Genomic DNA, 71,212 nt, shown 5'->3' on the forward strand with positions numbered 1-71,212 from the left:
GTGGTTGCTGGTTGAGAGTTAAGGCTGCATCAAGGTGTGGCCCACAGCAGGCTTAAACTAGATTCCAGGTGAATCACATGAAAACTATTCATATTTACCTTGAGCCATCCATGAAAACAACAGGGCGTTTACCCATTTCTGCTTCGCTTGTCATCATACCTCAAAAAGGAACAGCTGAAAAGTCACTGGCATAATTGGTTTAGAGTCAGTGCAAGCACTGAGCTCATAAGTCAGTCAGTTGATCGTCTTGGACTGGTTCCATAACAGCTGAGATTATTTTAGAAAATGCCTGCAGGGTGGTTGCCTCCGTCACCACACAGAAACTTTCGGTGGTTTGAGTGCCTTCCGTGTGAAGTCTGCAAGACCCGTGTGTCAGTGGGTTTTCTCCAGGAACTCTTGGTATCCTCCAGTCCAAAGACAAACACATTGGTCCAGCTGGTGTCTTCATATTGACTATAGGTGAATGCGTTTTCCAAGTGCTAGACTGGTGTATCCATTTGCCCAACGCAAATCAAAAAGATTTCATTCATCCATCCATCTTAATCTTTATTTTTTTACCCAAATTTAAATTGACTTGCACTGTCATTTCAAGCAGAGCCACGCTTCCTTACCCCCCCCCCCAGTAGTCACCCTAATGAGTGTCTACTGTTGGGAGTATACAAACTTCAAAGACACGCAAACACCACACAGAATGATTCCCAACAGGACCTGAAGGAACATGCTTGCTGTGAGGTGAGAACATGACTCTTGACACAACCATGACACATTCAGATGAGACAACCAAGTCTTCTCATTTATCCAGAAAATGCACGGATGGTTAAAAAAAAAAAAGAAGATTTTTCAAATTGAAATTTGGTATAAAAAAAAAAATAGAAGTCTCCTAAACAAAAGGCGTTTGAGACATCCAACAATAGTCTTTTTCATGCACTGGGATTGAAACATCCTCTCTGTACATCGTGTACTCTGCTACAAACAGCCAATGAAATTCCACAAACGCTCTCCTCCATCCCCAAGTCCCGCCTCTTTGTGTCACTGCTGCCGGAGCCACATGCTGTACACTCTGCAGCTTGGCATGCACTCTGTGTGTACATCAGCAATTGAAGCCGAACTATTGACCAAATCCTCCAGCAGCAGAATTACATAACCATTAATCTGAATGTCTGGTCTCACATCCACACCAGTCTGAGCATCCTCCACATTCATGGCCATCGCGTGTCGTCAACATGGTTTCTCTGGAATATGTGGACTGAAAGGGGTTTCACGATGTTTTTGGTGTGATCCTGCAATGTGCATCTACAAAGATATACAATGCAAAATCAAGCATTCAGTCATCAGTGCTGTAAAAAACTGCTGCAAACAGTCGAGGGGCGCATGAGCATCGCGCAACCAACCCCGTTCACAAACCACACCTTGAATAATATTCAATAAAAGAAGGTGATTAAACACCGTCAGTGTAGTTTAAAAAAGCGATCTGCAAGGTATACTCTGAAGGTCACACTAATTTTATGATATGTATCGGCAGATATGTTCAAGATAAATACATTTAATTGCAAAAATGTATGGATTAAAAAATGCTTAAAGTGAAATCTTCACACACACAAAAAAATACACTTGAAGTTCGCTCTTTTAATAACTTAAAAATCAAGGTATGATTAAGTATGTGCACGGTTAGAATGACCGATAACCAAGTAAAACGAAACCTCTAAATAAGGTGCGGACGCTTTAAATCAAACCTGGTGTGACAACAGCTGACCAAACAGGAGTCAAAGCAGCCCACCCTCCGATATACAGGAATTAAAAAAAACCTTTTTATACCTTATACCATTTCAACCTCACATTCAACTCAAATTGCAAGAAAACACGCCAAAAGAACAAAGACGCTTCAGTTTTAGTGTCATAGAACAAAATGTTCAGATCACCTGCCAACCACACAGACTCTCCAAGAGAAGATCACATCGGCAACAACAGGTAATACAGCCAAGTAAGTCACAATATTAAACATAATTAAGATTATTAAAGTGATTATACTACTTTTTAACCACCTTTTAAGGCGTAGATGGCAATGAAAAACGTGTTTTCTTGTTTTGATTTGAGCGTGTGACCTCGTCACTCCTGGCACAAGTGATGCATGTTTTACTGAAACACATCACTTAATTGTTGGAATTTTACTTATTACTTTAATTAAATTAGCTGCTTTAAACATGTCTATGAGAGAGACAAAAGCTGATCAGCCACCAGAGAAATTAACTTTCAACTTTGGCCATGCAGGTCTGCTTTTAAATCAACTTCAGTTCCAAGTAAAACACCTCAAATTAAACCGATTCATTACTCATTAGCGAATACGTCAATTAATCAATTTCAGTAGTGATTGACGCGTTTTAAAGGGGACACGCAGCTATTCCTTTAGGAAAACCTCTCAGTTTCCAAATTACATTTAAAAGGTGTATTGTTTTTTTTTTTTTTTTTTTATTTCAAACTTCAGCAGGAAACTTTTTTTTAAAAGAAAGCTAGGAAGCAGATAAATGCAACAGTTAAAAACAAAAAATACCCACAGCAAGTATAACGGGCCATCCTAATCAGCTGATCAGACAATTTTAAAGGGGGGGGGGGGGGCCGTTTGATTGAGCAGAAAAAAAGTAAATACTGACAAGTTAAGTTAAAGTTTAGGGCTTTTTTTTTAAATTATTATTTCTAATAATATGAATAAAATACGTTGACGTAACAAACAAAGTGGGACAACTTCAAAGCACAGCCCATGCAACGCTTCCTATATGAACAGCAGCCCAGCTGTAACCGCTTCATAATCAGCTCTCAATACATTTATTTTTAACCCACTAAAAGTACCTGAAGTGTAAAACGTGAGCGTTACCTGCAGCAGCAGCGGGTCTGGGGTCAGTTGCGGGGGGGCGCTGAGCCTGCGCTGGGTGAGTAGTACACTGTGTTCAGTGAGTACTGAGTAGAGTCTTTATAAGAGGCCGACCCGTACATGTTCTATATGGAGAAAAGGGGGTGGGGCACTACTGCCACAGCACGAGACTGGAGGCATGCTCGAGAGCGTGTAAAACGCCACGGATCTCCGTCTCCCCCCTACGGTCTTCACAAATGGACTCGTCCGCTTTTTACGGTTTCACGTGTGGGAACATTTTGTCTTCGTCCACTGTATGTTGTCATGTAAAAATGTTCACACGTGTCATGTGCAGGTAGGTATGGGTTTAATAGCCAACATGGATCTGGAGAATTGATAGAAGAAGGTTGAAGAAAAAGGGCAAAGCATCCATGAGGACTGGTTGGTCGACCAGGCTTGGCAAGCCTTCATGACTGCTGCTTATAGAAGGTATTTTTTTTTCTATTGTTATCTTTTTTTTGTAAAGTGTTGCATATATAGAAAATATTTGATGATGGAAACAAAATAAGTTAGTTTGATCTTTCTCAGTTCATGGTCTTGTTGAGAAATCTTTGTCATATTGGCTTAAGACAGACAATGTTATATAACAGTTCAAAGCCCTTCTGGCACATTTTGTTTTCATTCTTGACGTTTTAAGGTGTCTACCGTGAAGCTTTTGTTCTTCCCCCACCAGAGGAATCCCCACTGTTCTGAGGAAAGCAGTGGTAAGAACTGAACACTCATGGTCCTAGAAACCAATCATTTATTCATCTCCTTTGGGAAATTCCTTTTTCTCCTGCATTGACCCAACCTACTTCTAGGATGCTGGGGTGGTGGTGGGGGTCAAGGGTCAGGGAACTACAATGATCAAACTTATGAATTCCCAATTCCAAATTCCAATCCATCCAGTTGTGGATGGGGAATTGAGGGTACTTCTCAGTCCTGCTCCTGCCTGCGTGTCAGATGTTCCACAGCTCAGAGTAATGAGTTGTTGTCAAGGTGGGCAGAGGTTGGATACAGAAGTTGTTGCATTGTGTTATCTTTGTTACAGAGGCGTTCTATGATCTATAAACGTGTTTCATTCAGATTGAAAGTTTGGAAACCGCAAGTGAGCTTGTTCCGTTCTCAGGATGCATCATGCTGCTTCATCCAAGTCAGGATACAAGTCTTAGATTGTTTTCTGCGATCTAATGGACTTCTTTTTAGTCAGGTTGGCTTTAAAGCAGATGATATTAGTGACATTTTAAAATCTTTCTCAACAGATTTATTATGAAGAGATCAGTGAGTTTTTTTTGTTGAGCTTGATTCGTTACACTTTGGCTGCCAGGTGACCTTCATGAGGATTCTTTTAGCGGCTCCTGGTATTTTGATTGTGTTCTTTAACCAATGTGGCCAATGTCTTTCATTCATGCTTCCAACAACTTCTACAATTTGCTGTCTGTCTGCTGCCTGGGTCAGACGCTCAGTGTTATTCTCTTCCCCCTGTCAAGGGTTCAAACATTCATGCGTTTCCTCGACAGCAGCATTTTCTGACTGAACTCTCAGGAATTTACTGCCCTGCATAACCCCAGCTCAAACATACCCTTTCAAATGGGAGAGTCCTTTCTCACGCTTCTGAAGGGATCACCAACAACCCATTCATTTTAATCAGGTGTGTTCCAGATGGGAGACGTCTGGTGCTTTATCATCTATAGTGCTTCCACATAGCTTTCTCTGATTGTATTAAATAATCTCTTTTTTTTAAGTCATTGATTATGTTTTTGAGTTCATATGTCATAGAGTAAAAATATCTGAAACAGGTATTTTTAAACAGGTGATGTGCAGCAACAGTCTAAGTATAAATCACATCAGATTAAAAAGAAAAAAAACCATTAAAAAAAAACCTAAAACTAATTTTATACAGATGTGAATCTGAAATTGACATTTCTTGTCTGTATATAACAAAAATAAATGAGTTATGAATATGTGTTTTTACATGACCATGTGTTTGTTTATAATTGTTAGTTTCCACTTGAACAGTTTAAGTAACATTTGACCCCCATATATTGTGTTTATTGTCCGACTTGAATCTTCGCAGAGGCTCATAAAAAGGCTAAATACACCCAGAAAGTGCGCTCCGTGTTTGCACTGAGCGTCATATTTGACCCACTTTCTCGGATTGTAGAAGTTGAGAGGGAAACCTCAGCTGAAAGCCCAACCTCGTCCCTCTGTTGTAATGACACACTGCCACCTACTGGTGGCGTCAAGCAAATGCAGAACACGGAATATCCCGAGGAAGGAGCCAAGGCTTCAATTTAAATGTGTGCAAACAACACCAAGCTCCTAATAGCCATATTTATTTGACTATAAATTCCATATTCAATCCAGAGAAACCTGAAAATGCTCGCATACATATTTGATACAGCACAGTATTTATTTATTTATTATCATAACGTTTTTTCTTTGTTGCTGCAGAGTATACATGAAGAAAATGTCTAAAAATTCATATTACTCCAGAAAATGACTACAATCTCGATATAAAACAGATTTTAATGATACTTTCTGGTGGAATATCCCCAGAAACTTCCTCCTGAAGTCCAAATCAAGTACATGTAGAAGTATCCACATTTTATTTCTAATAGAGCACAAAATATACAGATATTGAAACTGAGGGATTTCACCAATTATTGGGAAACAATAGCTTCAATTGAATGTGTGAGGAGTGACATCAGTCAAAAATGTTGGGACAGAGATGCGTTCACAGTCTGGGAAGCGATGGGGGGGGGGGGGTCTTATCCAATTCTGAGAGATATTTCTTTCCATGAAGCAACAAATGTTTTCTGAAAACACCCTTGATGTGTATGCTGCTCTGACATAAACCTGTCCTGTCATAATCCATAATCCTGTGCTTCAGGAATTCAAGCTTCTGATCTGGTTTCCAAATCAAGGTGACGGTTTGATTGATCTGACTGGTCTGGGTAGTTCAGAGAACATCCTTGTCCTGAGTCTGGTTTTGGTTTCCTCACAGCCTTAAAACTTTCATTTGAGGTCAATTGCTCATTAGAGAGTTGGATTTAAATGACACTTTAAAATGGGTTTTGCTGCAGAGAAGGGAACAGCAGATCTGGATTTCCATCTTTTGGATCGCGTAAATGTCTTCAGTTTTACACCCAGAAACTTTTTGGTCATTTTTCCATTTTCCAAAACACTGCTTTCATAGTCATGTTATTAACTTTTTACAAAGTTATCAATTATTGCTCCACATCGTTTTTTTAAGTCTGTGCCAGTCACTTTTTCAAACTTTAGTCTCTCCTATTCAAACTTCTTTAAGATGAGTTCATGCCATCTAAATGAACAAATCCATGAACACTTTAATTCTGCACCCCAAATAATGCAAGTGAGGCCTATTTTCAGTCAACTTTGACTTTTCTTTTTAAGCATTTCCAAATATTATAGATGAACTTAATCAGAACTCCTTGAGGGCAGAAATATTGCAATATAACACTTCAAAGCACATTTTCTTAATGGTGGCTGTCATTTTAGGATTTCTAAATTCCTTATTCCTTAATTGTGATGCTCTGCAGAAAGTCGGAACAGTCCACTCAGTGCCTTCACGTGATGGAGCCGTGTCGGCCTGCAGCGCCGACAACACGAGCACCCACCTTTTTTTTTCTACCACCTAAAATGGATCTCCAGACAAAATGGAGGAACTCAGTTTCGTTCTGTGACGACACCATTCAAGATCACCGTGTCACAACGTTTTGACATTTTTATTCAACACTTAGATCAACCATCAAATTCAGAAAAGCTTTCAGAAACATAACTTAACAGAAGCTTCCTTCAGAGGACCGGGTTTACAGATTACATGATTTTGGGATGCAAACTTTTGACCTAATAACAGCTTGTTGTGGCATTTTTTTAAACAACTTTTTTTTTTTTTACTCACTAAATCTCATATCGACATACAGTGTTTCAAAACATTTGGTAAGCAACTCTTTTATTAGTTCAACATCAAAATACAAGAAGATACAAAGCCAAAATTTCTCTTCTCCTGCAAAGTTTTATTTGCTTTAGCTGCCTTATGTTTAAAATTAGACTCAAAATACAACTTGTTGGAATATAACTATTAATCAGCAGTTCAAAAAAAAGAAGAAAAACTGGATTAGACAATCTATAAATGCCACGTCTACAAGATATGGACGGAACTCGTTTTTAAAATGGATATAAAATGAGATATGAACGTGAAAACAAACTTGTTACATCAAGTGCAAGCCAAAAACAAACCTATAAATGACATTTGTAATATAAAACTTGGTAAAAAATACTTATTTAAAACTGTACAATCACCAAGTACACAGAGTGAGCATGTGAGCTGTTATTCATTTGGCTTCAGTGGCTTCGGCCTTGGGCTCCTGGAGGCAGAAAGCAAGACACAAGTAATGTTAGATGAATAGAACTCGCTATGCCAACATGATCACAACTTTTGAGTAGCTGTAATCTTATGAGGTATGAAAAAGTAAACGTGATCTATGCATATTTACTTTATTTATAGTTGAGGATCTTCTTCAGTTTTGTTGAGTTGAATAAAATTATGGCATTTATCTAAACATGTTTTTACATTTACAACAGAAGGTCATTCTCTTTAAAAGTACAAACCTCAGCCTTGGCGTTTCCATTCTCAGCTGACTTGGCCTTCTTAGCTTTGGCTGCCTTCTGCTGAAAACCACAACACAAAGTTCAGATCAAGAGATCACAGCCCCATCTAGTGTTCAGTTGTTGCATATTCAATGAGCCACACTGAATCGTTGGGACATCAACTGGGACGTTTTTAATTCTGGCTTTATATCGTGGTTCAAGGTGTTTTTGTTTGCTTAAAGGACCATCGGGTTTTTGTTAGTTTTTTTCTTACCTTCGGAGCGGCTCTCTTCTTGGTCTCCACAACAGCTTTAGGTTTTAGCTAAAGGGGGAAAAAAACGCAAATGGACATTCAGTTGAAAACAAGTCGTTGGAGAGTATTTTAAGTATTTTCGCTGTTAAGGCAATGAACTGACTCGTAAAATGAATAAACCACTGAGGACGAGTTATGTATTAAAGAGAATCCTTGAAATATAGGCTATAGATAGTAGTTGTAAAGGACTATTAAACTAGATAACAGGCTAAACATCAGGACAATGTTTACATTGTATGTAAACATGAATGACAATCAATCAACAAATTATGAAAAGACAGCAGCTGGTTGATGAAAGAAACCTGGACGCTCACTGAGACTTGCATTTTACAGGTAAGACATTTTTTGTTTTAATGTCTAATTATTGACAAAATACAAATATGTAATTGAATCACTACTTTTGGATACATTTTTTAATGATTTAAATAACTTTACATATTTATAAGTAACTTACCGCTGCCACTCGGAGGGAGCGTCTTTGGTTCTATGGGGACAAGAGAAAACAGATTTTGCTTTATTATGCATGACACCCGACACAGCATCAGTTTACATAAACAAGACTGATTAATACCAAACATCACAACTATATCGATATATTTTTGTGTCTTTTTTTGTTATTTTCACAATAAATACATTTGAAAGTCAAATGATATCTAACAAACCTCAGGGGCCACAGGTGCCTGAAAGAGAAAGAAAAGGAAAACAAAGATTACATTGTGAAAAAGTTTATAAATAGCATAAATAACAACCTAATCGTGTTTTAATTACATAAGCGAAAATGATCTGAAAACTGATCTGCGTGTAAACAAAAAAAAAACTAAAAAATTGTGGAGGCGACAAAGAACTTCCCGCGCGTTTTTGAATTCGAATTCAGGCAGAGCCGTCACCATGACAACGCCTTGGCGCCCTGACAGCTTCCTTTGTTTTGTATCAGTGCGCGCCGACAGACAGCTGTGGGCCAACTGATAAGATTAGGACGTTACTAATCTGTGGCTGCACAATAAATGCAGCGATACGTGAGCCTGCCCAGATTGAGAGACGACCCCGGTCGCATTTTACATCAAAATAAATATATAGTTCATTTAGTATGATGACGCAACATAAAACGTCGAATATGTATTTGAAACCCATCGAGCTAATATGCATCATTTAAAAGCTAATTATGCAAACCGACACCAGTCTATTACGTCGCTGCATTTGCACACGTTAAATGCTCTGAAATTTGGCATTTTTTAAAAATATAATTAACTGGTAAATAGAATGGAATTGTCGTTGAATAACACATCTTTTGATTCCTTTTGAAGTGTGTCGCATCAACTCGAGATTAAAAGAAAAATATCTGGGTCGAAAAACCTGTTTTGAAGCAACATGCGGATACAAGCCGACTTTTCCGATTCAAAAGATTACAAAAAAAAAAAAAAAATCCCCTCCCCCAACTCCTTCCTCTATTTCGCAGGTTGTCCGCTCAGATCTATTTTAATACGTTGATAAGTGTTCGCCGACGAGGTACAGCGCATTTTAGACGGAAGGTCGCGCAATTCTGTCGAGGCAAAGACTTAAAAATAAAACCACAAACGGCGGCGTGCCTGGAAGCGTCGCTGGCTGCTGTGTCTTAAAGCTGTCAATATTTTTCGCCCAGCCTCCCGCCATGGAGGGAAAACACTGTGACAGAAACGCTGCACGGCACAGCGCAATGTCAGCGGCTGCGCAACACTTAACGTGACCTGACAGTCAACTTCAACGCGATCAAATGTACGATTTCAACCTGCTAATAAACTTCTCCGGTTTTTCTTTTTAATACATATTTTTTTAGTTTTTCTCCCCCACCTCCCCCCCCTGCCCGCCCTCCCTCCCTCCAACAAGGTCTCATAGAGCTCCGTTATCAGGCGCCATTGCTCCAACGTTTATTAGGGATGATGACGTTCCTCTGATGCAGAAAAAAAACCCAGCGTAGAAAAGCATTAATCCCAGTCCAGTTCTCCACAAAACTAAGACCCCGAGCATGAAATAAATTCAATAAAAAAATCTTACCTTTGTTTTTCCCATGTTGCTGCTGCAAAAGGAACAAAAAGCTCACAAAAATATAACCGTGAGACGGGCTTTTTTTCGGAGGGAAAACCGACGACAGGCGACAGGTCTGAACGTAAAATGGCGAATGTGTAATGCAAACGAATGTTTTTGTAGTTTATACAGTGAAATATAAGAACGAAACCGGTCTGAACCAGTTCTGCACTCGCCCGCCGCTCATTGGAGGGGGTGGAGTCACGTGACTTGAGGCGCCACCCACTTGTTAAAGAGGCAGAGAGCCGGGCGGAGCAGTACCGAGTGGCACCGCAGGGGGCGCGCTGTGTTTAACAGCTTCTATTGATTAGGCTCGTCACTGAAAAATCTTGTACAGAAAGAAGCAGGTCCAGTTCAAGTTACTGTTGTATCAAGTATAGGAATGATTTGAAGCTAAGTACATCTACTCAAATACTTTTCAGTTCTCTTGTAAAACCCGATTCTATTCACTGATTCTATTTATCTAATGGTAAGCTGCATAATTAATGGATATGTTTAAAACTATCAAACTGCACATACAATTATGTGTGTAATGAGTAATCAGAGCTGATCTGTTGTCAGTGTTTGGAAGTTTTAAATTCAAGTTACTCACATTATAATCGTGAGGTACTATTTACATATTTGAGAATGTTTTTCAAGTTTCAGCATTTAACTTTTTTTTTTATTTTTTAAACCACCTAATTAAAGTCAAATGCCTTCTATCGACAATGGACTGCAGAAATGAAACAGTTTTTGAGAACTTTACCCTGAGTATTGTTTGTCAGTCATTTTAGTTGAGTACAATTTAAGAATCATAACTGTAGCGAGATGAGAGTAGACACAATACTGCTTCCATCTCTGAATACAATAAGCAAGGTGAGCACTGCAGTGTCGCAGCGAGAACATCTGGACTATTGCAGAGTTTACACATTCTCCATGTGTGTGTTCTAGTCTGCACGTGTGTTGCCCTGCGATGGCCTGCTGAACTGTCCATTGGATAAAGCAGGGTTGATGTTTTGGTTGGTATCAAAGACAGGTGGGATTACATTTGGGATTTATTTTTTATCTTATGTCTAATCTCTCAGGTAACACTTGCATTCCCATCCTTTCACTTTTCTCCCTTTATTGCAGGACGTGACGAAAGTTGACACACGCCTCTGTGTGTATTGTCTATGCGTGTCTGCATTTCAATAACTGGCTAAATAAAAAATTCAGTGAGAATTGCACACACACTAAGCACTGCTCACAGCTCTGGTTCTTTCAGTTTGGTATTTGCATGTTCCCTTAGCACAGGTCTGGATTTTATTTGGATACCCTTTCTTTCCCCTTTGCAAAGACTGAGTGAGTGGCGTCTGTCTCCAAAGGCTTTTCGAAGGACGATACTGGGCATGACCTGCCAACGCGCCCAGTCTTTACTGGTGTGGACTCCAGACCCTCGCGACCTTAATCTGGTTAAAGCGGGTCTAGACGATGAATGGGTGGCTGAAGAGTCCCAGGTCATAATGGGATGAAAGAGGATTTTGATCCTGCAAGTGTTGCTATTTTCACGAGTGCATCTCAGAGCTTCCTCAAGCAGATAGCGGATAAAGTGATGTAAAAATCACTGTTTTCCCATGAAATTGTATTCAAGGACAAAATATATATATATATATATATATATATTTTTTTTTTTTTTTTACAACATCCCTGCCAAAACGATGAGAATGAATTTAACTTCCAACAGTCCAAGGTTGTCCAACACTCTCTTCTCATTCGCTGCTTGAACAGCATCATGTTAGTGATCATTTTCTTTGCTCATCTATATTTGGTCGTAATTAAGGCTAATGCAGCATGTCTTCTTTGTATCAGAGGCAATAGACACATATGATAAATATCCAGACAAAACCTGTTCACTTTTTCTATTTCCTGAAGAAAATATCATCATTGCCGTCATCTCTGGCCAGAAGCGAGTAGCAATTTCATTGTTTCTCAATTCAAAGGCGTCAATTAGACACTTACAAGAGCAACACTAACCGTTTCGTATCGTTCTACAATACTTGAAATAGAATAAGACCTATTTAGAAATGTGCATTCTTTTTTTCCTACTGAAACAATGGAATTACCTTCAGTTAGATGAGTGTTCCAGCTCACTTGCTTTAATATACATTATATATGCTTTATATGTACAATAGCACCTGAACTATCTCCCCAGCAGCTACTCATATCTCATGGCAAGCAGGTCTGCCTCTACATAATCTTATTTTTGTACTTTTTTTTTTTTTTTTTTTAAAGTGTTGCTCTTGCCCACCTAATTCATTTTTTTTCATATTCTGTTGTGCTCGACATCAGCAGTGTGGGCTCCACTAAGATACTGGGAAATGTATTGAGGTTTTTCAGTCCATCTGCTGCCCTCTTGAAGATCTTACATGTTTTTGTCAAGGGAAGGCTGGTCGACATATTGCACGGCGCCACAGAAAACAACAAGTCTGGGAACAAACAGAAATGACCAGGTAGCTGCAGTCCAGATGGCTGAACTAAGAATTTTGATGTGTAAAATGACAAAGGAATAACGCACACATCCTTTAATTATAGCTGACATATAGTTATCATTTTATTCTGCTTATGAAAGCTGGTCAAAATATAGTTATTTCACCAATATCACACTCAACACCAGCACGCACCTCATTCAACAAAAACCGAGCACGCGTCTGTTGATGTGTGTTTGTAAAAGTTCCACAAAAAAAACACACACTCAAAAGCTTTCACTCTCATAAGCTGACCTTCCAAATCTAAAGCATGCATTTGACTCACAAGTTAGTTGTTTGTTTGTTTGTTTTTTTAACTACATCTTGACCAGACATCTCCACGTATTAGACTTTCTTTTTTTTTTTCTTCTTTTTTTAACCTACAATCATAAATATCACGATTACTCTACAGCCCCATAGGGGTAAAATCTCCCTCTGGTCTTATGCGAAGATGAAACTGCTCCTGATGTGCTCTTCCCGTCTTCTCCGCACGGAAGAGGACAGGAGAGGTTTCATCCCCACTTCAAACGGAGGATCTGTTCTTCCTTGGCCTCCCTAGGCCGAGACGGTTTCGCTGCACAAGTCGTTAAAGAAAGAGTCTCTCTTGTGCTTCAGTGCTTGTAGGAAGTCTTGGACTCGTTCTTCCCGGCAGGCGGTGTAGCGCTGCAGCGCCTCTTGTCTCCTCTGGGCGTCGGCGGGCTTTCCGTTCCCGTGTTGCTGCAAGTGCTCGGCTACGCAGGCTCTGTCTGCCTCCAGCTGTTGGAGGGCCTGATGCTCTCGATGGAGATCTCTGGCTTTCTGAAACACGCACACAAGAACACACTCCAACACTCATTCGCCGGTTTCGAACGTCACCTCGTCACAAATCAGCCGCTAACGTTGCGTAGCTTCCCCGTTTGCAGCCTCGTGAGCAACTGAAGCCGACATACTCGGAATTCCCACAACCTTGTACCAGAACCAGCACTGCTGCGTCGGTCTGAGCTACAGTTGGACCAAACAGGCCGTAATTTCTCACCGTGAGAAAGTAACTGGATGAATAAGCCTCACCTGGATTGATTTGTGATTTAACTGATATTGGAGGATCGCTTCACACAGGTTCCAGAAAGAGTACTCGGGCCAGAGAACGGACTGAAACACTAGACAGGAGTGAGAAGTCTGCAGATGGAGGAGAGAAAATCAATATGAAGCGTCAAAGTGTTTCGCTGAAAGGTGCTTTTCACAGCTCAGAATATCATTAAATAGGTTAATGCACTTTGTCATAAGTTTCACCCTCAAACTGCAGGTAACACTTTATTGTTATAAGCTATGAAGAAAACTGTGAAATCCTGTATTAGTATCAGTAAAGACAGACCAATCTGTTAAAGCTGAACATCAGTTGAACACATATTGGTTTTTTTGAGATACTTTCTCATCTTCGATGGCTGCTTTAAATAAAAGAAATGGCCGAATAAGTCCTTTCACCTGAGCACTAAACTACATAGATCACAGCCGTTTTCAAAAAATGTGTGGAGAACAAACAATAGAAAAATACAAAAACTGAGGACATTTATGTTCAATAGGAAACTAAAATTTCATGGCTTTTGAGAATAAAATTACTTTTTTTTTTAATCGAGGTGAAACAAACATTTCTGCTGCTCATCCTACAAATGCAGGTTGTTTGCGAATGTGTCTTAATTTAAAAGGGAAACGTTCAGATTTTTCCAATAAAAATGGTAAAGATAGATTCAAATCCTCATGAAATTATTCAATACATTCTCAGAGATGCTTAAGGTTTATTGACAGTTTGTATTATTGTTGGTCATTTACTTCTTGATCCATGTAAGAAAGGAGTTCTATTCAATATTTTCCACCAATTCACAAAAAGATGGAAAAAATAAAAGCAATTTCAGCTTCAATTCATTTTAAGTGATGCCCACTGGTGCAAACGACAGTAAAATGCAGTGGGGGGAAATGTTCTCTATATGTAGCTTATTTGTTTTTTGTTTCCAAACTTCAACATTTCTCCAATAAATCTACAAAAACATCTGAAATCCTGTCGACTGCACTGGGTCTTCTTTTGCTGTTATTGCAGCTGTCCTTGAGTAAAACCTGAGTAGATTAATTAGATATAGCATTTATTCAAGATTTTCTTTCTTTGCAAGCTCATCTCTCGGGCTCAAAAGGAACCTCCAGCAAGGCAGATGTTGCCGACGGGTGAAGGCTGCTGAAAATGTGAATCGAATCTGGAATAATCCCATCTTCCTTTGAAGAATCTGACAAAATGGAACGAGGCCCTGAGCTTTTTTAAAAAAAAAAATGTTTATTCTTATTATTTATTATGCTTTCAATGTTTAAGTGGAAAGGCGCAAAGTGAAGACCACGTCTCCATAAAATGTCTTTCTTTCTGTCCTCAGTCCTCACCTGCCAGAGAAGGAAGTCGCTGAGACGCACCTCCCCAGAGGTGCGGATGAGCAGGTCAGGATTGGGGGAGTTATTGCTGTACAGACACTCTCCGAGCAACGCCTCCGAGACGTCGCTGAGCGCCAGGGAAACACAAACGGCTTCGTCATCGGTTGGTTTTTCTACGCGCGATTGGGACGCGGCCCGCTTTCTCCGGGTCTTACCTGGACTTGATCAAGCTCTGCTCCACTCCCCAGGCCATTTCTCTGACGGCGTTGGTGATTTCGTATCTCGACGTGTAGGCAAAGCACACGTTGAGGAAACATCTGGAAATCAAGAAAATTGCATCGTTGTGGTTCACTGCGGTCATAAATCAAGATAAAAAAAAAAAGAATAAGTGTGTCAATTGTAAGAGAGCATTGAACATATTCATCCTTGTATTCCAATGACTGATCAAAATAAATGTATTGAGACTTATATCACAGCGTGTCAGTTGCCTTATTGTTTGTGCAATAACAGAGGCACGCAGTAATGAACGTACTTGTCGTGATCTCTGGTTGTGATCACAGCTTTGGCAATCAGCTGCTGGAGGTCAAGTGGCAACATGTTTAAGTCGCCCAACACCCGGACACAAACACCGTGTTTCTCCAAATTGTCCCTGCAAGACAAACGGAACATTCAAAAACAAGAAAAACAAGAACAGGCGACTGAAAACATGTGCGACTGGATTTGCACTGATGGACACGAAGGGATTTCCACTGACTAATCAGTGAGTTCCATCTCTTCAAGCGGCTCGTGGTCCACTGCTGCCATCTATCACATTGACGGTTAAGCCGTCACATTTGTTTGTGGAAGCTCATCTCAACAAAGACGAAGAAGACAGAAACCCAGTGTTGAACTGCTCCCTCATTAAACACATTAAGTGATGTACAGAACATTGGCTATTTTAATGAAGAGAAGGTCTAAAAGCCTTAAGAAAAGCTTTTCAGGTACTTGAAGATCTACGATCTAACAACACCGGTGAGGTGGATAGTTTCAGCATATGTGTCGATCCCGGGAGTCAAAACTGTTCACCCATACCTCCATCTTCTATACCACTTCATTGCTTTTGTTTTTAAGAAAATTGGATGAAATTTTGCATTTCACTGGAATAATCTCCGAACCTCTGCTGCTTTAATACTACATCGAAGTGTGCACGTCCATATATGCTGCTATATTGGTCAGATTACTCTTGGAACAAAGCATTTCTTCTTTTCTCTTTCAAACTTAAGTGTCACGAATGAATGCCTGTCGCAGAACGCATTGTCAAATATCCTTGCTCTCAAATCGGAGTGGTGTCCCACTTTGGAAGATTGCGCAAAAAAGAATGTGCCAAATTTCTGATGAACGAGTTTCATAATCGCATACGCCGCACTGTCTGTCCCTCTTTGCTTCAGGAAAGCCTTCCCTTCCTCAAAGTAAGTGTTCCGCTGCATCTGATTGCCACATTTCCCTTGCGTTTTTACAAAATAAAAATATGTAAGTAACTCACAAACAAAAACAAAAACGTAATCAATTGACATATTTGAGCATGTTCAATTTTACTCTTTCAAACAGGTATTATTGTATATAAGTAGCATGTAAAGGTGTTTATTTACTTCATTATGTCTTCTTGAAATGAAAAAAAAAGTGAATAATAAATCAGGGATTCATAGCTGCTGGGTTGCGACACAAAATCGGGTTTGGATCCTGTTCGGCTCGACTGACGAAAATTTGGTTAAACAATAAATTTACTCCAAATGTGGTGTTTGATTTTTACTATATTTCATTTTCAAGTCAACTTACGTTGATAGGTCTGCAGCTGGCTACAAGAAAATATGTTTATTGTGCTGAAAAAGTGTCATTTTCAACAACAAGGAAAAAAAAAAGAAGAAACAATCTACTTGGTTGGAACGTCATTGAGGTTGGAAGTGATTTAAAAGTGATTTTTCACTAGTTGAGACAAGTCCTCCAAGATTTTGAAGCTGTTTTTCGTTCCTTGCCTTTTAGATTCCTGCTCGTGGTGGGGTATTAAAACCAGTAAATCTGGATACGCCACTTTTACCTTGGCTTCTCTTGTCACCTCCACCACCACTTGTCAAATCACAGACGATGGTGACCAGTTGCTGAACACACCCGGGATATAATGAATGTTGTCACGCCGTTACAGTTAAGAGAAAGCATCTCGGTGTGTTCTATAACCATTTTAACCAATTTTCACTGAGCCCCAATACATCATAAGCCACATTTTAAGATGGTAGCCATACTCTACTTATAAGGTTTGTTATACAACTTGACCTGTTTTTCCTGAAAATCTAACGCAGTATATCGAAACATGTATTCAGGGCTAATTGTGATTATGCGCAATACATGTGACGTGTTTGGTCGATAATAAAAGCTGTAGTGTAGCATCACTGAAAAATGGTTGAATCCACTTTTTTTTTTTTTTTTTTTTAAATGGCCTCTGGGGAAGACATTTAAATGGGCTATTGTTGCCTGGACCAGATCCAGGCCAGGGCCTCTCAGAATTTGCATGTTCTCTCTGTGTGAGTGTGAGCCTCTGGGCACACGGGCTTCCTCCCACATAGATAGAGGAATATTTTGTTTGAACAATTAAAAAAAAAAAACAAACAACAAATACTCTCCATTCCTATTGAGCTTTTCCTTCCAGTCACCAGTTTACGTCGTATCTGACTGAGGGTAGTGAGAAATGTTTTTGTATCTTAGTTGCTTTGTTTGGAAACACAAAGTAGAGTGGATGTTTTGAAATTCAAACATATCGAGAATAAAACACCAACAGTGAACTTAAAGGACCTTTTGGAAGAAAACAGGGAGACGTGCATCTCTGCTGGCTGCAATCTTTTCACGGGCGTTTTGCAAACTTCGAAACTAACCCTGAAAACTAAAGTGTGACTAGAAAAACTGATTTGATCATGCCGCTGTGCTGGAAAACCGCGCTTTGTTCCTCCCAGCTTTACTTTAAGGAAGCTGTGAATCATATGACCCGACAAAATGTGACCCGTCCCCACAAATACCAGCAGAGCGGAAAGTTGACACTCACCGTTCCTCCAGCAGCCGCTCGAATTTCTGCCTGGCCAGCTCCATCAAGCCATCCACCTCGTCTTTGGTGCGCTTGAAGTTCTCGATGCTGAAGGCGTACACCGTCACCTCGGGGATGTTCAGGTGCTTGCACCAGCGTAGCGTCTGAGCCGGAAAGAGAGGAGGGTGGACACGCGCGTGAGGAACCGATCCATATCGAGATGATATGTCGCTTTGAGATGTCGCCTCCATTCACCTCCGCCAGTTTGTTGAAGCCCTGCATGTGTCCTTCTTGGCGGCCCATGTTTTTCTTCCGGGCGAAGCGTCGGTTTCCATCCATGATGAAGGCCACATGTTTAGGCATAGGTCCCGCCTGAGACGAACAAGAATATAAATATAAAAAAACAACAACAAAAAAACAATTACATTTTTTTCTGATAGTACAGTGAAGAAGTGTTTTGACTACTGAATTTGAAAAAAATTGTTGACAAAACAATCCAAACTACTAATAGTAATTTTAACAATAGATAATAAAACACTTCCTATCTACTATCAAAACTTAAGAACCACTGTAGAGAAAAAAATATATATATATTTTCCATTGAAAAATGAGTCAAAGTAGATCTCAGCTTGACCCTTGGTTGATTGTAATGAACAGTTTCCATCAATTGCAAGCGTTTTCTGAATCTGAGGAGTTCTAAATTGAAAGACAAGCACAGTGGTTTAAGGAAAAGCTTTTCAAAATCTTTTTTTCTTGTGACCGAATGCCTCTCTGGCTGGTTATAGCAGCACACGTGGAAAAGGGAAAAAAGTGATAAAATGTCAAAAAACGAAAATGGGAGGGGACTGCTTAAAAACAGCCAGAATGACCAAAACAGCTAAAATGCACCCCCAAATAATGATGAAACGTATTGAAACTGCAAAAATCAGATACAACAGGTCAAACGGAATGAAATGTTCACCATCGTGAATTGTAATTGAAACTTCATGAAAGCAGTTTTTGTATCTTAACTCGACGTGAATCTTTAGAAGCGGTCGGCCTCATTTTGAAGGTTAAACATATTTTGTGGCTCCTGATGAACGTGATTTGGTGGAAAGTGACAAAAATGGCTCTTTTGGTCATAGTGGTTGCAGACCTCCGGTCTAGAAAAGTATCAGACGTGATCCGTCACAAGAATGTCCCAGCAAAGGTTGAAGGAAAGGCTCTGCAGCAGGGATGGGCAACTTGAATGATGGGCTGTAAAATATGGCCTTCTCTCTACAAAAGAACTCATTTGTAATCAATTATTTAATAATGCATGAGAATTAATGCTAGTTTAAAGGGCTGAAGGGCATGTATATTCACCTTATTAAATCTAAATATATTTGTATTATTCAATCAAATAGCAATTCAGTTCCCCAAATATTTAACAAATAATTGCAATTAATATAGCATGAAAGGTGTTTAATCGATCATCTTTTGGTGCCTCACAATTTTACGAAACTATCTTGAAGCCTGAATTTGCCTAAACTGGAGGCTGCAGAGCCGTTTTCACTGAGAGAGACCAGAATAGAAAGGATTATAAATGAGTACATTAGAGGGTCAGCTCATGCTGAAAGTTGAAGGTGTGAAAGTGAAAGCGCTTTGAGATGGTTTGGTGATGTATGTAAGTGAGATATAAAGCCAGGTGGGGAGAATTATGAGGAGAAGAGGGAGGCTCGTGAGGAGGTTCATGGACACAAAGAGGAAGGGATGATACAGGAGATAGAAGGGATAAAAACTAATCTGCTGTGGAAAACCTACGGAGCAAAATGATGCAATAAAGTGTTGCAATAATCAGATTTGTTTGTGTAGTAAATCAATAGGACTTACAATACTGCAATAAATCAAATCAGGTTCACTTCAGGCCGCAAAGATTGAAAAAAGGGGAAGCACATTTCAAGGTACTAACTTAACAAGAACTTCATTAGTTGCTCTTTAATGTGGGATGATCTTTATTTGAGCTAAAAATCAGTTTATTCGGTGAAGTGTTGACATAACCAGAGTGGCACACGTTATTTGGCAAGCATCTGAAATAGACAAATACAGGCTTACCTTTAGGACATTAGCAGAAATCCTTTCCAGGAGGTTTAATTCTCCTTCTTTTATCCACGACATATTCAGGCTTCGACTGATCTGAAAAAAGGTAATTATACGATTAAAATTTTTTAAAAAGGGGTCTCTTACTGTTCACCGAGAAACTGACGCTGTAACTCAAGGAGAGAGAAAAAAATCCAATCCAAAGTCTGCGTTAACTGCGAATTGATAAGAGTGTGTTATTAATGTGTTATTAATAGAAATATTTGATGTCCAGAGGAGGCTCTGGTCGATTTCACCGTTAACACGAGACATGCCATGAACCAAACTGCTCCGAATTGGGGGGAAATCACAAACCGAGTCACGAACCGAGCGGGAGACACTCACTCTCAAAGGAAACTGTTTCTTTCATTCAAACTATTGAAGCCAGAGCGGATCTCTGCGCATTTTGCTCCCGTTTTAACACATCTCACAGACCTTCCAACTCACAGCCTTGCGATGACGACTACTTCCGCATCAGAGTCAGGTGACGCTGTCCGGCGATGACGACATCCGGCCGGAGGAGAGACGATTTTCAAAAGAAGAGGATAGATTGTGAAGTTACGGAGCCCCTCTGGTGACATTGGTGAAAAAAATATTATTGCTTAATAACGCGTGGCCACGCGTTATTAAGGTGTGGGAACGAGATAAATAAGGCGTGGTCACGCGTTATTAAACTGCCGTCAAGTGAGCCGGCACTCAATTTTAACGGTTTACACCCAATTTAAGAGTACTTTACTCCAAATCCCTACAGTAATATTCTTCGATATTGCTTGCAGTAACAAACAAGTATGTCTAGTATTGCCTTGAAGTGGAATCAGGCATAAACCTATGAAGGATTCCATTTTATTGCAATTTGAAAATAGACGAGACCATAATTTTCAATCAACACATCCAAGAGTACTTTTCTCCAAATGTATACAGTAATATTCTTTCATATTTCTTGTAGTAACAAAGGAGTATGCCTAGTATTGCACTGAAGTGAAATTGGGTGTAAACCTATGAAGGATTCCGTTTTATTGCATTTTGAAATCAGACCATCTGTCTGAAATTATGGTCTTGTCTATTTTCAAATTGCAATAAAATGGAATCCTTCATAGGTTTATGCCTGATTCCACTTCAAGGCAATACTAGACATACTTGTTTGTTACTGCAAGCAATATCGAAGAATATTACTGTACGGATTTGGAGTAAAGTACTCTTAAACTTGGAGCAAATTAACGAAAATAATGATTTATCACACCTGTTTTCAAATTCCAATAAAAAAAGATTCTTCATAGGTTTATGCCTGATTTCACTTCAGTGCAATACTTGATATAGTCCTTTACCAGTACCAGTAATATCAAAGAATATTACTGTATAAATTTGGAGAAAAGTAATGTTAAACTTGGATCTGTTGGTCGAAAATAATGGTCTTGCCTTCATTAATTTGCTCCAAGTTTAAAAGTACTTTTCTCCAAGTTCCTACAGTGATTTTCGTTGATGCTGCTTGTAGTAGTAAAGGAGTATGTCTAGTACTGCCTGAAGTGGAATCAGGCATAAACCTATTAAGGATTCCATTTTATTGCAATTTGAAAATAGATGAGACCATCATTTTCCATCAACACATCCAAGTTTAAGAGTACTGTTCTCCAATTTTATACAGTAATATTCTTTCATATTTCTTGTAGTAACAAAGGAGTATGCCTAGTATTGCACTGAAGTGAAATTGGGTGTAAACCGTTAAAATTGAGTGCCGGCTCACTTGACGGCAGTTTAATAACGCGTGGCCACGCCTTATTTATCTCGTTCCCACACCTTAATAACGCGTGACCACGCCTTATTTATCTCGTTCCCACACCTTAATAACGCGTGGCCACGCGTTATTAAGCAATAATATTTTTTTCACCAATGTCACCAGAGGGGCTCCGTAGTATACAGTAATATTCTTTCATATTTCTTGTAGTAACAAAGGAGTATGCCTAGTATTGCACTGAAGTGAAATTGGATAACGCGTGGCCACGCGTTATTAAGCAATCTTTTTTTTTCCACCAATGTCACCAGAGGGGCTCCGTATTAAATAAAATAAAATAAAATAAAATAAAATAAAATAAAATAAAATAAAATAAAATAAAATAAAATAAAATAAAATAAAATAAAATAAAATAAAATAAAATAAAATAAAATAAAATAAAATAAAATAAAATAAAATAAAATAAAATAAAATAAAATAAAATAAAATAAAATAAAATAAAATAAAATAAAATAAAATAAAATAAAATAAAATAAAATAAAATAAAATAAAATAAAATAAAATAAAATAAAATAAAATAAAATTAAATTAAATTAAAGGTATACAGGAGGATTTTCAGGAATTTTAGGAAAGAACCGCCCTCTCCACCGTTTGAAAAAAATGCGCATGCGCAACGCTGTACCTGCTCCCTAGACGGAACGCCTACTAAAACGCGTGCGAGAGACATGCACGAGCCCAGTTCTCCTCGTGCACGCTCTGTTTACAAGTCACAAGTCGGCATCGCTCACATAAGCTCACTTTACAAGAAGATTTGCACCAGAGGGGGTGAAACTGTGTAAAAATGTCCGAGAATAATGCGTCGGGTCGGCCACAGGCATGATGAGAACCGTGTAGAGTGAGCTGCGCGCAGGGACGAGCACGTACGACGGGCTTACGTCATATATCACCAGAATGATTGACAATTGGGAGGACCAGTTATTTTGATGATCCACCCGGAAGAAGAAAATCCTCTACTATACCTTTAAATTAAATTAACAATCATAAGGGGTACATTGTAATTTATCCCAACTAAACACATTCACAATCTATTTTTCATTCTGGATTTCTTCTGATATGAGCAGAAACAGTGAGTATTAGCCAGGTTTAAATCACAATTATAAAAATTGACAAATGGTCATTCCTTAAAGGTCACTCTAGATTTGTCTCCTGATTTAATTGAGTAAAAGTAGTTTCAATCAGAGTGTTTTATGTATTTATTTGCCTGATTCATTAGTTCCATGTCTTTGTTTTAGTTTGTTGAGGTTTTGTTGTTGTTTTAGATTTAGTATAAAGTCCTTACTTCATGTTTCGATGCAATTAGTTAAACGTCAACTCTTCATGTAATTTACCTTACAGCCAAATGGTTATACCTTGAACTTGCCGAGCTTGGGCAACAATAAAGGCTTTTGTTATGTTGATTTTGAATTGGTGAAAGAAATGAATACGTGTCACCATGAGAAATACTGTGACCATAACAAGATGATTTGTGCTTTTCTGGGACATAAAAATCAAGACACCATCATCATCAACAACAGTTTTATGAAATAACCCACACAAAAGGTTTAGGAGGAATAAGACAAATATTGTGAGTGTCAGGTCTGCATCAACAGGGCAAAAGGCAAACATGTGAAGAGGTTTGTGAGTTGCATTATACTATACAAGAAATTACATGCACCTAAACAACACAAAACAAAACAAAAACAATGTATTTCCGCCTATTCCAATTTTATGAAATAATGGACATTCAGCCCCATCTCCACCGCACACAAGTGCCGGGGTGGAGCGGAGCGGTACGGAGCAGTTCGGAAGCACTAACCCCGACCGAAATTTTGGGTCATGTCTCCACTGCAGAGAGGAGCATGAAAAGTGGGCGGGGCTTATGAGCTCCGCAGAAATGTGACATTATAACAGAAAAGAACGTCGTCAGATGTAGATCTTATGAATCCTCTGTTGTTGTTTAAATTCTCCACTTTGCACTTTAATTTTATTAAATTTTTTGCAGCGGGACAAAAAAAAATTACTTTTTTCAGCAGTCATTTTTTGCAGTGGAGAGCTGCAGCCGCAACTTCCGTGTTTGTTGTGAGAGAGCCAGTCGCTCGGCCACTTGCCTGGGACTTGGGGCAACGTGCCCCATACTCGAGCGCTCGGGTGCGGGGCAAGTGGCCGGAGCGTTCCCCCCGGTTGGCTGAGGCACAGACACGGGACTCTGAGGAGGTTCTCCACTCCGGCGCCTCCGTGTTCCGGCAGCACAGCGCCGAGCTCCGAGCTCCGAGCTCCTTTTCATCGCTTCCACGGTCTGTCCCCGCGATAAAGCGCCACTGACCGCGGCTGAACAGAACGCTGACCGCCTCTGGAAAGCGGAGCTGCCGGAGCGCGGTCAGCGCCGGAGACGAGAGCTCCAGACTCCGGTGTCCCGGGCGTGCATCAGCGCCACGGCTAGCGCTATGCTGCAAACAGAAAACTCCAACGCGATGCAAAGTCCCGAGCCCCGGTCTCCCCCTGCCTCAAGTCCGCTCTTTCACAACAAACACTAAAGTTGAGCAGCAAAGAAAAGAAAATGAAAATAAAAACAACCAGAGCACAGCTGACCACACTGACAGCAGAGGCTTCATCCAGCCAGCACATTCAAATATTGAGGGCGTGTAGTAAATCACTGACCAATCAGCAGACAGCAGCTCAACCTCAGACCCGTTCCATGGTCCCCGGCACCCCAACGGATGGGTAGCGGAAAAGCGGTCGCCTTTGGAGCGGTCTAGAGCGGTTTAGACTGCATTCCATGTCGTGACACGCGAGCCGGAGCGGTTTAAACCCGTCTAGGCTGGTACTTTTTGTGCGGTGGAGACGGGGCTTATTGTGCTGTACTTTTCGGCTGTATAGGTCCTGGCCTCCTCTTGGGGACGCCAGAGAGCTGCATCCAAAAATCTATGGGTCAGAGGTTTCATTTCCTTCCTAACACACTATATATGAAATAGAATTTGTTCATTATATTCTGTAAAAATGTGTTCCTGTTCTCTGAAGATAAACACTTTGGGTTTAGACACCATCTTGGGGTGTTTGTTGGACTGGTGTTGCTTCAGCTCACAGTTTAAAACTTTCATTCATTTCATTCACAAATTTTTCAATTCAGCTCTAACTTTGAATGACATAAATACTTTTAAAAAGAGGAATCTTTGGAGCTTCAAGCACAGGAATAACCTGCTAGAAAAGATTGAGAAAATGTACTTCATTGATCCCCAGCTGGAAAATCAGTTTGCTGTATTTTACTGATCCTATTCATGTCACAGTAGGTGGCCTGCCGCAGTACGGTGCCCAGAAAATATGTGTGGTCAAGGGCCTTGCTCAGGGACCTGCAATAGTGAACCATTAGCAATGGGATTCAAACCTGCAAACTTTCAGTTCCAAATCCACTTCTGTAATTACTCGCTTGCAAGTTCTCGCGGTGGTGGCATGGGTGTTCACGAGTTACTCCAGTCCAAAAAACATGTATATGAAGGTAATTGTTTACCTTAAATCACCCCTGAGTGTGTATGTGTTGTATGTGTATGTTTCTTTTTGTATTTGAAGTCCAGCATCCCATAACACCTCACAAGAAAATAATATATGAATGGATATTCAAAATGCATCCAGTATTGAATCTTTTATAACTATTTTAATTGTGAAGTGGGATCACCCTCAATGTGCTGACACATGTCTGAGCGCATGATTTGCATATCTGCAGTGTAATTCCACTGTTGGCCTCTGGGGTGTGACAGCAAGTTCACCAACAGTTTCCTGTGCACTTTTTGATGGCAAAGAAGAAGTTTGAGATTTTTGGGGGGTGAGGGGCTGGCCTTTTTTGTTCCGCTCGAGAATCCTGCTTGAACGGAGAGCAGGAGCACAACAGACCGAGCAGAAAGCCCCGCGCAGCGGACTATCGGTCGGGAGGGGAGCCGCCGCGCCGCCGAGCAGGAGCCGGTGGAGATCCAACGGCTATCGCCCTGCAGCTTCAGCTGTTACCAGCTCCAGGGTCAACGGGCAGACGGGCGGCTGGCAGCTATCGCCGTTAGCCTCAACTCCTCTGCAGGTCTGGGGGGGTTCTGGTAGGGGCAGGGGGCGGGGGTACACCGAGGAGGGAGAAGACTCCACGCCGAGAGGAGGGGGCTGGAAGTCTGAGACGCTTCCAGCCTGAAGGGGCCGGCGGTTTGGCCAAAGCACCCCGGACTTGCTAGCTTGTACCCGCGCGGCTAAGTGAATGGGATGGAGCCGGGACCGTCTGGCGCTGGTAAGGTTTATTTTTTTACCTCACTTGTCTGAAAATGCGAGAACGGCGGGGTTATGGCTGCAGACGCAGACTGCAGCTGAAATAACGGGACACCGTAGTCTGGCCTGAGCGTTAAGGAGGAGGGGGGGGGGGGGGGGGGGGGGTGATGTACGAGCAAGGGGATGGAGTGGGATCTCCTGCAGTCTGCCTGCATGACAATCGTAGAAAACCATAGTATTTATCCAGATTCATGGCTGAAGACGAGACTTTTGGAAAGCTGACAATATCCCCAGCCATTGCGAGGGGGCAGCGAGGTCGTGGGAATCTCGGTGAGGAGGGACGAGATGAAGCCCGCCTTCCAGCAGCAGCAGCAGCTGGCTGCACCTCGCTTTCCCCTCACGGAGCCCTCGCAGCCTCCACAGCCTCTCCATCCACTGACAGCTTCTGCAAGCTTGTCCACGTACTGCTTAACACCATTACTTCCTCTGCACACACCCAGAGCAGTCTCAGGCCTATCATCTACAGGGGTGGGAAAAAAAGGATTCTCAATTGTTATATATGCACATATGGACTTTGACGGATTCTGTTTTTAGACCTGGACACAGAAGCACTTGTACCGGTGGTTTCGCCATGTATGCTTTCAGATTTGCAGCCACCGCTTATCAGTGCCAGAGCCAGGCTTGTTCTTTTTTTTTTTTTTTTTTTTTTTTGCTGTTTCCTTGGTTGACTGTGATGTTTAGAAGCAAACACTTGGAGCAGGTAGTGTCAGCCTGTATATCTGAGGCTAAAGTGCATCTTTTTTGTTGTGCAAAATCCTAACCCTTGGTTTAAAAAAAAAAATGCAACCCTGAATCTTCTAAAGAAATTAAAAACTTTTTTGCTGATTTCTGGCTATTTAACTGATAACTTTCTGAAAACTTCCAACCTCCAATTCGCCTTTGAATTTCCTAAAACTGGCCTCATTGGCGAATTCGAGCCAAGATTGAAATCACATTGTTGTTCTTAATCCTGAACCTTGAATTCAGTTGAATAGGCTTGTTTTTATTTTTTGGGGATGGGGGGAAGGGCCCCAGGGGCCCCTCAATTCAAAGTCTGCTTTTGTGTTTGAAGTGTGATGATTCAGTGCACAATTTTCTACGATTAATCTGATTGCCATGTTTAGCACATGGTCAACAGCCAAATATTCAGACACAACTAATTTGGCAAAAACAATTAAACACATAATTGAGGCCCCCCTGTTTCATCTGGGTACTTGCCTTGTTGAGACAAGTGATGATCTTCTACTTATTACCCAGCGCTACATTTTTTTTAATGTAGTCATGTTTTTGTAAAGGTGTAAAATTCAAAAGCCTGCTTCCTTCACAGACTTAAATGTAAATTGTTAAAACATTTTTATACTGGGCTCGGATCTATAACGAATGATTCAATATCAGACCTTTTTAAAATGTACTGAAATTCAGCACATCCCAAGGCTGACCAAAGGATTGCAAATGGCTTGAACTTGTCTTCTCGTCGGCAATTCCCGGTCACCAAAACAAAGTTCACAAAATATCCAAACTTTAAAATACTCAACTCTTGTGTGACTTTTTGTTACTGCTGGTTACGTCATTGTAACGACAGTAAGCACTGAGCGCCTTGATGTTCTGATGCTGCCCTGAAGCTCTGATTTAAGTCCCAATGCCCGGGAAAGACTGCTATTGTGTTTGGATATGTGAGAGCGTTGGCTCCGCTTCTCACCATCTGCCTCCACTGGCACGAGGGCGAAGTGTGTGTCATTGTGTGTATGATTGTGCAACAATCACAACACGCACTGATATGCTCACACTCTCACACACACATGTTGTGTTGCATAGGGAGTACATGTGGCCACCACATGCTTAGTGTCTGTTTGTGAAAAGTGTGATTTAAAAAAACTGCACTATGTGTATATGTGCAAAAAATTTTGCACATATACACATAGTGCAGTATCTTTCTAGGTTTTGTAGCTGTTACTCATCCCGTCAGTTTGAAACTTAATGAAGACCCTGTGAAAATATGATTGAGGGATATGTTTAACTTAAACATTTCCATTGGAAAGAAGTTAGATTTTTCTATCGTAGAATACATTGGCGCCTTGCGTCCGATGTGGGAACATGTTCATTGCAGTAGCAAAAAGGCCAAGGTCTCCCCAACATGACCGTAGTAGCACCCGCCCTTCTCCCATCTTCACGGACAGCCCTACCCACACACACACACACACACACACACACACACACACACACACACACACACACACACACACACACACACACACACACACACACACACACACACACACACACACACACACACGCAGGTCCCCTGATATCCATGACAATGCTGTGTTGCCGTGGTGTCTCCATGGTGAGGCTGGGAATGTAGAGGGGGGCCCCCTGTGTTTGTGTGTGTGTATGAGTGTGTTCGTCGTAGCAAGGGCGATCCCTCAGCCGTACACCCGTGTGTGTGTGTGTGTGTGTGTGTGTGTGTGTGTGTGTGTGTGTGTGTGTGTGTGTGTGTGTGTGTGTGTGTGTGTGTGTGTGTGTGTGTGTGTGTGTGTGTGTGTGTGTGTGTGTGTGTGTGTGTGTGTGTGTGTGTGTGTGTGTGTGTGTGTGAGATGGAGGAGCAGGGCAGCTGGGGTCTTTGTTGTGGTGGAGGAGGGCTGGTCTCTGGGGACCCGGAGGTTAAGGCAGTGGGGCCCTCTCAGGCAGGAGTCACAGCGTCTTGCGTCTCGCACCCAGTCTACCACCCAGTTGATATAAGACCTTCTGACTCAATCAGCCCTGTTTTGAAAATGTGACGCTGGTATGAAAAGCAGTTGTTGCTAGTCAGTGGAATTAGTTTGCATACTATGTAGTGCTTATATGGATCCTACTTGGAAATGCTAAACTTAACACATATGAAGAGTTTGTTGGATGCAGAAATGAGGCTTATTTTTAAAATGCCAACCCCACAACTGACAAGCTGCTAAGTGAACGAATTAAGTCTGAAAATAGCACTTAACATTTTTTTTCTTCATGAAGCAGTTAATCACTTGAGCCCTATTATTATACATGTTCACAGAGCCCTCTGATGCCTCTGCATTTGCATAATTTTGGGACAAAAACAATCCAAAACAACAAATAAATAAAGATGCAACAAGCTGGAAATACCTAAATGGAGGTAGCTTGACCAAGCAGGTTTGCTGTGTGATCACTTATCGTATTTTCCGCCCTATAAGGCGCACCTAAATACCTCAAATTTTCTCAAAAGCTGCCAGTGCGCCTTATAGCCCGGTGCGCCTTATATATGGACGATTGGTCTACTCAAGACTGCTATTTGACAGCTGAACAACCATAAGCTTTTATTTTGACAACTCTAACTTTGCAACCGGATCTTCAGAGCGGACGACACTCCGCACAACACCTTAATCACTCATGGTTGCACACCAACATTCTAACAAACCAAAATAAACTAGATGAAATAATTACTCCCTAAACTGGGGAACAAAAACACAGCATAAACACAATCAACACAACACCAAGCCCAACAACGAGCCACAATAACCTCCAACAACACAAAACATGAATTTGTCGCTGCAAGGCATGATGGGACATCATGCCTTGCAGCGACAAATTCAACCTGAGCTCCTCAGTGCAGCCGATAGAAACTCCCATAATTCATTGCAGCTGTTTGTGGTGTTTTAAATGCAATTATTGGGGGTTATATTTGGTTTGTGGTGTCGGTAATAATTGTGTTGTGTTGTGTTTTTGTTGCTTAGTTCATGTAGTTTAGTTTATTATTATTATTATTATTACCGGTAGTTGTAAGTTGTCAACCAGTAGTGAAGAAGGTTTTGTGTGTAGTGTCCTCCTGGCATAGGCTGCAGGTAGACTATTAAAATAAAGCGTGTGCACCTCTCTGGGTGGTAGAATCACTGGAAAATGTAACCTAATGGCTTAGAGCTATAAATGTTGCTGACCACTGGTCTATTCCATGCGCCTTATAGGGCGGTGTGCCTTATATATGAATGAAGTTGTAAATTATGTCAATCAATGCCCTTATAACCCGGTGCGCCTTATAGGGCAGAAAATACGGTAATCTGACGATGACAGCATTGTTATAATATGTGTAGGAAGTTTTAAATCCATCCATGTTCTTTAGCTGTTCAATTCACTTCAATTCTATTCATGTCTGGGTCCGAGGTGTCGGAATTGATTCTGACTGTGGGTTAAAGCAGGGCACGTCCTGGACTGGTCACTCAGGTCAAACACAGAGAGACAGAGACTCGAGTTAGGAAACATGCAAGAAGACAGAAAGAGCCCCAAGACATTCAATGTGTCGCCTGGCAGGATTACTATCCAAACTATTAAATTGAAGTTTATGTGACAACTTAACCAGATATTTTTTTTGCTGAATATTTTATTAACCAATTCCTTTTCCTCTCATTGTCATGTTTTTTTTTTTTTTTTTCCCCCATCTCTTGTCATCCTCTTGTCATTTGATGTAATTGGTTTCTTCCCCTCTGTTCCTCATACCTTGTCTTGAGCCAACCTTTATTTCATTCCACCATAATGTTTCTGTTCCATGGCCCCCAAACGCACAATATGTTGCTTCACCTTTTCCTCGTCCTTCCTGTCTCTTTGACTTAACTCTTGTGGCTCTTTATCGTGTCCCCCCCCATGTCCCCTGCCCGCCCTTCCTTCCTGGCTCATGCCCACAATGTTCACCCTCTTTGCCCTCTCCTCTGCCGTTTGTCACGACCACTTCCTTTACCGCTGCTTCTCATAACTGTTTCCATCCCTCATGTGCCCGCTTTGCACTTTCAACTTGTTTGTTTTGTGTTCTCACCACGGCTCCGGGCACATTCACCGACCTCATTCCCCACCCTCTTGTGTCTGACCCTCCTTTCCTCCCCTACCTGTCTTTGTCCATGGCTTCCTCTCCTCCCTCTCTCTCTCTCTCTCTCTCTCTCTCTCTCTCTCTCTCTCTCTCTCTCTCTCTCTCTCTCTCTCTCTCTCTCTCTCTCTCTCTCTCTCTCTCTCTCTCTCTCTCTCTCTCTCTCTCTCTCTCTCTCTCTCTCTCTCTCTCTCTCTCTCTCTCTCTCTCTGTACAGTGCCCATTGGGGTCTTCCCCCCACCCCTGCAGCAGGTGTTCCATGCCCCTCGCCGGCCGGGTATGGGCACCGTGGGCAAGCCCATCAAGCTGCTGGCCAACTACTTTGAAGTGGAGATCCCAAAGATGGACGTCTATCACTATGAGGTGGACATCAAACCCGACAAGTGCCCGCGACGAGTCAACAGGTAACATCTCGCGCCTGCAGCCCCAATGTTTGTTTCACTCCTCTTCCTCCGATGTTGCGAGTGAATTTTGACTGATCAGAACTTGTCACTTGTTTTGTGTCATAAGCAGTTATTAACAGTTGAGTGGCAGCGAGACGCGCATTTCGTAGGATTTAACGCGTCTGCTGTGTGGTACAGCTTTTGAACATTGGATAATTGAAGCCCCACAGCCACCAGTGATTACTGGGTTGTCAGTCCTTTAGTAGGCAGCAAATGCATATTACAACTATTTATCATGTTCTTCCGGGACAGAGAATTTAAACAAACGTTGCTGCAGAACCAAAGATGTTTACCTTTCAAGTTTATTGTGCCTGCCAGTAAACATTTTCACAGCAAGAGGAATACTGACATATGGAGCAATATCCGGTGACGCTAAGTAATAACTTCCTTAAATCAGAGTCTGATTAATGGTACCTTGTGGCTTTCCTCATGATCTGCTCAATATGGGAAGCTATGCCGCATTTAAAATTATACTAAGCATGACTCAAAAAGAGACCATGCTTGCATCTTGTCTGCATACATTCCTGTCCAGTTTTAAGCAGTAGGTCATCTTTTTGTTGTTGTTGTTGTTATTTGCCTGCACTCAAGTGATCAGACTGGACAGATGGTGGATTCTAAAAGGCGTGTTTAAAGTGATGGAGAATAAAATAAGCACAGACATATCAGTATTGTCTTGTGTTGAAGTAGTGGCTAAATCTACCAGTTTACATGCACTACCAGTCAAAAGTTTGAACACGCCTTCTCGATCAATGTTTTTTCTTTATTTTAATGACTTTGCTCACTCTCGGTATTCTCCGAAGGAGCTTTATGAGGTCGTCACCTGAAATGGTTTCCCAACAGTCTTGAAGAAGTTCCCAGAGATGCTAAGCACTTGTTGGCACTTTTGCCTTCATTTTACGATCCATCTCATAACCGAACCCACTGGGTTTAGGTCGGGTAAGTGGAGGCCAGGTCATCTGGCGCAGCACTCCCATCACTCTCTTTTTTTGGCATAATATGAATCCTAAGGGCCCCCCGTACACTCCCCTAAGAACAAGAAGAAAAATTGTGACGTCAGCCAGCTGCTGGAAGAAAAAAAAGAAGCTTTTTCTGCAGGAGAGTTCATATTCTGTGAAGAAGCTGTCAAAGTAATAGGCCACACCCCCTCACGGCAGGCGCACGTCTGTGATGCAGCATTTTAACTTTTCAACGGCACAACTTATTTCTCGCTTCCAATGTGTTCAGAAATACATTTCGCTGAACTGTTTCCGTAATAAAGGAGAAAGTTTGTGTCTGAGCCGTGATGTTCGTCCAGTTTTAACTGCAGGAGACGAGTGACGCGTTCAGGTGCATCGCGTAAGCTGGCCCTCCGACATTTTAACGAGCAGTGGGGGCTCGCGTAGTAGCGAGGCTACGAGCTAAACATGATTAAAATATGATTGATGGTCATTAGCGAGCTGGAACACACATGCGCAGCACACGGCAGTGCAGAAGTTTCGGCATGAAGCTCATCAAGAGACGACCGAGGGTTTTGCAGAGCTGTCAAGAAAACAAAGGGTGGCTAGTTTGAGGGATCTAAAATCTAAAACACGTTTTGGGTTGTTCTTCATTTACTACGCAATCAATACGTGTTCATTCAGAGTTGTAATGTCTTCAGTGAGAATCTACAATGTAATAAATTGGCAAGCAAGAAAGAAAGAAAAAAAAAACATTCACTGAGAAGGTGTGTCCAAACTTTTGATTGGTCGTGCAGCTGAACACTGAGTATTAGCTCCACTTTGCAGTTATTGCTGGCTCGGAGCCATTTTTCAGACAGAACTTCACATCCATCACTTTAATCCATGCAATAAACAGCACATTAAAAAGACTTTGGAAGTTCAGTGGGGAATTGTGTGCAGTCGTTTCTGCCCTTAGGATTTTTTTTTTTTTTTTTGTCATCACTCCCTTGGAGATTCGCGCGCTTATAAAAAAAAAACCCCAAAAAAGATGCCTGCTATGAAGGGTAATTGGCAACTTGCCATGTAATACATTCATTTTTGTCTTTTTTTTGGATCCAGAAGAACTCATCCTTTTATCAAAACGCGAATAGCGGTTCTCTTTTGTTAACAAGCTGAAATGGTGTCACGCCTGTGACTGTGTGGCGGCTGTCAAGAAAATATGCTGGGCTATTCAATTCCTCAGTCTTCTGATGTGGGGAGGTTTGCGAGAAGAAGGGATAGAACACTGTATGGAGGCTAACTTCATCATGTTATTTTGCACAGGCCGAGGCCATGCAGTTCAATATCCCAGTGCGGCTCACTAAAGTTCCCCAGCTTTTTGATCATTATTAATTGTGATTAAGTCTATCTGCACACGATGGCAAAGACACATTCGCCACAGTGGTTATTTTGGGCCACTTGTTTTTATGTTGATACGATGCGCTCATGGCTGTACGCAATCCTAGTGGACCTCGTGCCGTTTCAGTGAATTAAATAATTCACGTGTTTTATGCGTCTCCTGAAGTAAAATGGATGACTCGTCTCCAAAAATGTCAAAGGAGTTACTTGACATTGTTTATCTCACGTGTCCCGAAACCATTCTGACACAAAACTGGTGTCCTCGTGTAACACTGTCATTGATGAAACAAGTGATCTTTTGTTGAGGATCCTCATGGATTTCAGCTGAGAAGACTCTCGAGGGAAGTCCTTGCGCCTCGTTCGCTCCTCAATTCTCAAGGTTGTGAACAGAAACGAATTCAGAAAATCATCAATTTCCTGTTTGGGGCGTCGGAAAACTTGACATTCTGAAAAGTCCTTGAAAACCGAATTCGTGGGGGATCTGTGAACCGGAGGCCCCCTTTTTTTTTGTTTTGTTTTTTTGTTTTGCGGTTTCAGACAAAGGGTCCAAAAAGGCATGCAAAGGTCAAGAACTTTGACCTCTTCTTTTCACGACGACTTCACTTCCCCCCACACTTAAATGAAGGCCAAGGCACCGCGCATTGAGCGGTGCACCCCACCACCACCTGCACCCTCGACTCTTTTTGTCCTTTTCCCTCGCCCCCATGACCATGAGATATTGCCCCCCAGCAGCTGTATCCTGCTTGATCAATATTCAATCATCTCCCTCTCCGCCACAACGGCGCATCCTGATGAGACAATGGGTTTAATTGGCAGCGAGGGATCTCTTTCAGCACATGACATTAATCCCACGTTGGTTTTGTGCGTGTCGTTTCTGGCAGAGAGGTGGTGGAGTACATGGTGCAGCACTTCAAGCCCCAGCTCTTTGGCGACAGGAAGCCAGTGTACGACGGCAAGAAGAACATCTACACAGTGTTAGCACTTCCCATTGGGAGTGAGAAGGTAACTATTTTTTGAAATGGTCTCGCATTTCACTTTTGCACCATATCATTGTCACCCTACCTTGATGGGAGTTGCAACATTTGTCCAGGAGACAAGGAGCCATTTGAGCCGTGCAATAAGCATGCAGTACCTTTAATATACAGCAGGGCACATATGAGTTTCATAGTTGTGTTTTAAGAATAAGGACAAACCTCACTGTCCATATTTTAATTAATCAGTGTCCTGTCTTGACGCACGTGGGTATTTCAGTTTGAAAGGCATTGCTTTTTTAAGTGTGATATATTTTGATCAATTGCACCATTTTTTGCGTTGAGAGTGAAAATCAAAAGCACTTCTGTTCAGTATATCGTAGATCCATACACAGTGACATAACTTGGCTCGACAGCTATAAGTACTGGAGATAGTAAAGCATAGCTTTGCCTACACAAGCAACATCGCTGTCAAAACAATACGGTTGGTTACTGCTACGGTAAGGAAGTCGCTCATATGACATCAATTGCCATATGTCCTGAAAAAAGTTTGGTATTGTTTCACTCTTGCACTGCACTTTTTTTTTTAATAAAATGTGTGTGTTCTCTTCCTTGGTCATTCCAGGTGGATTTTGAGGTAACCATCCCCGGTGAGGGTAAGGATCGAATCTTCAAGGTGTCCATCCGTTGGCTGGCCAAGGTGTCGTGGCGCCTGCTGCAGGAGACTCTGGTCAGCGGGCGGCTGCAGGTCCCCCTCGACTCGGTCCAAGCCCTGGATGTGGCCATGCGTCACTTGGCCTCTATGAGGTAGACTGCTGGACCCAGTTCGTTAGTGTTTACAGAGGCAGAACGCCCACAAAACAGCACCTGTTTGGAACTTTGTCGGTATGATGCCGTTTGCTTGTTAGCTGTACTTGGTGCAGAACTTGGCGTTAGTGAGGTGTTCTCATAGCTGCAGACGTCAGTCGCTGAACAAAAGATGCTTGTTAGCTGAAACCTGTGTGAAAGTGTAGTCTGAACAATGCTGAGCTGCAGAATAATGACAGCTGGCTTGAGGAGTTGACCCGCAGATATTTGAAAAAGAAGTCCTGAAGTCACAGATATCGCCACATAGAAAGAAAACACTACTTACTCAGTTTATTTTACTTCCACGTTTGGTGATTTATTGCTTGCGTGTTCCTTTCTGGTTAGAAATGACTCGCCGTGAAACACCAACTTTCCTGAAAATGGTCACGCCGAGGTCATGTTCCGAATTCTGCCGACTCATCATTTCCATCTCTCCTCTCCCCCTCCAATTAGGTACACTCCTGTGGGCCGTTCATTTTTCTCCCCACCTGAAGGATACTACCACCCTCTGGGCGGGGGGAGGGAAGTCTGGTTTGGCTTCCATCAGTCTGTGCGCCCCGCCATGTGGAAGATGATGCTTAACATTGATGGTGAGTCACGAGATCACCAGAATGTGTGCAGTCATCCGGTGATATCAGTAAGGCTTTACCGGAATTGTGTGACTAGACTGGGACTCGTGTTGAAAACCGTTAAAAACCTTTCCCATAAATCGAGGCCCCTGCTTTTCCTTCCGTTAGCTCCACACCAATTTTGCTCAGGATTTTACTATAAGATTATACTATCATAATAAGTGCCGACTCCCTGAGAAACATTCATTTACCTGTGCTGCTCTCCTATACTCATGACTTCCTTGCTGCTCTCTGTCTCCCTCTAGTGTCAGCCACTGCCTTCTACAAAGCCCAGCCTGTAATTGAGTTCATGTGTGAGGTTTTGGACATTCGCAACATCGATGAGCAGCCGAAGACTCTCACTGACTCACAAAGGGTCCGCTTCACCAAGGAGATTAAAGGTGGGCTAATTATGCAAGACTTGCATTGAAACGCCATCATGACACTTCAGTGATCCTGTCTGAAAGCCTATCGCCTCTAATTTTCCCCCCTACTTTTTCTATCAGAGGGCAAATGGTTCTACATGGCGTTTTGTTTTGTTTTATTCTTTATTGCTTTGTTTTAATTATTTGGATGAGCCCCTCTCTCTCTCTAGCTATCTGTTTGCATAAATGTTTGCGTATTCCACTTGTTGTCTGCAGGCCTGAAGGTGGAGGTGACCCACTGCGGCCAAATGAAGAGAAAGTATCGCGTATGCAATGTCACCAGACGTCCAGCCAGCCACCAAACGTAAGCACGGCCGGAAAGCCTTTATTACCGTTTTCCTTACAGCCAATCTGCAATTTATCACCCCCTGGATGTCTTCATTACCGACATATCTCAAACTGGCAACATGAAATCAATGATCTGCACGGGTCTGAAAGGTCCGCCTCCCTTAATGAGCTGCCTTGGAACTAAACAAAGAACTGTAAATTACCGATCGTGCATTTGGAAAATAACCACTTCAAATTCAAAGACGAGAAAAATGCAAATCTTCACAAAAGATGATTTGGTGTCGAAATATATCTTCCACCTCATTCACCTTTTTGATGTCATTTCTCCTTTATCTTTAAATTTCAACTGCCTGAGTTGCCCAAATTAAAATTTGATTTTAAATTATTAAAGTCACATTTTTACATTTATGCCATTGATTATCAGCACCTTTTTATTTGGTCGAAGTTCCAATTGAAAGTTGAAGAAGCCACGAGGACAAATCAGCAGATCCAGTCCTGCAAACTGTGGCTCACAACTACCAAACAGAGTTCCAAATTAATACATTAAATTCTATTTTTGTTTTTTAAATTGTAACTAAACCTACTTTTATTTCCCATTAAAGGTTACAATTATTTTATTTTTATTTTTTTTGGGGGGGAGGGGTAAAGAGACCTTCATTATACGGAATAACAAAGAGATGATTTTAGTTGCTTGAACAAGTGTTTGAAGGTGTTTAATCCAAAATAAATTGATATAGTCTTGTTATTTTTTGTTTGTTTTTTGCAGGTTTCCCCTACAGCTTGAAAGTGGGCAGACAGTAGAATGTACAGTGGCCCAGTACTTCAAGCAGAAGTACAACTTGCAGCTAAAATACCCCCACCTGCCCTGTCTACAGGTGGGACAGGAGCAGAAGCACACTTATCTGCCCCTAGAGGTATGGAATGATTTTTTTTTCTTTCTTTTAAAGCTTTAAACAGTGTTCAGATTACAGGTAAAAGCTTTCATTTAGATGCGTATAATTGATGCTACCAGCCGAATGAAACTCATTTTGTTCATTGCAGGTGTGTAACATTGTAGCCGGTCAACGATGCATCAAGAAACTGACGGATAATCAGACGTCCACCATGATCAAAGCCACCGCTCGCTCTGCACCCGACCGACAAGAGGAGATCAGCAGGCTGGTGAGTTGTAGCTGTTGTTTGGAGGCCGCGCCCGTGACAATGATGTATACGACTGTGATGTACGGTGGAAGTTCGAGAGGCGGTGAGGTATGATCCGTGTCTTCCACTCCCTACAGATGAAGAATGCCAACTTCAACCTGGACCCGTACATCCAGGAGTTCGGAATCAAGGTGAAGGATGACATGGCCGAGGTGACGGGCAGAGTGTTGCCAGCGCCTATTTTGCAGTATGGAGGACGGGTAAGAAGAAAATACCCTTCATCTTGGCAACAGCACACCGCAGCGTACAAAGGTTTGCCGGAGATGTGACTTGATTTGCGGGTTTTCATTTCCACAGAACCGAGCGATAGCTACACCCAACCAGGGAGTGTGGGACATGAGGGGGAAGCAGTTTTATAACGGCATTGAGATCAAAGTGTGGGCTATCGCCTGCTTCGCACCACAGAAACAGTGCCGAGAAGAAGTGCTCAAGTAAGTGCCGATTTGTTTTGGAGTTGTTATATCATTTTCACTTTTTATTTTTTTTATTTTTTTCAATCATAAAATTTTTTTGCACATTTTTCAATAACAATTAAAAACAAAAAAGACATGCAACAAATAATAACAAGTCAAATGGCACACTGTACAGACAAACTAACTCTTTTGGGGTGCTAGCATTAGTGAGACATGGCAAAATAACAAGAATAGGCACAATGTGAGATGGAAAACAAAACCTTCATGTGTAGAACAGAAATAGGCGAGGAACTCAGGACATAATTATGAAAATAGGGAGGATAGCATAGTTACTGTTTTCTCTTATTGTTGAGAATGGAGCAGAATCTTTATGTGACCAAAAAAGTTCCCATGAGGCGGCACCCTCTGTCGTTTTCACTCGTGTTGTAAAGATGTTGATTTCAAAGCTCTGAATTCCAACTTTATTCTCGTGCCAATAATTTTAAATCAAAGTCAAGATGGTACAGGAAAACACGATACACTGCAGTTTTGTTTTGTTTTTTTCAAGCTTCAATCCTTCTTCTTTCTTTTTTTTTAAATCTCAGAAACTTCACAGACCAGCTCCGTAAAATCTCTAAAGATGCTGGGATGCCCATTCAAGGCCAGCCTTGCTTCTGTAAATACGCCCAGGGAGCGGACAGCGTGGAGCCCATGTTCAGACACCTGAAGAACACATATTCTGGACTGCAGCTCATCATCGTCATCCTGCCGGGAAAAACTCCAGTCTATGGTAATTCTAGACATTAACGTTGGTGTATTTGATTTGTTCCAATAGGAATTTGCTGCATATTCAGCTGTGGAAAAACAAATATAGTGCAAAACCATGTAAAGACATACTTGTATTTTCTTTTTCTTTTTTTTTACCATGTGGCCCTTCAGCGGAGGTGAAGCGCGTCGGCGACACTCTACTCGGCATGGCCACGCAGTGTGTCCAGGTGAAGAACGTGGTGAAGACGTCCCCTCAGACCCTCTCCAACCTCTGCCTCAAGATCAATGTGAAGCTGGGAGGCATCAACAACATCCTGGTGCCTCACCAACGGTGAGCTTCGGTCCACTTTGAATAAGCTGCACACGTTTACTCTTCGCCGACTGATGATGTGGTCTTTTGCAAAAGTATAGGAATTTGTTCCATATTGGTGTTTAACAATCATTCGTTCATTCATATCAACTGACACAGCTCTTCTTTGTGTACATAAGACTTCAGGTGGAATACTAATAAATGTCACTTTCAATCAATAGAATTATATACTGAATAAAATGTGCTGATGGCTTCAGCTTAATAAATGTCATATAAATTTGACTAGTTAATCATTTTACATTTCATCTCCTCGATTGATTGAAGTGTTCGGAGTCTTTACTGAATGATATATTGACCCAGCAGCATTTCACTGAGTGATGGAAATATACCTCTTCAAAAAGGAGCCATGCACTGTATTAATGACGGTGAGTAATTTGCATCTCCTCCTCCGTTTGCTCTCTCAGGTCAGCCGTGTTTCAGCAGCCAGTGATCTTCCTGGGGGCAGATGTCACACACCCGCCTGCTGGAGATGGCAAGAAGCCCTCCATTACTGCTGTGAGTGTCTGAAAAGAAAAGAAAAAAACAAAAAAGCCTCATCATTAAACAATACTCGTTGACCTTGGACACAATCTCAGGAAGAGGAGGGACAGTGAGACTGCAGTTTGCTACACAAAGTGAGGCCCGCTCGTCCGATCTGGGTGTGCAGTTCAAACTCCCAAGTGGGACGCAGCAGAGGGCTACTTTTTGAGTTTCTGGGAAGAAATGCTCTTTAAACACTAGGTTTTTGTTCACGTTGGTGATGATCAGACTCGGTCGTCCTCCAGACGGAAATGAAAATGAGCATTCACGATGCAGTCAAGTCAAGAGGTTTACTTTTTATTTTAATTGCTTTATTTTATAGTCGTTCTCAAACAAAACATTCACAGAATACAACAAGACGACTGATCAAATCAGGGAGAGGAGCTTATCAGAAGCATGGAACACTCATTCTTTTGTAGAATTGAGTTCAACCCTCCACAGCAGTCCTTGTTTATTCATGGGGCCTTTTTGTAAAATGTATTTGACATAACGGTGTAGATGCGTCAACAAGTCAAAGTACTGATGCTTTGAGTTCAGGGAGTTTCTTCACAGCACGAAACACAGCTGGGATCAGTGAGCTGCAGCAGAGTGATGGAAAAGACAATGGGTCACATGTTTCCCCGGTGGATCATTACCTATAACAATAATGCGCACATTGAATACAGGAACCTTTCCCCCTCTTTTTCTTGTGTTTTCAAACCGCAGGGATTTAAAATTTTTCCCACATTTTGTGTTTTCTGACCATCTGATTTGTGGATTAAAGATGGAACAACATCAGTAGGTTTCTTTTGTTCCTGTAAAAATACATCTCATGTTTTCTAATGGCTGAGCTGACACCAGGATGGCACAGGCTCTCCTTTTATAGACAAATCAAAACTCACCATGAGCATGTAAATATTGCAAATGACCTCAAGATGTCACAACAAATGCACACCATTGTGGTTGCTTGGTGACAGTGGCCACTGTGCATGCTAATGTAAGAGAAAGAAAAACCGCGGCCATAGATGGTGCTTTTCAGGCAGGAAACGTCTCTTTCTCAGGTAAAAACACACAACAATGTTGTTGTTATTATTTCATTTTTTTTATGTTTAAAAATGGCAAATTCATCCTGTGAGTAACTCCTATTTAAACCATTTTGAAGGAGTCGTGCATAAAAAGACTTTTTTTTTTTTTTTGCTTGAGTTAAGCATTTGTGATTCTTTTTTATTATTATTATTTTCTTGTATCAGATGATCATTTTGGGATCCCTAAGTGTTCACATTGGTAATATAGCGACATGATATTTTTAGAATTGTTGCATTAATTTTGCTTGTAAACTCCCAGTTTGACTCTGTTGCTTCAGCTTTCTATTTCGACTTGAACGCAACACTAAATGAGGCCGGAAGAATGGAGAAAATACAATAAGTAAAGCTAACAAACGACTTGTCACTGAGTCACATTCAAAAAGGAAATGACGTCAACTCTCATCCGCCCTTGACCTCAGCTCGCCTGTGGTTGGCTGTGTTGTTGCCGAGCGATTATGACAGCCGATTGAGTCACACAGACAGAGGGTCACAGAGGACAGTGAGTCTGTCTCGATCATCGGGACTGAGGAGAAAGCGGGTGAAAAATTCTGTGTTTTGGTGTGGGGATTTGGGGGAAGCAGAAAGGACGGGTGATGAGTCTGACACATTTCTCAGTCGTGGCCTTTAGGGGATGCTAATGTCAAAGTATTCACAGCAAGGGAAATGACTCAGAAGTGAGAAGACTCTGAAAGTATTTTTCTTGGAAGCTTCTTTCTTTATGCAAATGCTTTAAAAAAAAAAGTGGTGTGTGTGAGGCAATGTTCATATGTATCAAATATATACATTTGATGCATGCTTCATGTGAAATTGATTGCACGTAGATCCATCTTCTTTATGGCTTCGTCCCAAATGACTATGATTGAGGGCAGGATGCAGGCTGGACAGGTCACAAACACTCAAAAGTCGAAAACAGTTAGACTCAAATGCACGTTTGGATTGAGTGTGATTGTGAGAGGAAACCAGAGTACCCAGAAAGAAAAACCGGCACATTAAGGGAGGACGTTAAAAGCCACAAACCCAGCCCAGCCACCATGAACCAAGAGTTCTAACCACTCCTCCACCAACGAACACGTTTTCAGGCGCATTCTCCTTGGGAAGACACCTTCCAGCACGATGTTCAACCATCCTAACTGCTTTCCAGGTGGTAGGCAGTATGGATGCCCATCCCAGCAGATATTGTGCCACAGTGCGCGTCCAGAGACCCAGGCAGGAAATCATCGAGGACTTATCCTACATGGTGCGTGAACTTCTCATTCAGTTCTACAAGTCGACCCGCTTCAAGCCCACCAGGATCATCTTCTACAGAGACGGCGTCCCCGAGGGCCAGTTGCCGCAGGTATGCGAGGTCTTTAAGCCTTTTTGCCATAAAACATTTCCACTTTTTTTTTTGTGGGGGGGGGAGGGGTGGAGTGATGACAAATGCTGCTGTCCTGTGCAGATTCTCCACTATGAGCTCCTAGCCATCAGAGACGCTTGTATAAAGCTGGAGAAAGACTATCAGCCTGGGATCACCTACATCGTGGTACAGAAGCGCCACCACACACGCCTCTTCTGTGCAGACAAATCTGAAAGGGTTAGTTTCTCTCTTAATAGCAGGTATTCTTCTCGTTGCCATTTTTTTTTTTTTTTTTTTTTTTTGCCCTGATGTCTTTGCCAACTGTCTTTGTGGTTGCTGTTTACAGATTGGGAAGAGTGGGAATATTCCTGCAGGGACTACAGTGGACACCAGCATCACTCATCCCTTTGAGTTCGACTTCTACCTGTGCAGCCACGCAGGCATCCAGGTATTCAACGACGCAAACTAAACGATGCGGTGTCCTGTCGCCACCTTAATTCATAAACACCTCTCGGCCCCCACGCTGACCTTTTGCTTGCGCAGCTCCAATGTTTGCATCTATTTTTCATCTCATTTGCAACCGCCTGCTCTCCCGTCACCAGGGTACCAGCCGGCCGTCTCATTACTACGTCCTGTGGGACGACAATCGTTTCACGGCTGACGAGCTGCAGATTCTAACCTACCAGTTGTGCCACACTTACGTGCGTTGCACCCGCTCAGTCTCCATCCCCGCGCCAGCCTACTATGCTCGTCTTGTGGCCTTCCGTGCCCGCTACCACCTGGTGGACAAAGAACACGACAGGTCAGTCGGTTTTGTCAAAGACGCAATGTAGGATTTTCACAGCTTTGCAAAAGCATGTTTGTCTATGCGGTTGCGACAAATTGCAACAGTTTGAGGTATTTGCATTGTAAATGTAATGGTTCAGACTTCATCCTGTTCTACACTAGTCTATTGAGTGCAAACAAAGAAACACGGCTTTAAAAAAAAAAGGAAAATGAGGATTTGTATTTATGATCTTTGACTTTAAATACAGAATTATCAAAATCCTGCGATTGAAAGCTATTTTCTGATGAACATAAAACTGTTATTTCTGTTCATTGTGGTAGATTTGATTTTTGACTTATACTGAAGTGCATGATGAGTTTTAAAAAATTTTTATTGGTTTCTTTTAGCCTCCGAATTTATTTTTCAATGGCCCTAATACTCTTCCGTACAAAGCTTTTTATCTAGTTGGGATTTCTTTAAAAAAAAAAAAAAAAAATTCTTGACATAACACCTGATAAGATAGAAAAAGTTCCTTTTTTTTGGGGTTTGGTTTTGTGGTCCTGATAACCAAATAGTTTACAAATGCATTGAAATGCTGTGCTGCAACACGTCGGAAACGTGTCTGATCACCGCTCCTCGTCTTCTGCTCCTGTCGTCACCCTGCAGTGGAGAGGGCAGCCACGTGTCCGGTCAGAGCAACGGTCGGGACCCCCAGGCGCTGGCCAAAGCTGTTCAGATTCACCACGACACCCTGAGGACCATGTACTTCGCCTGAGCTCCTCCACCCATCACCGCCATCGATTCCCCCCCCCCCCCCCCCCCACCTCATTTCTACTCGGGCGAGCCAGATCGCTCGCTGCCACCTCATCCCCATCCCTTACTCCCAACGACTGCCCACTACACACACACACACTCCACAGACCTGCCACTCAGTCACCCAACTCCAATCGTCATAAGTCCCTCCTCCCGTTTAAAAACACAGGCAGTCTCGACAGACTCATGCACTCAAAAGGTTATGAATTTTATTATTGTTGTCGTCATTTTGTTGTTGTTTTTTTTACGTTAGCAGGACTCTTGCTCTTTTTATGTTGAATTTTGAAAACGTGGGTATCATTATGTAATTGTATTGTACGCTACCTTCACACTCCTATATGTAAGTATGCAATACGGATGGGAGAAAAATAGGCGATAAAGACAAAAAAAGAAGAGAAAAAAAAAAAGAAGAAGAAGAAACTTTTTTTAACTGCCACCACAATGCTGCCTCTTTACCCATCCGAGAGCCGGATGCCAGTGTTCCAAGCCCGTGAGTACGGGGATCCTCCAGAGCGGCGGTACTGGGCACGCACACTTACATGTCTCATTTTAACGTTGCCATGAACTACATTCATGTTTTTAATGTTTTTTGAATAATGTTATTATTATTTTTTAAGACAGCCTCGAAGAATCAGAGGTTATGGTACATTAGCACTTAGCGATAGCATGTAGGTGCCACCAGTCCTGCACATAAGGAGTTTGTTAGTACATGTGAGGCGAGCCCTCTGGTCTTTATATTAGCAGAGACGCAAAGAGCCGGTGTAGCATATCATAGATACTGGAGAGCGGTCCTGCCACACACTCTGTGCTGGTTGGCCAGTCCCTTAGAGATTCGACCTATAGAGGCGAGCTTAGCATAACAGTAGAGGGACCATTTGCATAGAGTGTATCAAATATACTTGCACCCCATGCACCTAAACCAGCATTATTAACCAGCCAAAAGTGATGCCAACCAATGGAAAAAGGGGCACTTGAGCAGGAAGATGATCCATTTCTGTCTACATTGCTCTTTTAGGATTTCTGAGGCACTTTTTAGATTCTTCTTAATTTTATTTTACTCCAAAACGGTGACACTTGTCGTTCTTGAGTCATGGCACAGACTACTTTGAAGATCTCTCTCTTGCACGCACTTGCAAAGCCGCCAGAACCAAGGCAATCGGCAAGGTCAACACTATCCTGTAGATTTGAAAACAGACAAAAGTACAAAGTCTGTGATCACTTAAGTGCTGCGAAGCTGAACACGCATTCAGCAATTGACCTTGCCCTGTTCATTCTGCACATTCCAACCTGCACCATTAAAGGTGACGCCAGGCAGTGCACTCCACGCAATTCCTTGCATACCCAGACTCACACCTTCACTGCACCTGTGCTGTTGTGACACAAACGCTTTTCTCTTTGCAGGCACTTACAACTCGGCCTGGAAAGCAGACGCACACACATTTCTACCATGTCAGTCCTTTTTCTTAGCATGTAGTGACCAACCTGTTGAGATGCACTTGCTCCCCTCCCCCCCTCCCTTTCTTTCCCTCCCTCCTTAAGCCAAACTTATCACTCATCAGCCTTTTCGTGGTCACCTTCTTTCCTCGCTCTCTCTTCACACTTTCTTCATCTCACATGCAGCCAACCCCCCTGCCCCAATCCTCTAGCTTGTGTTAGCCAATCCCTATTGGTGCTCTGTGTGCATGGGCGGCACAGATGGGGGATTGCTACATTGGACAGGGTGGGCCTCTATTACTACTACTTAATATGCCCTGCCTTTACATTTTGTCACTTTCTGGATTTATGGAGATAAAAAAAAAAAAAAAAAAATGCATGTAATTATTTTTTATGACTGGATATTCTGAGCCACCTTACTTTGGTTTTCTTAGAGGTAGGAGCCTTCGCGCTCGCCACTGCCTGTCGGTCGTTTTGCCTCGATGGTGTAATAGTTTTTTTTTTTTTTTTTTTCCTTTGTCATTATGATTATGAATATTGTGACTATTGTCGGAGTGTTTCCTCGAGAGGGCACTGTGGAGACGGTCTCAAAATTCCACCTCAGTTGCCCTTTAAGCGCCTCAAATCTTGTCTGAGAAGTCAAAAAGCCCCTTTGAGCTGAAAGGGATCAAAAGATAACAGATCAGATGAGTTTCATTTTTAAATCATGTTTATGAACTTGCATAATCAAAATGCCTTTGTACACCGTTTTACTGATCCTTCATTGTGTCCAAGGTGATTTGTATATATAAATATATAATATTAACCCGTTATGTACTTTTGGCCCACCAGTTGACGGGCCTTTCACAGTTTCGGGGGGGCTCGCGCTCTCGTTCGCTGCATTAAAAAAAAAGAAGAAAAAAAACAAGACAAAAAAAAAAAAATAGAATCAGCCTGGGGGAATTTCCCAGTACCACTGAAACCAGATGCAGTTCTTCACTCACTGAAGCCACAAAGCACCTTGCAAAGGGGGGAGACGTAATGGCAGTCACCCTGGAAATGTATCATGTGGACACCGGAGAATCCACTCCTCCTCCACACAGCCTCACGGTCTGACTAAGCAATATTGAAGCCACTGATCAAGAACAGTCCTTATCATAGCACTTCCCAATAGATTTGGATGAAAGGACATGGAAGCATATTATTTTGGCTCTGTATGTGATAGTATGGGAACTCTGTTGGGGAGGGTTATTTTTTAAAGAAAATAAAAATTGTTTTTTATTACTCCTTGGTTTTGCTCGTTATTTAACTGCCCTCTGTTTGTTTGGTTTTGCTTTTAATTCTAGTGATTCACAGTTTCATGTCTCGGTGCTCTCGCAATGCAAAACACAGATAAACCACAGGGGAAAATGTTTAATAAGGTTTTGCCATTTTGCCCCTTTGGCAGTAATTTCTTCAATTATAAAACCTGCAGCCTTTTCTTTAAACTTTGAGGCTGACTTCTATTGTTGCTCTACCTGATCTTACCCTGTGAGCCTGATTTTCACTTCATTCTGGATGGCACTATATTCGCCGATACCGAGGTTTCTTTAGGAGTTCTCCCTAGAAAATCAAACAAGGGTTAATCCATTTTCTTACATAAACAGCCATTTTGCCACTTATAAATGGCACTTCTAACACTGCTAATCTTTGGAAAGAGGTTTTTACTTAGAAATATAGACATTTATGGGGGGGCTTGTACTGGCTTATTGACAATATTTCTATCTTTTTTTAATCTAGCCGATTTTTAAAGCTAGTAGCAAGTGGGTCTCTTAGATACTGAGATAAACTCTGAACTTTCGGCCGATAAGCCTGTCATGGACACAAATACTTATTCCAGGCTTATACCTCATTTATAGGAAGCTGCTAATATTGTCTCGATTCTTAGAACATGTTATTTTACTCCTTACTGTTGCTTCCTTTCCATTCACTGCACATTAAGAACCTGGATTTCAATAAACTTTGTTTGGAAAATGTTTGAAAAGAACTAACCCAGCAACTATTTGAGCAGAACACCTTGTTTACTGAGAGCTGGCTCTGAAAGTAGAGGAGCAGGCAAATCCTGAATCTACCAGTGAGAGCAGCTCCTAGTTTCAGGTCGGCAGATGGGAGTCTTTACTCGTGACATTAGGTTTCAAACTTCACGTTCACAAAGCTCAGATCTGCAGAGACCAAGTTTGCTCAAATCTTCAAATATACTGGTATAGGTTTACGCTGTCATGTCTTACACTATCACATCGATGCATTTACGTTCCTCTATTGGTATATAAAGTTTCCTTTATTTGGTCCACTTTTTCAAGTAATTTTGACTTTAAGATTTAAGCTTCAGCTTCTTGCTTTTTTTCAAAACTAATTTTGTTGCACAGCAGACAAGAGATGACAGATGAGACACCTACTCGCATGATATTTCAATATCGTGTGATGTGAAGTATGCATCGCCTCACATTATGTCACTTTTAGATGAATAATGGTGAGTTGGTGAACCCAGTTCTCGCTAAGCGACCCATTTACACATCCAAAAAAGAAAAGCAGTCTCACAGGAAAAAAAAAAAAAGTTTAATTCAACAAAGAAAATGAATTCAGTGTGTAATCTTCATTTTGGAAGTTAAATATGTTCAAAGAAACCATACAGGGAGGCAAGGAAAATTTTAGTTTTGATAGAAAACCGCACACTCTCACTCAAATAGCACTCAAACAGGATTTAATTCAACACGGTTGAGTTTTATTCATGTTGTACTTCTTACAAAGTGGTCATTAGAATTCACTTTACATTCAATCTAGTTTCTCGAAAAAAAAAAAAACAACAATTCCAGATGAGCAAGTAACAGTGGAAAGGAAAAACTGCCTCTGCTGGTCGGGGATTCCTCCTTGCCCCGGGCTTGGTTAAGGGACAGTAACACAAAAAGAGGGGGGGGGGGGGCAAAGACAATGAAAAAAAATAAAACCCCAACCCAAACAAACAAGGTGACATTAGACAGTAAGCAAATCAGCATGTTGCAGACTTGATGGGGGTTGTAAGCACAGACGACAGCCTTCCAACTTTACAGCCAGAGATCCTGCAGGAAGGAACGGAGAGAAGAAAAAGGAGAGAGCACCGACTACAGGAAGAGAGACAAATTTAGGATTGAATAGAATAGAAGTTTGCCATTTTCACAGGTACAAAACAGTAAATGTACATTGATTTTACGTGTAAGTAAACTTTACAAGTTTCCAAATACCTAAAAGTATATAGAAAAATATGTACAAAGTACACAATATGTAGATGACATACACACTTTACAATACAGACACTCTTGTTGAAGTATTTAAAAGTAAATACAAATGTTCAAAATACACAGCGCATTGAAAAAAAACAACACATAAGAACACATAGAATGCATACAGTATTAAGACTTTGACACCTGCTAATAACTTAGCAATTTGGCTTATTTTATATGTAAAAAAGCCATTAATATAATAACATTATAACAGTGTAAGAAATATCTAAACCAATATTGTAATATAATTTCCCCAACATTTGAATATGTTGTAACATTATTACACTATTGAATTGTCATTAAAGACTGCCCTATTCAATACTCTCACTCAATCATGTTTGTCAAAACTGTTTTACTATTTTATAACATTATTGGCAAGTTATTTCTCTATTGGCTTTATTGGACTGAAAATAGCCAAAATGATTACATTATTGGGCATGTTTTACGTATTGTCCAATGTTACACAATTGGCGTCTCCACAGGGAAAGAAGCTGATGGAAGTGAGACGTGTTACTTGTAATGAGAGAATTTGTATGTTAAGACAATTTTTTATATTTTACAGGAAGCCAGTGAATAGAAATATGATCTTTCCTGGTAGTTTCTGCCTGCATTCTTCCTGCAGCAAGAGGTTAATAGGTTACTCTGACTACTTGATCATGAGGATTTAAATGAGGTTTATTCCCATTAAATCATGAGAATTCTTTTGTGTGTCATTTTATAGTTCTTCTTCTTACAAGAGTAATCTGTTTGAAATGCCCATACAAAAAATTGGTCATTTCAAATCACAGGAAAGAAGCAGGGGTGTCAAACATAAGGCCTGTGGGACAAAACCGGCCTGCAAATCCGGGACGACTCGTCATAATAGTGGACTACAAAAAGCTAGTTCCCGACTAGATGACCCATTTTCAAGTTGATCAATTTAATTAGCATGATATTTCTACAAGTCAAGGTCAAGTAATGAAAAAAACAAGTCTATTAACTATTCAGGTGATGTATATTTATGGTTTCTATGTTTATATTACTGAGAGAATTTAATTTATATACTTCCATTGTGGGATTAATCTCCATTTTAATGTCTTGCATGATATGTAGTTGTGCCACAGACAATGTTCTCTTATTGTATATGCAATTTTGTAGTTTTATTCCATAAATAAAATCAATTTTAAAGCTTCACTGCTTAGATTTGAACTTTTTTATTTACTGTCAGAATTAGTCAATAACTAGTCGACGACTAATAATGATTTTCACCCCAACCCTAGTTTATACATTGCTCATTAATCCAGCAATATCCCTTTTCAATCTCGTACATAGTCCATTCTTTCCCACAGCTGCGCTTCTTGAACTCTGAGTATGTTAGCTTTTCCATTAATACGATGTCTTCCACAACCTGCAGCCACTGATCCTTTATTGGTGGTGCTTCTTTACCTTCATTTCTCAAGATTGCCTTCTTGTTTGCAACTACCAATATTTTCACCAGTCATTTGTCGTTCTGCTGAACAGTTCTTTCTGTGATTTTACAAAGATATAAAACCAAAGTTTGTATCCAAACATTTCTCTTAATTCTGTGTGCCCTGCTTTAAGAGGCAAGGCGTAAAGATTACACAATAAAGCACATCAAAACATGCAGAAAATTAATGAATTGTGTGCTCTGATATTAGTTAGTGAATCAGCAAACAGTTCTAGCAAAAAAAAAAAAAAAGACAATAATTTGGTTTGTCAAAGCAGACAGGATTGTTAGAGATATAAAATTTATTCCAGAAGAATTCCCCTCAAATTCATCAGTTGTTGGTTGATTGGTGTGTTTCACAGACGTTGGAGCAATCTTGAGCTATAAATTCTCCTTGAAATCATTTTACTTGAATATTTTAAGTACAAATAAATCTTTAAATTTGAAATGAAAGGTTGATATGGACGAATTTTATCCACAGGCGTTGGGATCGGGCTGTATGTGCCTGTGAGTTTGTCGTTCCTGCTTTAAACTAATACATCTGGAAGCCCTGGTGTGTTACCAGGTAATGTGTGATAATAATCCACTGATTTCTTCATGAATGCAGGGTTTACCTTTAGCTGAAGGCGGAGCTGACGCTTCTGACGTGTGCTGACACAGAGCCCACCTCTTCCTGTCGGTGTCAGAAAGGCAACTTCACCATATTTAGCTGGCTCGCCGAAGCCCCGCACAGTTGATCTGTCAACCGGACTGGAAATCTTCACACTTATCGGCGGATCCACCGCGGCGCTGACAGCTTCACTCCGCCACCGGGGCGCAGACTACACAGGGCGGTGTGCCCGGGACTCGGTTGCCGGGGGAGAGCAGGCCGTGACGGCGGCTGTTTTTTTTTTCTCTTCTTCTTCTTTTCTTTTAACGCGATAAAAGTAGCTAGTCGTCTGTCAGAATTCCAACTATCCAGCCTTTAGCTAAGCCAGCTAGCTAATTACGGCAGCTGCCCCCGACGCTCGCTCAAAACACCGCAGATACTAATTTATGTCGTGTGGCTTTACGTGGAGAGCTCGGCGGGGGTTAATTCGGACTCCACGACCCCGCGGCGATGATCTCCTGACAGCGCCTCTCGTTCGTTACTGACACTTTCCTCCCTCTTTGCCGGGGCTAGCGAGCTAACGGCTAACTAGCAGGCTCGCGCAGCGCCGTGGCACTGAAATCCGATTGGATACGTTGACCCGCGAGCAGGCGGTGGTGAGACGACCCTTCTCTGCCGGCGACACGACCCTCACCGAAGTGGGCCCCCCCACCACCACCACCTCCTCCTCCTCCTCCTCTTCTGTGTTTGGCGGGTAGGGGACGATCTGCTACTCGGCGCAGCCGAAGGAGACACCGGGTTGAACGGAGGAAGAGAGTCCCAAGGTTTTGACAACTGTGATCCGGGAAGTGATCCGGACAGGGACCTCATGAATGGAAATCGGAACTACAGGTAAGTTAATTTGTGACGTGCCTGCTCTTTTCAGGCGAAACTGTGTCTCAATCCCTGGAATGAACAAAATAACAACAACAACAAATGTCATAAAGTGAGGTGAAACACCGGCAGTCTTGATCCGTGACCGAGGAGTTCCATCCGCCCCCGCGGTTATGTCACATTGAGGGTGATTTCACTCTTAACAACTTGTCACACCGGTATATCATTGGGACTTGAAAATCAAAATAAACATTAAGCTGTCAGGTATCAGTAAAGCAATATCATTATGATCTGTCTCTTCCACTCACGGAGGAACACATCAGGAATACAATGCCATGATTATAAGTGAGCATTGTTGTATTAACCTATGCTGAATATATTGTTGGTCTGCTTTATAGTCTCACTAAGAATCGGGATTTATTAGACTAAATCAACATTTAGTTTAGTGTTGGTCTGTTGGCAAATTGCCATCTACATGTACTTCAACTTGCTGTTGTTTAGACTATAAGATAGACTTTATTGTCATTGTACATATGGTACAATACATTTGTATACAGCAATGGTGCATTGTATGCAAAAGAAAAACGAATATATGTGTACTAGAGGTCCATAAAACAATATAGTTAACACTTAAAAGACTGTACATAATAAACATTAAAATCTTTAACAATTGAATCTCAGAAGGTGTGGCTCCGGTGTGGAGCTTGTTCTTTTGAGGGTATTGAAGTCTGTATAAAGTCAGTAAGACAAAACAGTCTATCAGAAAAATGCAAGATGAAGAAGAGGACACTTTGTCAACAGCATCCATTAATATATAAAAAAAAATGGCTGCCCAAATTCAAAAAATAGTTTTTCTTTTTCTAAAACCATATGTCATTTGTCCTTCATTCATCTATTCCTTATAGTCAAAAACTATTGTTTATGATATATGTTACTAATGTGTAATATAACAAGTGTATTTAATATCTAATTTATAGTTTTGGGTATAGATATTTTAAAAAATGTATGTCATGAATGAGTGTGTACATCTTAGTGGTGGTTGTAAGTTGAACCTGAGTGGTTTATCTTGCATACTTCTCTTGCACACAAGACAAAAGGGTTTAAAAGATGGTTTTGTTTTTTTTCTTTTCTAACCGAGCCTGCTTTTCCCGCTGTCGTGACATCATGTATGCTAACAAATTCCAGTCCAGCTCCATTGATTCACATTGTCTCCGACCTCATGGCCAGTAAACTGTCTGTGTGTTGGTCATAGTGGCAGTTAAACAGTCTGCACCACCTGGCTTTGTCTCAGCGGTAACGGAAGCTTTCCACTTAAGTGGCCGTCAACTGAATGCTCCAGTAGGTAGTCGTGATCAGCCAGGGATACTTGATACAGCAGTTGGTTCCTTGCCCATCCCCACCTCCCCCCCCCCCCTCAAGAGGAGATCCCTGTCTACTTCTGACCGTCTCATTAGTATCTCGACTCCCCTCAGGTGGGACCATTCCCAGCACTGGTTGCACAAGGGAGTGCAAGGTGTTTTCCTGAGTTATCCGGGCGTTTGTGGCACTATCAGACAGACATATATGCGAAATGTGTTGTTCCCTCTGGGTAAATGACAAGTTTACCTTGTAAGTACTCTAGTGTGGCTTTGTTCGGTGACCACTCCCCCAGACACCAGTTGCAACGGTTCAATAATGATTAATATTTTGTGAAAATTGGCCAATTTTCTGTTCACAATTCTATGCTTCTGCGGCCACACACCAGTCGGACTCACCGATCAACATTCATGTCATAAAAACAAAGACGTGGAGGCTTTGTATGAAGGCCATGGTGTTTGCTCACAGCACTGTGAGAACACGGCCAGTGCAATTCCATGCCGAGCACACTGCAAACCCCCCCCCCCCGTGCATTTGTTAGGAGTCTATGTTTGGTGCTTTTCACTTGGGGAAAACATTGCTGCGTTATTACAGTAAGACAAATGTGAATTTAACTGCAGGATCTTCGTGTTGTATGTGCCTGTTCACAATCTCATGTCACTAATCACCGCAGGCCAACCAATGAGCCCTGTTCCCGGGTGAAGGAATAAAAAGAGGCCCTCCGTCAGCCAGTCAGTGGCCTGGATAGTGGTGTGAGAAAATGCAAATTGATCACACAGCCCACTTACAAACTGACAATCACTCAGTACTCGCCTGCGCAGCAGCAGCAGCAGCACATGTGGCACGGAGAGCTTAGCACCGGGGATATAATGAGTCGAAGGATTTTGAGCCTCACACAAATCAAATCCATTTTCGCGTGTTAACCCCACAGTATGCCCACTGACAGCTCGTCACTCCATTGATGTCACGCTGACGTGCTTCACCGTAAAAGGTGAACGTGCAAAGATGTTGGCCTTGCTTTGAATGTAAACTTGGATAAAGAGAACCATTTCTGACTACACAATAATGGCGTTGACATTGTGCAAAACACTGTAAGCTTTTCTTTGGACACTATGTTGTGAAGTAATTATTGTCATTTATAAACATTTATTTCTTGGTTTGACTTCCTTTAAGACCCATAATATATTCTCCTTCAAGCATTAGAAGCATTAAGGCTCCAAACTTTGCATTAATGATATATCTTTATCCCCTAGACCTCTTTATATCTCAAGATTGATACTCTACTAATTGTGCATTTTATCATTTGCAAAATAACTACGTAAGCCACATCTTTGTTAGCGTTTTGGCGTCCTCAATCCCGGCTGAGCAGAATGAGGGAATAACTGATGATGGTTGTCTCTACAAGAGCTTGTTCCTTTTCTATGTTTCATCAGTCTTGAGGTGTCAGAGACATTACCCATAAACATAATCATCTTACTGTGAGGGGGCATCTTACTGGAATACAGGAAGGTGTTAAACACTGCACAGCAGGGGGAGGGGGGGGGGGGGGGGTCCCCCCACCCTCCACCTGTCACACAACACTCTGTAACCAGGTGGGATTTGAGTTGGCTGGAGATGACTCAGCTTGGTATGAAAGGCGGTCTTGATGGAGGTGTACTGTAATAACACAATGGCCAAATATAAAATGAGCTTCATGTCGAATATGCCTTTTGAGTATTCTCGGGCATCCCCTAAAGCCCAGTTTCCTTACCCTTTTTTTTTTTTTTTTTTTTTTTTTTTTTATACCCCCCATTCTTCTCACACTGCTGCGTTTTCCCGCTCTTTTTTTTTTTTTTTTCTTCTCGATTCAGACAGTTGCCACCCCTCCCTGTTCCCCTCCTTGGTTACTGCTTCTGTTTCTTTCTCTGTGCCCCAGTGGGAAACTCTGCCTTCCCTGTCATTCTCCTTGTAGGTTGATTCTCTGTGGATTTTGTACAGACAGTGGGGTCGGCTTTGAGGGAGGGCTTAGTACTTGATTTGCAGTCTCCCCTCATGATGCTGGGTTCATTCAAACGGCCGCTGACAATGGGCTTGCCCCCCGTCTGAAACTCCAGCCACCCATAAGGCTCACCATTGGCATATTGTTGTTCGTTTCTATGGAGAATGCAGTTTGGCGTTGCGCTTCAGTCTCATTGTATCAGAGGGAAATTCCCCATCACTGTTATTTTTACCTGAAAAGTCTATATTTTCTCCTGTTATTATATACCATAACTGGAGGAGTTTCTCAATAATGTCTTGATAGAAAAAAATAAAATCTTTAGTGTGAGGATTTTCAGGGAGCAGCTGATTAAATGTCTGTGGGTAATCATTTGAAGCATTTCCGTGATAGACTTTGATTTTTGGAAATTTTGTTTACATTTTCCTCTTCATGAGAATTGTTGCTTGGTGCCTTGGATGCTGTTAATGACCATAATTGGTAGTATTCACTCAGTCAAGTGTATAATTGTGTACATCTTTAAGAAATTAAAGTTCATGTCAGACTGTCGTGAGCAAATGAGGCCTATCGTTTTAATTTGAGGCCACGTTAAAACTGGGCCTGTTTGGTATGTATCCTCTCAAGAGACATGTTTAATTTAAGATTGTTATTTTTTTCCAATTTATTTAGCTTTTATTTAGTCAGGAGAACCACATTGGCATTAATAATCTCTTTTACAAGTGTTTCCTGAGGAGATGGGGGGGGGCTCAAGGGTCTTGCTCAGGGACGCGTTTTTCAGCACAGCACCATCAACATGAGCTGGGACAATGTGAAAACCAACCAGTATGTTGTCCTCATCAGCTCTCTAAAACATTTTCACCTGTTTTTTTTTAACACACACACACACACGCACACACTGCATTACTCATTTGGTAGTGCATTGGACTGGGAGGCTGCTGTTTTGGTCAACACATATGTAAGGTTTGCCGCAAACTCCTGCCAGTTGGCTGGATGGATCAAGCGAAAAGTCGAGGGATGGAGTGTGAGAGCATGTGCGTGGGAGACGGGGGACACAGAGGAGGAGTAGGAGGAGGGAGAGGAAGTGAAGGAAGGCTGGAGGTTGTGATGTGTCACAGAGATTAGAAGCCTGAGCAGCCAGACCACGGTTCTTTTCCACATCCTCCTCTCTTTGCCGTTCCCCTTTCTGCAATCAGTTTTTTTGGGGGGCGCCAAAAGGGGGCTCGTTTTCAGCGGAGACTGTGGGCTGACAGGAAGTGCGCAACATAGATCTGGTAGTCGGCGTGTTTTGTTTGAGGGCTCGGTAGAGGACAGGAGGGAGTCCGAGGCATAAAAAGTAGTTTCATTTGCTGCTTTTAGCTAATCACTTAAGTTTGCCATACATGCAATGAGCTCTGATTTACGTACTTATTGATTCCTGTAACAAAAACTATTGTTAGTTTTAAGCTTTGGTATGAGGTATTTGAAGTGCTTTTTGCCACATGTTTTGTCCGAGTCATTTCAAATGGGTTACCTTTTCTATATGTACACTTACAATGTACAGTATATAGAAAATGACCCTAATGCAAATGTAATGCAGCCAAAGAATAAACTATTGTTCTCCAGAACATGTTACTGCTGATATTTACTGCTCTGACCATGGCATCAGGTTCTGATTGTGTTAGCAGTTATGGCTACATGGACTTTTAAGTATAAGTAATTGTAATCAGAAATACGACTGCTTCAATTAAACCCCCATCACACAAACAACAATTCTGATTCGATTGACATCATCGGATTAAAATTTAATTTGGAGGTGGGGATGTAACACTGATCATGATTTGATTATAAAGTAGTTCATATAAATGTAATTGCTTCCCACTCTGACCTTTGTCACTTTTCTGATTATGTAGTTTTACCTCTTGAGGCGTCATGCATGGTGTTTTGAGAAAAACTGCATTGGGCTAATTGGACAGGACTAATTGCTGCCACAACATTGCCACATCTTACTGTACTGAGCTCCTTGCTCATCTTTTCCTGATCTTTGAGCGAGACACGTTGTTTCGTGTTGCAGTTTTTAAAAGAAACCGAATAAACTTCAGTAGTCTGCCTAACAAATTCATCTTTAGTACTGGAAGACTTTCCCGTAAAGTGGATTTTTGAATCATTTGCAGCATGCCACAGACATGCTAATGTCACACTGAAAATAGCTGATCCACTCGGTGATTTGTTCAATATTCTTGGTGTATATTCACCCCCTCATTAATTGGTCCACCGTCAATTTGATTAACAAAAAATTATTTAGTAGATGCAGTTAATGTAAGGACGGTGGCATCTGCATCACATCAACCAAACCATATGTAAACAAACTTGACTGTCATAACTGTAAACTCCCTTTTTTGGGAGTTGGGGTGGGTGGGAATTGATCCTGCCAATGCTTCCTGTTGAGATGTTGACATGCTATTTAGTGTTGCCTTGTGTTGGTATTCAATTTATTAGTGTGTATGTAAATCATCATAGTGACGGAGCATCATGCTGCCTAAGGCAACAGTGAAAGTCAACATTCCCTGGCCTTCGTCCACTGTTCCACTCAAGCTGGACTAGTGGGACAGAGGGCCCCTTTTAACCTCTCTGAATAAGTAATAATCGGTATAACAGAGCTGGTACTTTGTGTATGAATGTATACTGAGTGTGTATCCGTTCATCTTTTACATGCAAGGCAGCTGGGCCCTTCCATTGGCGCCGAGTCAGACCAGGCTTCCCCCTACAGATGAATTTGAAGCCCTCCACTAAATGTTTGTTTTCTGTGTCATCCCGAGGTTGGTTCTGAGGTGGATCCTGATGTTTTTAAATGTTAATTTGATGGATCGTATCCCTGTCAGGGTGTCGGTATGCCACGAACTGCTGGTGTTTATCTGCGCTTGAGGGCGGCGGCGGCTCCATCGGGCGCCAGAGGCAACGCTCTTGAGGTTGATGAGGGGGAACGCAAGGGAGGAGTCTTGACTGCGTGTGACGTGTATCAATCCTTCCCCTGCCAGCTATCGGTTCTCCTGTGCATGTGTGTGTGTGTGTGTGTGTGTGTGTGTGTGTGTGTGTGTGTGTGTGTGTGTGTGTGTGTGTGTGTGTGTGTGTGTGTGTGTGTGTGTGTGTGTGTGTGTGTGTGTGTGTGTGTGTGTGTGTGTGTGTGTGTGTGTGTGTGTGTGTGTGTGTGTGTGTGTGTGTGTGTGTGTGTGTGTGTGTGCGTGCGTATTTCTAGGTTCTGCCTGCTGTGACTGACGCCATTGTGCCTGGTCACTGAGCACTCGCCCTGTTCCCACAGCTCAGACCTCTCTGGATTAGAAATACAACAGCTGTATTGTGTGTGTGTGTGTGTGTGTGTGTGTGTGTGTGTGTGTGTGTGTGTGTGTGTGTGTACTCATTAGCAGTGTGGACATTTGTATATTGGTGGCAGGGGGTGTGGGGGTGGTGGGGGGGGGGGGGCATGTGGCCGAGGGGGTTAGCAGGGGCTGGATGTCAGCCGAGCTTCTTACCATCTACTTATTCTGGCTCCCAGCCCGCTGCGTACAGTGTGAATATGTTGTGTTGCAGAGCAGTGGAGTGGAATGAGTTCACATTGCAGATATGGTTCTGCTAAACATTCATATTTCAAAACAACAGCATCTCAGTTGTGAGTGTTTAATCTGATGTTTGTTTACTTCATGTGCAGGTTGGTGTATCGCTCGTGCCACACATTGTATGACCCTGGTTTGTTTGCGATCAATAAAACTCCACCCTTGCCACATATTTGTCAGTGACGGAAAGAAACCTCAAAAGCTTATTTATAATTACAGATCGGTTTGCTCTTAATGTTACTACGTTGTGAAAACTGGATGTAGAGTGACGTCACCAGTATGCTTTAATGAACTTTGCGTCGCTTTATATTTGGAAAATAGGCACCAAAAACATTTTAATCTTCATTGGCACGTTGCATGTCTGATGGCTGGAGTTTGGACGCTTTAAAAAAAGGTGTTGTCATGCCTAAATTTGGAACTACAAGCACAAGCTTTTAATAATTGACAGTCTGAAAACATTACCATTTATCTTTTACTGGTCCTGTATGGCCTATTATTCGCCCTGTGGCTGCTCTCAGCTGCTACCTCCCTGAATCAGTCGTCAACGGTGCAAACATGCTGCATCGGTGCTCGTAATTTGACACCAGAATCCTTGTGGTGCCAACTACTCTGGTGCCTATGTAAAGAAGGCTATGAGCGATTTATGTTAACTTGTGCGAAGCTGCGAAGAAATTCTTCTTTTAAATATATCTATTATTATACAATTACTCTTGTTAGTTCACATTTTGGAAATGAATGCCAATTATACATGGACCAAAAAAGTATATATGAGCGGACTTCACCTATCAGGGTGCCTTGTTTAGAGCTGACAAACAAAACATGCAGGATGTGTATATGCAGGCCAGCTGACCAGTAGCAAACTGAAGCTGTGTTCAGGAGGAACCTGGCAGGAATACCAGCGTTTGGAGTATATCTGGCATGCTGATGGGCTGCAGCAAAGCGAGTTCTATATTGCAGGGACTCTCAGAAATAGGCCTAGACAGTGTTCCTGCCACAGAACTGTGTTACATTTGGAGTACAGTGTAAATGATACGAATTCCAGCTGACCATGGCGACTGCTCACTGAAACTGGAAACGGTAATGAGCCATCGTAGGAGCCTGCAGTGTTGCACTTAATCAAAACATAGATTCTGTTTGGCCAAGAAAGTAGTCGGCCTATTGACAGCACTAAAATGTATTTCGTTTCAGTAGTGTGTCTGCAGTAAAAAAATAGATTTACTGTACTTTTTATACTGGAGAGGGAAAAAAAGCCTGGTCGGCATCAGAACAGTTTGAGCAAAACAAAAGCAGTATGTGTTTGTGGATGCAATCATATTTTCCTTGATTGTTTTGGTTTATTTTAAGTTATTTTGTAGAGCTCGCTTACTAATAGCTGAGGTTTTGTAAGGTAAAAAAAATAAGCTATTCATCAAAATGAAGTATTGTTTAACTGCACAAACTCTTTATATGCTATAGCATGGGTATAATTAATGACTTGGAAAACTTGATTTAATGGGGGATTAATCAAAATATTGAAATATGCTTCAGTGCACTGTAAACACGTACGTATATCAGAATCAAAAGATATTCCACATTAAAAGAACATGGACGGGAGCTTGTCCTCCAACACTTTAAACAAACAAAAAAAACCAAACACTTGTATACAGTGAATTGTAACATTGTTACAATCCCAATAACAATCCAGCCCTGGACTTAATGTAAGCTGAGGATGAGGATATGTTTGCTTGTAGTTATTGGGTGATCTGTTACCACTGCATGTGAATGCACAGACTGGGAAAATGAGAACATGCAGATAGATGGAGGAGGATTACATCTGCTCTCCTCTGTTTGTTAAGGCTTGTCCTTCCTGTAATTATAGAAAGCACACACACACTTTTTCAACTGCACAAGGCGAGGTTTCTTAAAAGCCTCTTGCACAAAAGGTCAATATGCATCTAATTGTGTGGATTTGTGGGCAGGTTTTCACTCTGTCGTGGCCAACTGTTGCACGTCATCCAGCAGCGGTCGGGGGCGTTTGGATCCACGTGTTCATGATTAGTGTTTTTTTGTTTAGACTTGCAGATTTGGAGAAGTTCCTGTAAACTCGTGTAACAATGTTTGTGTGTCTAGGTTTGTGCAACATCCCACACATCCAAGCCGTCTCCGAGAGTGGCTCTTTAGTTCTTAGTCATCATATAGCACTAACAGCGCTTGCCTATCTTTAACATCGGTTTCCTTCAGTAATGCGTTGCCTCCCTCCCACCTCTCTGGTTTTTGTCTGGAGTGAACGGAGATAGCGGGGGGAACTGCTCGATGTGTTCCTGAAGGGTTGGGGTGGGTATTCAGAAAATGTGGCCGAACACATTTCCCTGACATGATTTCCAGCTTCTCAGCGGGTTGCCTGCCGTCCACGTGATGTCGTAAGGCCCCATCAGCATTCACAGCAAGCAGTAATCACCACGGATGAATGCAGCGGTCAAAGTCAATTATTTGAAACTGTTTTTTTTTTTTTTTGTAAGTGGTTGCTGCATATTGGCCTCACTGGAAAACCAAATTTAGCTTTGGAAAGTGACAAATAATGCAAATTCCTCACCTCCTCACAAGTTAGGTTCTTTGTTCCCTTTTGATTTTAAGACCTATAAACACACATTTATTCACAACTTAAAGGTTCGATTTCTTACTAGATTCTAGAAAGTTACACAATTATTTCCCCCTGTTTATCTTGTACACTACTGAATACTACCGTGCTACAGTATCATGAGTTATTTGCAAGTAATGTACTTATTGTACATATGACTTGCGGTAGGTCTTTGTATATGGATAGGATTCACATTTTAAAATCATTATTATAAACCAACGTTCTCATATTTATAACATTGACTGAAAGTAGAAATCGGAATTGTCATGCCTTGTCATAATTGTACAGAATTCAAAAGTAATCAGCGCACAGCACAGACCAATGTTATTAACAACTGTTTGTCACATAATGTGTGACCGTCCTGTTCTTATTGTGAGGCCTGAGCATCGGGAAGAAATGTGCAAGGGAAAGTAAACGATCTCCTTGAAACCGTCACTACTCGGGGCCCCTAAATATTCCAAAATCTCAAAACATTTCATCGGCAGGGTTCGCAGGAAGCCAAAGAATGCAGAGGCAGGCGAGCCAAATACCACAGTGACGCTCCCCGTGTTGTGATTAGAGCGACACGAGTTGTTTGTTTTTAATGCCCCTTCGCATCTTGTATCTTGTGAGGTTGCCACCCTCCACACAAAGTCACAGCAGCGGGTGTTAGGGTAGTTGGTGCTGTGAAGGTTTTTTTTTTTTTTTTTTCGGGGGTGGGGAGCACTGTCAAGATCTTAATGATACAAATCTATTATTTTTGTCACGTTGATGGAACATCCAAGAAACCCATGCAGACATGTGTCTGTGCAAAATGCCTCCAAAATAGTAGCCGTCTTCGTAATAGGGGAAATACAATGGAAGTCATCATATTTGTGTCAGAGCTATTACTGTACGCCTCTCGTATGAAAACGAAGAGAAAGTGCTTGTCTGCTTTGCATAACGCACTCATTGGTGAAATACCAAACGCCAGCATTGCTGCTATAGTTCAGGTCATTCACAAACCGGATGCTCCAACGCGCGCTTCTCTTGCTGTGGCGGTTCTGTGACTCACGTTGAGCGGCGGCCAGTTCTCGAGGTAGATGAAAACTGGAAAACATGAACCCTGGCCGCTCCATAATCCCGCCACACCCTGCCATCCTCTTCCTCATTGCCAACTTCAGCAGGGCATCACGGTGCAGAAGAAAAGTAATGACGTTGACGTCTCAAGTGACTTCTGTTTTTATACGCCAGAATGACTAAGGACAACTTTTTCTGTGATTAAGACTTACCACAGTGTCTGTCCGCCTTCTTTTAGTCACTGCAGTGTGTGAAATTGGGATTACCCCCACAGGTTTCACCGAGGGCCCCCAGGGGAATTACCATAACAAAGTTTGTGTGCACAGAGTCTAGTGTGTGAGAGACGGCCGTGGCAGGAATTCCAGACTTTCCTCTCTTTTGGAGAAATTTTTTTTTTTTAAATCCCAGCAGGCTTTTTCAAACAAGGGCCCTTCACCCTCCATCAACCCTGCTCGCCTTCACTGCACAGCCCACCAGAGGGGGAAGCTGAAAAACAGGAGCAGGGCATAAAAAAAAAAAGCACTGACTTCCAAAGCCCCAACTGTAAATAAACAAGCTCATGTTGTCGGCTGATGCCTCACAGAAGGTTTCTGTTCTGTTGTGGGGTGGTTTTCTACAAACTTCCCTTTAGCGGGGCCCTCAACCCCGGCTTCACCCACATATGTGAGCCGATGACTCAAATGGATGATGAATCACACTCCAGCATGAGTCTCATTTATCAATGACACATTGGAGCAGGATTTTTTGTTTTTTGTTTTTTTTGGGGTGGGTTGTGGCTTGTAGTGAAGAAGAAACTTAAAATGAATCTGGTAGGTTTGAATCGGGAGGCAAAAAAAAAGAAAACACTTTCCAAGCAAACTCATTAGTTTTTGTGTAAAACCCACTGTTGTCGAACAATAACCAAATGCACAATTTCGTCATAATTCGATCCAAAGATTGTAATAGCATGTCATCAAGGTCTTTTGTTTTCTCGATTGTGTCGTGGAAGGCGAGCGTGAGCAGATCCAAAAATAGCCTGGACGTGAGTGTGGCACGTTGAGCTGAACAGAACCCTCTGTTTCTGGATGGAAGTGACTCAGGTCTTAGACATCTCCTGGTCGTTGCGACGGCAATAGAGCAAATGTGTGACCTTTGTCATGCAGAAGTTCACTTTGTTCTTTTTTCTTTTGTGGTCCTACGACACAAAACATTCAGAGTTGTTGCTCAATACTGTGTATTAATCCAAAAAGTGTGTGTGTGTGTGCGCGCGCGTGTGCGCGTCACATTGTTTTTATCATCAGTGGGTTTGGAATTTTTCCTCCCGTTCACTAAAAAGTAAGATGTTGCATCATCTGCAAATAAAATGGAAAGTTTCTCACATTTTGAGAAGGACATTTTTTAACCTCTACTACTATAAAATACGATCATTTGAGGGAAAATAATTTCTGACAAACTCAGAATGTTCCGCTTGTGAGTTTTTCCGATTAAGCCTGTACTTTTACTGGTATGACAGAATCGCTGTATTGTCAGCGCCTGTCCTGTGTCATAAATGTGTTATATTGATTCCAGGTTCCTTCATTTGCTGATTCAGATGGATTTGTTTGCTTACGACACATATTAATGCATGCAGAGTCCTGACAGTGTGTATTGCTTGTTTAATCGTGGCCTTTGGTATTCATTTTCAAGGTGTCTTAATTCCACTGATAAATCTGTGTCATTTCTGTACTTTCCCTCAAAAGGTCAGATGAAATGAGTGAGTTATCGCTGTACGGCGTTTTAAAATGTCAAAATTCAGATGTGTTGATCTTTGGTGTTTCCACGATACACAAGCTTATCTTGACATTTTGAACTTTCTGTGAATTATTTTGGTAATCTGCCAGTAATTGTCTATTTTACAGTGTGCCCTTTCTCAACCAGTCATTGCGAGCAAAGTTCTTGTCGTTTTGTATCGTTTTAAATCATCCAGTGACATTCAGTTTAGCTTCTCTGTCCGATTTTTATGTTTTATGCCAATAGTGATATTTGAGAATAAAATTGTAAAAATGAGCTTCAAACACAAGCCCCCTGGCCAAAGCCGCTCACTCAAAAGGGTCAATCTGGTCCACAGAATGACCTTGCATATTGTAAAAATGATAAAGACCCGAACTGTGTGCAATATTATAGTGGTTCAGTAATTTCATCATCACACAGCAAGAATCAACATAGTCTCTCTGTGCATTCAGGTTTTTCTTTGTTTAAAGAGAATAATTTTAATATAAAAACCATACTGTGAGGGTAAGTTTGTAAAAACATCCATGCTGAAGGCTGCAGAAATAGTGCAGCCATTTAAACAACAACCTTTTTCCATTATTTTGGAGGGAAACTTGCGTGGCGGCTTCAGTTTTTTTACAGTACACACATTTTCTTAAAAAAAAAGAAAGAAAAGGCTGCTTTTTGTTACATGATGTAAGATTTCATTTAACCTTTTCAGAATATTCTCATTTTTGTGCATTAAAACTATGGGGGAAAAATGTGGGTTTGTCAATATTCCTAGGTTTCTATGATATCATCTTCCTGTGTCTGGCCTGATTGAGCTCAAACAAGGTTTGATACGGCCCTTAAAGTGAAATTAATGAGTTGGACACATCTGGAATAACTAGTTTTACAAAGAATCTTGAGGATATTATTGTCATGTCATCAAGATCAGAATAGTTCATTAGACTATAAACATGAATGCTCTTTAATGCTTTCATGTTAATCAGCGTCAGTCGATGTCAGTATCGATATTTGTTTAGACTAGAAGCTTTAGGTTTGTAGGTTTTTCGAGGCTGAATGAATGAATGAATGACTCAACGTTAAGCCTGTCGTCATGGTGTCTGACTGGACTAAATTTACAATCGCACATTGCCAGATCCATGCTACGACGAATGCAAGAAATCTAGTTTGACCAGCTCGTTGTAGGTATTGAGCGCATTCTCACCTTGAACGTTCTGCGGTGCAACATTTGACATCTATTCTTATTCTTCTCCTCCAGGAGCCGTTGGGGCCCAGTCCCTGTTCTCCATGCCACGGCGGCCTGGCTATGGCACCATGGGGAAGCCAATCAAGCTGCTGGCCAACTGCTTCCAGGTGGAGATCCCCAAGATGGATGTCTACCTCTACGAGGTGGACATCAAGCCTGACAAGTGCCCACGAAGAGTCAACAGGTGGGCCTGGCTCTGTTCATATATGTGTGTGTACACACAAACCCAGAGAGTTGGCAAATGATAAATGGTTGTTGACGGACACATTTAACATAGTTTGGGTGCAGTGTGTGACTTCTGATTCACAGATGGTCTCGTTTGATTGGTGATGATTGTCGATTTGGCAGCTCGAAGTGTTGCTTAGCGAGTCCAACATGTCGGCATGTCACAGGTTGCAGTGTAACTGAACATCTGTCTGTGTGCATGTTGTGCAGGGAGGTGGTTGACTCTATGGTGCAGCACTTCAAGGTGACAATCTTTGGGGATCGCAGGCCAGTCTATGATGGAAAGAGGAGTCTCTACACAGCCAACCCGCTACCTGTGGCACCCGCTGGGGTGAGCCATGGAACCCCCCCCCCCCCCACACACACACAGAAATGCATTATAATAAAACTTGATGGAATTAATTATTTTACACACTTGCACCTACACTCATTGTGTAATACACTATTTAAACTGTATTTGCTCTCCTCTGCTGTTCTACCACAGGTGGATCTGGATGTCACTCTTCCAGGTGAGGGAGGGAAAGATCGCCCCTTCAAAGTTTCTATCAAGTTTGTGTCCCTGGTCAGCTGGCACCTGCTCCACGAGGTGCTGACTGGCCGCAGTATGCCCGAGCCCCTCGAGCTGGACAAGCCCATCAGCACAAACCCTGTGCATGCCGTCGACGTGGTGCTGCGACACCTGCCCTCCATGAAGTGAGCTGCTATCTATTATTCGACTCCTTACGTGATTGATGAGTAATTGATGCGTAATAATCGGATGTAATTTCACTGCTACCGCCAAAAACAACCGCCACACTTAATTTCTCTGTTTTATGTAATCTTACAAAAGGCATTATGAAAAGAAATCAAGCAAGTTGTGAATAGAGTCGGTCTTACACACGTAGTAAGTACTTTATAGCTTTGTTGTCTTAGCCACGCCAATATCAGCATTCTGATCTCGGCGGAAATCAAACCCAGTGCTCGTACAGCACAGTAGCACCATCCTAACACTCTGCAGGAGCACGATCCAGCGCTATATTGGCAGAGCTCTAATGAAAACCTTCTTCCAAGCTTTATTAAAAAGTAGTAATATCAACACTTTTCATTTGGCTCTGTGCACAGGTGCAGGGGTGTCAGTGTTTCAGTGGCATCGTGGCACAATGTCAGACTAAACTACACATGGAGAAATTTCCCCGACAGATAATAATGTGTCTTTTAAGCGGGGCAATAGAAGCTAGATTGTCCGTGGGGATGTCACTGCTCTCTCATTTTACAGATTTATCTTCACGTTGTATTAAAGAGCAGCTAAATGTGCCGCTTTGTTAACAGAAACTGACCAACCAGCTCAGCTCACGATGCGTCATCTATCTTTATCTTCTAATCATGCCATGCACCCCTTTATACTTGCAAACCTTAATAAGTTATTGTTTTTTATTTTTATTTTCACTGTCATTTCTTTGATCTATTTTGACTTATGATCACTCTTTTCTTCTTCTTTTTTTTTTTTTTTTTTACATTTCCATCCAGATACACTCCAGTGGGTCGATCCTTTTTCTCAGCTCCAGAGGGCTATGACCATCCTCTGGGAGGCGGGAGGGAGGTCTGGTTTGGCTTTCATCAATCTGTGCGCCCTGCCATGTGGAAGATGATGCTCAACATTGATGGTGAGAATCAACTGTTGTATGCAAGTTTATATTGGGGTCATTTCAGACAAACATTGCATTTCCAGTGTTTTTTTTTTTTTTCCTTCTAATAATGAAATACGGCTTTTCCACACAGCCATACAGAAATTGATTTCAATGTTCTTCTGTCACAGCTGGGAAATGAGATTTTAATAATTAAACAGTTGCATCGAGATGGAGCCCCCATGATTCAGGTTATTTTTAGAGATTTGCACACGATCACTTTTCTTTCATTGATGTTTTGTTTGAGAGAAATTAATAGCAGTGTTTAACATTAATCTAACCTGGCAGAGTTGCTCACGAGAGAGCCGTATTGTTGAACCTGAGCAAAGGCCTACAGGACCTCTTTAAGGCCTTTCCATCAGTGAGGAGAACTGTTGCCAGATAGGAAATGAAGAAATATTATACTGTTGCTTTAAAATAATCATACTTTGACAACTATATTCAATATGGAAACAACTTGAAAAAGTTATCTGCAAGTTCAGTGCTTTTGGAAAGTTCACTGACCTGTCCGTTTAAATGAAACATCTGCTTTATTCATTGTTGCACAAATAAACACAGCAACGTAGGCACGAGTGCCTCTTTGGCAGAACCATGGCTCAATCCATATTTTATTTATGGTGGCATTATAAAATTTGAAACGGTGTTGAACTCTCTCTCTCTGGGCCATAAACTATTATTGTCAGGGCTGCTACCAGCCTGTCTACTCTCTGCTAGTATGTTTTTACTCTGTTCACCATGTCCACTTAATTTCTTCCAACCGACCCTTCAAGTTTGTTGAAGTGCCAGTGCAGCTGTGCAAATAAACTGCTGAAGTGATTCACAGTGAGGAGGGGGGGGGGGGGGGGGGGGGGGGGGGTTCATGTTCATGTAAATGAATGGTTTTTTGTTTTGTTTTTTTCATTTTTTTTGGTTGCCCAGAAATGCCAAAACAATTGTAAATTTGGCCATTAAAAAAAAAAAAAAAAAAAAAATGTTTATTGTATGTGATCTGAAAGTATCTGACAAATACGATAGTTGTATGCCCGGTGAGCTTTTTGTAAAGCTTGTACTGGTCGCCAATAACTCTTTTACCTAACACAATTGTTGACTTTGTGTAATAAGTGTTTATTCCCAGACCCACCTGTTTAATTAGTTAGAAATGAGGCTGTTCTTCTGGTACAGATCTTTCTCGTTTGGGAGCGCTACAAGACCTTGTTGGGTAATTGGCTTCATCTTGAGCCGAACGATAGTTGAGGAAGCCGAGTTTCATAATCTCAAAAGGGCACCGCAATTGCGATCTGTTAATATTTGTGGCAAATGCGACGAAAATGTGTTCTTTCCATATGCACGCTGCAGGAGGCTAGTGGAGGCCAAGTCTGCTGCTGACAGGGGGGTGTGTGTGTGTGTGTGTGTGCGCGTGTGCGTGTGTGTGTGTGTGTTACATGGAGGAAGGTGGGTGCTTGGCTGGATGAGAACTGACTAGTTAGTTGCTGTGGAGACAGAGGCCTGTGTGTGTGCCTGTGTGTGTGCCTGTGTGTGTGTGTGTGTGTGTGTGTGTGTGTGTGTGTGTGTGTGTGTGTGTGTGTGTGTGTGTGTGTGTGTGTGTGTGTGTGTGTGTGTGTGTGTGTGTGTGTGTGTGTGTGTGTGTGTAGTCGTGCTTGCGTGAGTGAGAGTCGTGGGTGTTTCTGGGGGTCATGAGGGGAGCTGCATGGAGCATTTCCTTGAGACTGCTTTTGTTTCGCTCCAAGTGCTTGAAGTCTCTCTCTCTCTCTCTCTCTCTTTCTCTCTCTGCCTCTCCATTCTCTGATTCTCTCTTTGTTTCATTTTCCCGCCCTCTCATCCTTTGGTAATCAGTTTGCCGCCTCAAATCTCTTGTCGGCTCTCTATAGACAAAACCAGAACTCAGAACGGTTGTTTGCCAAGCGTTCAATATGTCATTGTGTCGAAGCGACTTGTAAGCCCATTTAAACAGAAGAGCACGAATACGACAAACACTGCCTCCCACTCTCTCTATCCTCCGGAATGAAATGTGGATATGTCATCTGATCATGGCTACAAGGATCTGAGACCTTTTTTGAATGTTTGCATTTGCATGGTGAGACGCACGCAGACACAAACGATACCAGCGTGTGGAAGTGATGTCACTTCCGGTCCAGTGAAAGCGTTTGGGCAGGAGTGTGTCTCCACAGTGCAGTTGTCAGTCCTGTTTTGACACGTCACTCGCTGATGTGTTTGCAGTGCCGTCAGCCAAGGCTTTTTTTTTGTTTTTTTTTTAACATCACAGCAGCTGAGCCACACTTTTCATCTGCCACTTTCTCCATCTCACCACTTTAATTTTCCAGTTTTGTTGAGATTTTTTCGTCTTTCTTTGTGCTTTAGTGATATTTCTCTCATGCTGCACGTCGTGCTTTGTCGTCTCACTTATTAATGTTTCGTGTTCCCTGTGTTCAGTTTGAAAGGAATGATTGTGCTTCAAAAAGAGAGCGTGTTTTTTTTGTTTGTTTTTTTTTAAACAAGGAGGCTTTTTACTCCGTATGAATTCTGTCCCTTTTGTTTAATCTGTGTTCATGCTTTATTTATTTAGTCTTGTCGGGGCTACTGTGCAATTGTGATGCAACTGTACAGCCAGAAACACACAGTTTACAGACTGTGTGCGTTGGGGATTTTAATTAATGTCGTGCCTGTGTGAAATGCACATGTTTGGTTTTACGGCTTGGCCCAACTCGATGACCACTTTGTCTCATAAATGCAGACACCTGTTCAGGTTGTCTACAAAATTCTGAACAAAAGGACGTGGTCATATTTCTACTATCGTGCAAGATTGTATCGAGATGGCACGTGCAACACACAGAATCATTCCTGTTATCATTCATGGTGTTATTTATGTAAAACGGTGTAAACGGTTATTTCTTTCACTTTTGAGTCCTGGGCAATGTCAAAACGTTCCAGTGCATAGTACAAACATCCGCTTATTCCTTTCATTTAAGGTTTACTGTAATTCCATGCAATTTGATAGCATTGTATTTTTGTTTGTTATTTATGTATGAAATGATTTCTATTTTTGTTTTATCTTGCAGTGTCTGCCACCGCCTTCTACAAGGCCCAGCCAGTCATCCAGTTCATGTGTGAAGTCCTGGATATCCACAATATAGACGAACAGCCTCGCCCACTCACAGACTCGCACCGAGTCAAATTCACCAAAGAAATCAAAGGTGAAGATGAAGTTGGAAAGATTAGTGTGTGTGTGTGTGTGTCTGTGTGTGATGGGAGAGCGCGGGAGCTTAAGCAGGAAAGAGAGAGCACATATTTACAGTCATTCACACACAAACGCAGCTGTAATGAGACTGAACCCTTCTTCATTATTCACCAGGTTTGAAGGTGGAGGTGACGCACTGTGGAACCATGCGGAGGAAGTATCGCGTCTGCAATGTGACCCGTCGGCCTGCCAGCCATCAAACGTGAGTCAGCTTATGGGTGGGTGCGGCAACAGGAGACTGTGGTGTGTGGACGGGGAAGGCGGGGAATGCGCACCGTAGAGGATGCGATCGCCAATTCACTACCAAACAAACCAGATAATGGCTGACTCATCCCACAGCCGTGCAGTCGGCATTAGTCATCCACTTGTGAAGTAGCTGTGTGGCGACAGATGAGCATTTCTGAGTCGTTTTCTCGTGTGTGTTTCCACTCCAAAAATGAGCTCTGGCAAGTCCGGTACAGGATCCTGTCTTGTCATACACAAATGAAGATAAATAATCCAGCAGGCAATTATCGTGCTTATTCCAGGAATTATGGATAAAGGAATCAGCTGGATATTTGCACATTTCAGAACATGCTTCTTTTTTTTTTTTGAGTTTCCCATGCTAACATGTGAAGAAAAACATGAGGACAATGTTTTCACAGGAAAGTGGAGGGAACCCTTGTGACATTGTGGTGGAGCATGAGCAGAAAGCCACATTTCCATTGTGAATCACCACAAAGTAGTTTTATTTTCTCAGCGTGGACAGCGACAAAAATCCATCACTGAGGTTATGGTTGTATTTTTTATTTATTTTTTTGGTACAATTTAGCTTAATGGTGGTTTGCAGTCACATTTTCTGGACTGAGAGGTACAATATGCATTAGTGACATTTTAGCGATTTGCAATGTTTTTAGTCCACGTAATGATGGAAGTTGAATATAACCGAATGAAAACAAAATGATAAAAATTGCTGCTCCTGTTGACAATATCCACTGGATTTATTATTATAATTGCAATCGAC

At 41.7% G+C, this 71,212-nt stretch overlaps 3 protein-coding genes and 1 long non-coding RNA gene across 8 annotated transcripts in view; 2 read left to right on the top strand and 2 right to left on the bottom strand.

Annotated features, from left to right (window-relative positions):
* Positions 1 to 6,619: 6,619 nt before the first annotated feature.
* Positions 6,620 to 10,043, bottom strand: LOC308133422. Of its 2 annotated transcripts, none has more exons than XR_013936728.1 (6): positions 9,843 to 10,043; positions 8,474 to 8,491; positions 8,266 to 8,295; positions 7,773 to 7,820; positions 7,520 to 7,576; positions 6,620 to 7,275 (listed from the first exon to the last, which is right to left on the bottom strand). It is a non-coding gene; the product is annotated as an uncharacterized lncRNA (long non-coding RNA). The 2 variants fall into 2 exon arrangements; XR_013936729.1 differs by having other exon boundaries at positions 7,520 to 7,579.
* Positions 10,044 to 12,428: 2,385 nt separating this feature from the next.
* dhdds (dehydrodolichyl diphosphate synthase) lies at positions 12,429 to 24,407 on the bottom strand. 3 transcript variants are annotated; one of them, XM_080500241.1, is made up of 9 exons: positions 24,316 to 24,407; positions 19,866 to 19,946; positions 18,048 to 18,164; positions 17,814 to 17,956; positions 15,276 to 15,392; positions 14,959 to 15,060; positions 14,756 to 14,870; positions 13,403 to 13,510; positions 12,429 to 13,153 (listed from the first exon to the last, which is right to left on the bottom strand). In XM_080500241.1, the coding sequence occupies exons 2-9, from the start codon at positions 19,926 to 19,928 to the stop codon at positions 12,911 to 12,913; spliced, it is 1,008 nt and encodes a 335-aa protein (XP_080356367.1). In that variant the 5' UTR covers positions 19,929 to 19,946; positions 24,316 to 24,407; the 3' UTR covers positions 12,429 to 12,910. The 3 variants fall into 3 exon arrangements, with proteins under 3 accessions (XP_080356367.1, XP_080356366.1, XP_080356365.1); XM_080500240.1 differs by lacking the exon at positions 24,316 to 24,407 and adding an exon at positions 20,337 to 20,466; XM_080500239.1 differs by lacking the exon at positions 24,316 to 24,407 and adding an exon at positions 20,235 to 20,354.
* Positions 24,408 to 25,794: 1,387 nt separating this feature from the next.
* Positions 25,795 to 46,614, top strand: ago1 (argonaute RISC component 1). Its single transcript, XM_080501606.1, has 19 exons — positions 25,795 to 25,918; positions 31,008 to 31,194; positions 34,430 to 34,550; positions 35,145 to 35,326; positions 35,819 to 35,955; positions 36,240 to 36,374; positions 36,615 to 36,702; positions 37,453 to 37,600; positions 37,728 to 37,847; positions 37,964 to 38,086; positions 38,184 to 38,317; positions 38,884 to 39,068; positions 39,218 to 39,377; positions 39,821 to 39,911; positions 42,141 to 42,335; positions 42,438 to 42,572; positions 42,682 to 42,783; positions 42,938 to 43,137; positions 43,768 to 46,614. Exons 1-19 carry the CDS (start codon positions 25,894 to 25,896, stop codon positions 43,874 to 43,876), a joined length of 2,577 nt encoding a protein of 858 aa, XP_080357732.1. The 5' UTR covers positions 25,795 to 25,893; the 3' UTR covers positions 43,877 to 46,614.
* Positions 46,615 to 50,828: 4,214 nt separating this feature from the next.
* The window catches only part of ago3a (argonaute RISC catalytic component 3a), a 31,770-nt gene continuing 11,386 nt past the window's right edge, over positions 50,829 to 71,212 (top strand). For both annotated transcript variants that reach the window (XM_080500852.1, XM_080500853.1), the window contains exons 1-7: positions 50,829 to 51,550; positions 65,098 to 65,269; positions 65,521 to 65,641; positions 65,795 to 66,003; positions 66,817 to 66,953; positions 70,031 to 70,165; positions 70,324 to 70,411. In XM_080500852.1, the coding sequence (XP_080356978.1) occupies positions 51,532 to 51,550; positions 65,098 to 65,269; positions 65,521 to 65,641; positions 65,795 to 66,003; positions 66,817 to 66,953; positions 70,031 to 70,165; positions 70,324 to 70,411 (881 nt within the window). In that variant the 5' untranslated portion in view covers positions 50,829 to 51,531. The remainder of the gene's footprint in view (positions 51,551 to 65,097; positions 65,270 to 65,520; positions 65,642 to 65,794; positions 66,004 to 66,816; positions 66,954 to 70,030; positions 70,166 to 70,323; positions 70,412 to 71,212) is intronic.

Source organism: Blennius ocellaris (assembly GCF_963422515.1).
Source record: "Blennius ocellaris genome assembly, chromosome: 8".
Classification (NCBI taxonomy): domain Eukaryota; kingdom Metazoa; phylum Chordata; class Actinopteri; order Blenniiformes; family Blenniidae; genus Blennius; species Blennius ocellaris.

Excerpts from the sequence above, each read along its gene's own strand:
- dhdds (XM_080500241.1), bottom strand. The coding sequence starts at position 19,928 with ATGTCGTGGATAAAAGAAGGAGAATTAAACCTCCTGGAAAGGATTTCT. Across the intron at positions 18,165-19,865 it reads TTTCTGCTAATGTCCTAAAG|GCGGGACCTATGCCTAAACA; the intron begins GTAAGCCTGTAT and ends TGTTCGTCTCAG. Across the intron at positions 15,061-15,275 it reads ACAACCAGAGATCACGACAA|ATGTTTCCTCAACGTGTGCT; the intron begins GTACGTTCATTA and ends CTTGATTTCCAG.
- ago1 (XM_080501606.1), top strand. The coding sequence starts at position 25,894 with ATGGAGCCGGGACCGTCTGGCGCTG. Across the intron at positions 37,848-37,963 it reads AAGAGGAGATCAGCAGGCTG|ATGAAGAATGCCAACTTCAA; the intron begins GTGAGTTGTAGC and ends CACTCCCTACAG. Across the intron at positions 39,378-39,820 it reads ATCCTGGTGCCTCACCAACG|GTCAGCCGTGTTTCAGCAGC; the intron begins GTGAGCTTCGGT and ends TTGCTCTCTCAG.